The sequence below is a fragment of the Dromiciops gliroides genome, chromosome 3 (assembly GCF_019393635.1).
Source record: "Dromiciops gliroides isolate mDroGli1 chromosome 3, mDroGli1.pri, whole genome shotgun sequence".
Lineage (NCBI taxonomy): Eukaryota > Metazoa > Chordata > Mammalia > Microbiotheria > Microbiotheriidae > Dromiciops > Dromiciops gliroides.
In genome coordinates, this window is record NC_057863.1 from 589,446,918 (window position 1) to 589,519,006 (window position 72,089).

The 72,089-nt window shown below is 39.5% G+C and overlaps 1 protein-coding gene and 1 pseudogene across 2 annotated transcripts; both read left to right on the plus strand.

Annotated features, from left to right (window-relative positions):
- The window catches only part of LOC122748118, a 20,150-nt pseudogene extending 19,092 nt beyond the window's left edge, over nucleotides 1–1,058 (plus strand).
- A 4,878-nt stretch (nucleotides 1,059–5,936) lies between these two features.
- Nucleotides 5,937–50,481, plus strand: LOC122746630 (protein argonaute-4). 2 transcript variants are annotated; one of them, XR_006355565.1, is made up of 19 exons: nucleotides 5,937–6,285; nucleotides 9,190–9,355; nucleotides 17,406–17,526; nucleotides 19,404–19,585; nucleotides 19,771–19,907; nucleotides 19,990–20,124; nucleotides 20,438–20,525; nucleotides 23,324–23,471; nucleotides 23,700–23,819; nucleotides 24,447–24,575; nucleotides 26,305–26,438; nucleotides 27,420–27,604; nucleotides 28,921–29,080; nucleotides 38,048–38,363; nucleotides 38,562–38,696; nucleotides 41,243–41,344; nucleotides 46,581–46,780; nucleotides 47,498–49,389; nucleotides 49,496–50,481. XR_006355565.1 is itself a non-coding variant. In XM_043992421.1 (18 exons), exons 1-18 carry the CDS (start codon nucleotides 6,267–6,269, stop codon nucleotides 47,604–47,606), a joined length of 2,586 nt encoding a protein of 861 aa, XP_043848356.1. In that variant the 5' UTR covers nucleotides 5,937–6,266; the 3' UTR covers nucleotides 47,607–50,481. The 2 variants fall into 2 exon arrangements, 1 of the variants encoding a protein (XP_043848356.1); XM_043992421.1 differs by having other exon boundaries at nucleotides 47,498–50,481.
- Nucleotides 50,482–72,089: the final 21,608 nt, after the last annotated feature.

The following is a 72,089-nucleotide window of genomic DNA, read 5'->3' on the forward strand; positions in this document are numbered from 1 at the left end:
TACCTAAGGGATTCCATGTCTAATATTACAGATAGACCTAGGAAGGAATGAGGTACCCATAGCTAGTAACTGGCTTTGTTGGACAGTCTAAGGCTCTCTTATGTTGCCCAATTTATTTTTTTTTTAAGATTTTTGATATCTTGTTTTTATAACACCTAATTTCTCCCAGAATCCTTCCCTCTCACCCATCACAGAAAGCCACAGGGCTCTTATATCAAAGAATTTCTTTAAAAGGAGGAAGGGGCCTTTCCCCAGCTTGTCTCATGGACCCAAGAAAGACCTGAAGCGCATCACTGCCCCCAAGCACTGGATGCTGGACAAGCTGACCAGCATGTTTGCTCCCAGACCATCCACAGGCCCCCACAAGCTGAGAGAGTACCTCCCACTCAACATCTTCCTCTGCAAACATCTCAAGTATGCCCTGACAGGGTCAGATGAGGTTAGGAAGATATGCATGCAGCAGTTTGTTAAGATTGATGGCAAGGTCCACACGGATACAACCTACCCTCTGGTTCGTGAATGTCATCAGCATTGAGAAGACTGGTGAGCATTTCCATCTGGTTTATGACACCAAGTGCCGCTTTACTATTCATTGCATCATAGCAGAGGAGGCAAAGTGTGGAAGATCTTTGTGGGCCTCAAGGCCATTCCCCATCTGGTGACCTACAATGCGTGCACCATCTGCTATCCAGATCTGCTCATCAAAGTGAACAATACCATTCAGATTGATCTGGAGACAGGCAAGAGCACAAATTTCATCAGGTTTGATCTGTGTATGGTAGGTAACTGGTAGAGCTAACTTGGATTGAATTAGTGTGATCACCAACAGGAAGAGAGACATTCAGGATCCTCTGATGTGGTCCATGTGAAGGATGGCTCTGGGAACAGCTTTGCCACCAGACTTTTCAACATTGCCATTATTAGCAAAGGTAATAAGGATTTCTTTTTCCAGAGGCAAGGGCATCTGCCTCACCATTAACAAGAGACAAGCAGGTTGGCAGCCAATTGGTGCACTGGGTGAATATTGGCATGTTACCATGTTTTCCCTGGCCAAATAAAGTCATTACAAATGAAAGGGGGGAAAAAAGGAGGGAGAAAAAGAAGAAATGCATAAAAAAGTCTGATGTTATATGGAATATTCCTCATCCACGGACCCCTAATTCTGCAAAGGAGTACGGAGAGATGTCTTCTCATGTCTGGTAGCCAGGGGGGAATGTGGTCACAAACTTGTTCTTTCTGATTTCACAACATTCAGTTTTGATTGTTTTGTGGTTCTTTTCACTTACACTGCTGTAATACTCTGTAGCTGGCTTTTCTACTTCACTTTGCATTAGTTCATATGTCTTTCCATGCTTCTCAACATTGATTATATTCATTTATTTTTTTCTTTTTAAGAATTTTTTCATTTTAAACTTAAATACAAAAGGAGAAAAAACATTTTCATGTACACAACACAAAATAGAAAGAGGATTCAATATAAAACCATGAATTTCCATTTCACACTGTTTACTGTTTTTGAAAAACTATATAATAAATACTATAGTTTTCAAAGCTACCCTGCTTTTCTGTACTTCCTACTAAGTTTTCTTTTGTTGTCTGCTATGTACTTTTTTCCTTCCTTCTCCACTTCTCCCTGGAGACGGCTACCATTAGACACAAATATGTATATATATGTAAAACTATACTATACACACTTATGTTTATAAGGTCTTTCTCTGGAGGTGGACAGCATCTCTCATAGATCCTTTGTAGTTGATTTGAGTATTTATAATACTCAAAATGACTTAATCATTCAAAGTTCTTAGAACACTATTGCTGTTACAATGTTCTCTTGGTTCTGCTCATTTCACTCATTATTTCTTTTTTTTTATGAGATATTTTATTTTTTCCGTTACATGTAAAGATAGTTCTCAACTTTTGTTTATACATGCTTTACAATTTCAGATTTTTCTCCCTCCCTCCCCTCCCTCCCCCCTCCCCTAGACAGCAGGTAATCTGATATAGGTTATATCTATATATCTTATACATATACATATAGATATATATATACACACACATATATATACACATAATAACATTAATCCTATTTCTGCATTAATCCTGTTACAAGAGAATCAGAGCAGTGATGCAAAACCTCAAAATAGAAAAAAAAAACAACAGCACCCAAAACAAAAGAAATAATATGGTTCAATCAGCATCTATACTCCACAGTTCTTTCTTTCTTTTTTTTTCTTGGATTTGGAGATCCTCTTCTATCATGAGTTCCCTGGAACTCTTCTGTACCATTGCATTGGTGAGAAGAATATAGTCCATCACAGTAGGTCAACACTCAATGTTGATGATACTGTGTACAATTCACTCATTATTTCATGCAAGTCTTTCCATATCTTTATAAAATCAACATGCTCATCATTTCTTATAGCACATTAGTATTCTATCATAATCATATATCACAACTTGTTTAGCCATTCCCCAATTGACTGGGATCCCCTAAATTTCCAGTTCTTTATCACTATGAGGAGAGCTGCTATAAATATTTTAGAACATAAAAGTTCTTTTCCTTTTCAAAGGGTATACAGTTTATAATTCTTTGGGCCTGATTCCACATTGGATCAATTCACAGTTCCACCAACAGTGAATTAGTATCCCAATTTTTCCACATCTCCACCAACATTTGTCACTTTCCCCTTCTGTCATTTTAGTCAATCTGACAGGTAATATCTCAAAAGTTGTATTAATTTGCATTTCTCTAATCATTAGTGATTTTTAGAGCATTTTATGACTATATATAGTTTTGATTTTTCTTTTTTTTTTTAGTTTTGATTTCTTAATAAAAACTGCCTGCTTATATCCTTTGACCATTTATTAATTGGGGAATGACTCATATTCTTATAAATTTGACAAAGTTCTTTGTATATTTGAAATGAGACCTTTATTTAAAACATTATAAAATTTTTCTCCCAATTTTCTGTTTTCCTTCTATTCTTGGTTACCTTAGTTTTATTTGGACAAAACCTTTTAAATTTAATGTAATTGAAATTATCCACTTTATACCTCACAGTGCTTTCTATCTCTTGTTAATCTGTTTCCATGGCCCCTTATTGAATAGTTTTTACTACATTGTGATCTGGAAAGGATATATTCAATATTTCTGCATTTAACTAGACAGTTTTTATATCCTAACATATGGTCAGTTTTTGTGAAGGTACTATGTACCACTGAGAAAAAGGGGTATTTTCTATTCCCATTCAATTCTTTCCAGATAGCTAGCTTATCTAAAATTCTGTTTGCCTCTTTAACTAATTTCTTATTTATTTTTTTGGCTAGATTTATCTAATTCTGAGAGGGCAAAGTTAAAGTCCCCTACCAGCATAGAATTACTATTTCCATCTGTAATTCATTTAACTTTTCCTCTAAAAATTTAGATCCTATAGCATTTGGTGCATATAGGTTTAGTATTGATATTGCTTCATTGTCTATGATACCTTTTATCATAATGTAGTTTCTCTGTTTATCTCCTTTATTAAATGTTTTAGCTTTAACTCTGACATCATGATTGCTACCTGTTTTTTACATCAACTGAAGCATAATAACTTCTTTTGCAGCCTTTATTTTAATTGTGTGTATCTCTCATTTATAAATGTTTCTTCCAAACAATATATTGGATTCTGATTTTTAATCTATTCTGCTGTTTCCATTTTATGGGTGAGTTCATCTTGTTCACATTCAAAGTTATAATTACTACTTATATATTTCCTTCCATCATATTTTTCCTTAAGATTATCCTTCTCACCCTCTCTTTTTACCCTATCCCTCCTCATACTGTCTAGTTTACTTCTAACCACTACTTCCCTAATTCATACCCTTTTAAAGAATCCCTCCCTTATTTTCTCCCCTTACCTTCCTATTCCTTGATCTTGGTCGGTTGATTGTTGTCCTTCACTCTCCAGAAGGACCAAAATGACATCACTATGTTGTTGTTGGTCCTTCATTTCTGAAGAGGACCATGACAGATGTCTTGGCTTACAATGAATTGGATTTAAGTGAGGTGGGGCTATGCAAAGGTCACCAACCTCACTCTCTCCTCCAGAGCCATCTAGCTCCAGTGGCAAGATATACATCAGGACGACTGGAGATGGCCCTGGATGTTTAAGGAAATTAGAATTAAGCCCAGGGTCACACAGCTAGTAAGTGTCTGAGGTGAGATCTGAATTCATGTATTGCTGACTCCAGGGCCAGTGCTTTGTCCGCTGCACCACCGAGAGTCAAGTTACAGTGTGTCCCACTGTGGCTGATTAGACTAATATCAGCTGGGAATGCCCTACCACAGCTCAGACACAAATAGTCCATGTGAACATTTGGGTTGGATTCTCTAAATTTGTGCATCTTGCATTTGTGCTACTTCAATTCTGCTTTGTTTATAAAGCATGACACCTTCTTTGATGAGGGCATGTCATGCTGGGTGGTCCTGTGGCAGTGTCTCCCATGTGATGCAATCAATTCCAAAATTCTTCAGAGAGACCTTGAGAGCATCCTTTTATCTTTTTTTCTGACCACCAAGTGAATGCTTACCTTGTGTATGTTCTCTGTAAAATAGTCTTTTAGGCAAGTGTACATTTGGCATTAAAATGAGTTTGAATGCTTGGAAGTTTAGTTTGAGAAAGGACCTGGGTATCAGGTACCTTATGCTGACAGGTGATCTTCAAAATCTTCCTAAGATAGATAATTCAAATGAAAGTTATTCAGTTTCCCAGCATGGTGCTGGTAGGATGACCAGCCTGGCCAGGGTTATGAGCTGGCTGGTTCCTCTGAGGGATTACTATAGAATCAGAGCCCTTGCCTCCCATCAGTTTGCTAGGCCCCATGGCACTGAAATATGCTTTCCTAGAGAGGATAGGGAGTTCCATGGAGGAGGGGATGAACTGGTGCTTAAAATGTGAGAATCTTGAGGGCAGTGATAGCTTCAGGTTTTCAGGATTGCCTCTTTCTTCAATACTTTGCACAATACCTTTTGTTATTGCCAGTTGTGACCTCCCAGTTCCATCCCCTCTCTGAACCTGTTTACTCATCTGTAGACTGAATTGCACTAGATTATATTAAATTCAACATTTACTAAGTGCCTGCTGTTATGTGCTGGGCAGAGGGCCGGAAGAGAGGGGTGTACGATGGCAAAACCAAAAACAGCCCCCAGCTTTCAAGTAGCATACGTTCTACTGCACATAGGTATGCAGTACACAAACTGTATCACAGCATCGCAAACAATAAATAAGAGAGTGGGAAGACAGCAATCACAGGCGGCTTCATGGAAGAAGAGAAACCCTCTCCCGAAGCCTGATGGAAGAAAGGGGGTGAGGGGTTGCAAAGAGCAGATTCCAGGCCTGAGGGGTGGCTAGTGTGCAAGGCCCAGAATGTCTGTGTCAGCAAGGACACAGAGGGTGAAGTATAAGATGACTAGGTCTGAAAAGTTAGGCAGGAGTCCGACCGAGTAGGGCTTTAAATGAGTTGGGGTTGTTTGTTTTGTTAAATAAAAATTGGGGGTTTGGGGCCTCCGAATGGAGCCTCGGCTCCTACCAGCTCTGAATCTTAGGATCCGTTCATCAGTTCCCATTTCGTGCGACTTTTCCCCGGCCCGGGGTGCACAGCACAGGCCGGGGGAGTCTGAGGTCGGAGCGCCAGGCACATGGTCAGGGCTTAGGGGAAGACTGGACTGCCGTGACGGCACCTGTACCATACCTGTCGCCTCCTTTTCAGTCCCTTTCCTAGCTCCCGCCCTTCCCGTTCTCCTCCCCTCCGTGCCCAAGGCGACTGCAAGGACGTGCCCTTCCGGAGGTCTGCGAAGTCCTCGCGCCTGCGCGCCTCCCTCCTTAAGCCCCAACCTTCGGGCGCGCTCCCGACAGAGACCGAGCGCGTACTCGATTGCGCGGCCCGCCCTCGGGCCGGTGCGCGCGCGCTAGCTCCTAGTCGCGGCGGCGGCGGGGATTGTTTTTGTTGTCGCTAAAACCGGAAGAGCCACGGGAGCCCCCTCCCCTGGGCGCCGCCGCCGCCGCCGCCGTCCCCTCTTCCTCCTCCCCCTCTTCCTCTCCCCGTCCCCGTCCCCTCCCCTCCCCGTGTCCCCAGTTTTCCGGCCCAGCCCTATCCCCCCCCCCATCGCCAATATTCCGGAGATCAAGAGGTACGCGGCGGCGGCGGCGGCGGGGCCCTCAGCGGGAGGCGCCGCTGGGGAGCGGGGCGAGGCGGCTACCGCCGCCGCCGCCGCCGCCGCCGCCATGGAGGCTCTGGGACCTGGTGAGGAAGCGAGCGCGAGGGGCGCGGCGGGGACACGCAGGCTCCGCGGCCGGGGCGGGGGAGGGGATCTGCGCGCGCGTCCGCCGGCTCCCGGCCCCCCCAGCCCGCCCCTCCCTACCCGACCCCACCCGTGGGATGCCTGTTGGCTCTGCCAGGAAACTGTCCCATTTCCCATAGATTGGAGAAGGGACCCTGAGAAAGTGCCGCCTTCGAGATCTGGCTCTCTTGACCACTAAGGACTGAGGGGCCGAGTAGCCCCGACTTCTACACGTGGTGGTGGCTAGGTTCTCCTGGTGCACGAGGTAGCCAGTCCCCCCTAGTTTGTGTGTGCCCCCAGGGCAGGCAGTCTCTGGAGGGATTTGGTCGAGGAATGTGTGTGTGTGTGTGTGTGTGTGTGTGTGTGTGTGTGTGTGTGTCTAGTGTTTAGACTCGGGCTTTCTAACAGACAGGATTGTGGCTTTTGCCAGGGTGCCTAATACTAAAGCTAGGTGATCACCTCTTCAGGAATTATCAGGATGTTACACATGCCTTGCAGGCATCAGATAGGGTTTACTGGACTAGCCACTGCGCACACACACACACACACACACACACGTAACAGGTGCTCCTCTTTTTTGCTCTGGTTAAGTGGCACGGGACTTTATTTTTATGGACTGGGAAATGAGTGTAATATATATTGCCACTAAAAAGCCAACTTAATTTGTGAACTAGAAAAGATATTTGTAATGAGGAGTTTTGTGGAACATGAACAAATCACATTTGAAGGCTTTTGAAACTTCCTAAAGCTAATTTATTTTGAATTTTGAAGTATAATTAAGTGATTAAACTTTACCCTTGTTTGCTGCTTAAGTTGCCTTAAAGACCTTCATTATTTATAGATCTGGCATATTACTAGGAAAGCCTCACAGTTGGAGTAATTAAGCTGGAAGGGACTTTAATGTTAATCTTGTCCAATTCCCTCATTTAACAGTTATGATCAGAGGCCAAATGACTTTCCCAAGGTCATTTTGTTTGATGGAGCTGTAACTTAAACCAGTGTTTTCTGATTCCCAATATTGTGCTCATTCCTTCTGCACTACAGTATATCAGTAATCAAGACTCATTTAAAACGTTTTTCAAAGTGTGAACAGATCTCTAGGATCAAGCCAACACAGAAAAGATGAAATGCCCCATAACACCTCAGAAGAGAAACAACTTAGTGGTTGGCCTGCTTTTAGTCAATTTCCATTACTTCCTTCACCCCATGTAAGTCATGTTTTTAGTGCAAAAGTTTAGAGTATGACTGGAAAGAATATTGTACTGGACTGGGTCCTGCTGGGCCTTCCTGTGCCACAAACCAGCTGTGTGACGTGGGGTGTCATTTGTCTTTTAAAGACTGATTTGTCTTTGTCATCCGATTCTTCATGACTCCATCTGGGGTTTTCTTGGCATAGATACTGGAATGGTTTGCCATTTCCTTCTCCAACCCATTTTTCAGATGAGGAAACTGAGGCAAACAGGGTGAGGCGACTTGCCCAGGGTCATACAGCTAATAAGTGTCTGCGGTTGGATTTGAACTCAGAAAGATAAGTCTTCGTGGAAAAAATGATCCGCAACTTTTTCATTTCTGACCTCTGCCAAGGAAGAAAAGCCAGTATTTATAGTCTTAATTTTTTCTCAAACTACCTCTTCCCCCTATCTTTCCTATCTTGTAGCAATATCTAAGTACAGAATGTGGAAAAGTAAAGTAGACCCAGGGATGGGCAGGAAATCTCCCTGATTTAACTAAATGTGTTCAATACAGTACCAAGTGAAACATTTTTAACATTTATTATTCACCTATCACTCTTTAGGAAATGATTCCTCTAGGTTACAAGGATATAGGTATCACCACTCTTGAGTAAGAGCAGTATAGTTAACCAATTATGTGACTGTTTGCTTTGAAAAAAGTGGATCTTAAAAACTCCTAAAGGGCACTAGAGACTAGAGCAGGTACAAATTATGAAAGTTAGTCTTTAGTGGACTCTCATCACTGAAAAAGCTTGAAGTTTCATTTTTGTACATATATTTGGATCTGCTACATATGTTAAAATATTTATAAAACTTTGATTATGTTTTAATATCTTTTATCAAATGGGGTCAAAAGCAAGTGTTCTATTCCTTGTTTGAGAGCAGGATCACTTCCTTTTGTGAAGTTTATTCTTTTTTGTCAGAATAAATGTTCATTTTATTCTAAGTGAGAGAATATTACAGTCATGAACACTTAAAATATCCAGTCACACAGTAACTCTGTTGTTACAGCTCAGTTTATTCAACACCTGTGTAGTAAATAGCTTATTTTTATTTTAGCTGTTATCTGTATTCAATGCTATAATTAAGAGAGAATAAGCTAAAATTCAGACTAGCAAATCACAAAACTCCTGTTATCAAGATGCCAACAAAGCTAAAAAAAATTTTAATTTCTAGATGTGAGAGCTTATGCTTTAATATCAGAATTTCAGGTAAATTAATTTTTAAAATACCTGTTGCTTAATCTCCTGCTACAAATCAGCCTATGAAGACTGCAGTGGTGCAGACTATAATAGTATATGGCTAACAGAGCATCTCTGACCTTTGAATGATACCTGCTTCAAGAATTTGGAAGTGGCTTTGTTTTAAAATACAAATACACTTGCTGACCTATCTGTAGAACCAATCAGAGAAACGTCCAGTTGGCCAAATTTTATGAATTATAGTGTATTGGTTTATTTAATCTTGATTTAGCTTCTCTTTTTCAATTTTCATATTAGCAGTGTACCCATGGTGTTCTTTAGTTTTCACCTGAACATCTTTAGATTTCTAAACACTCACTGACCACTTATGTTCACAATAGGATGGTTGTACTTTGTGACCGGGGGCATAGTCATTGTTTCTCTACTTCTTCAGGACCTCCAGCCAGCCTTTTCCAACCACCCCGTCGTCCTGGCCTTGGAACTGTTGGGAAGCCAATCCGTCTTCTAGCCAATCATTTTCAGGTTCAGATTCCTAAAATAGAGGTCTATCACTATGATGTGGATATCAAACCAGAAAAACGGCCTCGGAGAGTTAACAGGTAAGGATTGCAAAAAAAGGAATTCTGGGAAAAGTTACTTGGATAGGCTAAACAGAAGACAATGGCAGGTCATTTCTTCTGGCATCAGCTGTGACATTCAACAACGCTCTGTTTCTTACAGTCTTGAATTATTTATAGCCTTGTGTTTGTTATTTCTGGAGAGGTTTGATCTTTCCAACAAGACATTAAGCTTTTTGAGGGCAAGGACTATTTCACACAGTATTCTTATATCCCCCACAGCGCCTGCCACTAAGTAATAGGCTTTTCAATAAACTGAACTGAATGAAGGGGCAGGTCAAAGAAAGGGTCCTTTAGCTAACGGGAAGCAGCAGAAGTTCTCAGCACATATGGAAAGCATTTGGAGGGATTATTGTGGTAGAAAGTAATGTAATATGGAAATTGAGATTTCATACTAGTAAAATTGGTAGGAATAAGTGTTAAGAAAAGATTAATGGAACTAGAAGAAAAGAAAGGGTCACCCTAGATTATTGAACAGGGTCTAGCTTTTCCCTGTTTGCCACAGTGGACAAGGAGTGACCAACCTGCATTAGCAGTTTTTCAGGTTGTTTCATAGATAAATATCAATAGCAGAAGGTTATTCTCATAGTTGTAAGAATGTCTGCCTTTTACTCTGATTCCATATGCTACCAAGTACACCTCTAACCTTAATTCAGGGTCTTAAAAATGCTTTCTTCACATACAATTCACTTTTTTATTCTTGTGCATTTGGATGTTTGCTTTGACTGGCAGTTATTAAATTTATTTTTTTTAATAGATTTTTATTGATATCTTTTGTTTTTATATCACTTAAAATTCCCCTTCTATCCCTCATCTCCTCCCTCAAAAGTAAAGAATACTTTTTAAAGAGAAAGAAGAGAAAAAAAACAATCAGTAAAACCAGTACATCAGAAAACTTCTGAAAATATAAACACTGTTCCATACCCATGATTTCCCACCTCTGAAAAGGAGTAGGGGAAGGTGTCTTTGATCTTTTCTTTGGGGCCAAGCTTGTTCTTTGTAATTTTGGCACATTCATTTTCAGTTATTTTTTAGTTGTGCTTCCATTACATTGTTTTTGTCATTGTACATGTTGTTTTCTTGGTTCTGATTACTTTGCATCTGTTCATGTAAGTCCTGGTTTCTCCATATTCATCATATTTGTCACTTCTTAAAACACAGTAACATTCCATTATCTTCATGTACAACAGGTTTTATTTAGCCACTCTCCAGTTGATGGGAATCTACTTGTTTCCAGTTCTTTACTACCACCAAAAATGCTGATATAAATATTTTGGTGTATATGGAGCCTTTCTTTATCAATGACTTCCTTGGAGCATATGCCTGGGAAACTTTGGGTCAGAGTATTAACATTTTAGTTAATTTATTTACATAATTCCAGTTGCTTGCTAAAATGTTTATACTGATTCACTGCTTCACCCACAATGCGCTAATGTGCCTATCTCTCCACAGACCCTCTAACTTGGCTATTCCCCTCTTTTATTATCTTTGCCATTTTGTTGGGTGTGAAGTAAAACCTCAGGGTTGTTTTGATTTGCATTTCATTGTTTGTGATTCTTCTTTTGAGAACTGTTCTTATCCTTTGACTACTTATCAGTTTGGGAATAGTTTTGGTCTTATTTGTTAGTTGTCTATATATCCTGGATACCCAAGATCTTATCCAAGAAATTTGCTACAAAGATTTCTTCTGTTCCCCCCATTCAGCTGCTTATTCTAGATGCATTCATTTTGCTAGTGCAGAAACTTTTTAATTTTATGTAATTAAACTTGTTTTTTATCATTTGTGATCTTTTCTCTACCTTTTTTGGTCCAGAATACATCTACTCATAGCTACCTAAAAGGCATATGACAAACTTCTCTTATGTTTTTTTTAATGCCATAAACTTTAATATTCAAATCTCATTTTTGAATTTATTGTGGAATATGGTGTAAGATACTGGTTTAATCGTAATATCTGTAGGCTGCTTTCCAGTTTTCCCAGCAGTTTTTATCAAATAGAGTTCTTTCCTAAGTAAATCATGTTTTCAGGTTTATTCAATATCATTATGCTTCTCCCTAGTCCAGTCTAGCATTGCTCTAATTCTCTTTTTTTTAACTAGTACAAATGGTTTTGATGACTATTACTTCATCATGTAGTTCGATTTCATCCCTATATTTTTTCATTATTGTCTTGATATTTTAGATCTTTTGTTTCTCCAAACGAATTTTGTTATTTGATTGAGTTCTATGAAATGTCCCTTTGATAGTTTGGTAAAACATTAAAACTCTAAATTAACCTTGGTGTTATTGTCACTTTTATTATATTGACCCAACCCAGCCATGAGTTGTGAATAGTCCTTTAGCTATATAAGTTGTTCGTTCATTCGTTCGTTCTTTCTTTTTTTTGGTCAGGCAGTTGGGGTTAAGTGACTTGCCCAGGGTCACACAGCTAGTAAGTGTCAAGTGTCTGAGGCCAGATTTGAACTCAGGTCCTCTTGAATCCAGGGCCAGTGTTCTATCCACTGTGCCACCTAGCTGCCCCCTTTATTTCTTTGAAGGTACATTTTGTAATTGAATCTAGACAGTATTTTTTATGTTTTGATAAATTGATTCCCAAATATTTTGTGTATTTTGTGGTTATTTGAAATGAGATTTCTCTATTATTACCATTTGGATTTTTTTTGTTGTTGTTATATACAAATGTTGATTTTTGAGGGTTGATTTTTGTAGCTTGTAAACTTTACTGAAGCTATTCTCTCAGCTAGTATCTTTGTTGATTCCCTAGGACTTTACAAACAAACCATCATTTCATCAACAGCAAGAGATAGTTTTATCTCCTTTTTTCTTCTTTCTACAACTTTAATTTCTTTCTCTTGTCTTATTACTATTACTAGGATTTCCAGAACTGTTATAAAATAATAGAGTGGAAAATGGGTACCCTTCCTTTATACCTATATTTGTTGGGAAAGCTTCTAGTGTAAACCTGTTACATATGACACTTAATTTTTATTTTAGATATATTTTATGATACTAAAAAAAAGAACCCTCTATGCCTCATTTTACAGGGTTTTTAGCAGTACTTACCTATGGTTACTAAATATAGAATTTTTTAAATTGCAGTTCAGCCAGCAGGAGAGACACTTTAGTGTAGAGTATATAGAATAGTATATAGGATTGGGGCAAGTCCTTCTCGGCCTGCAGGGAGCAGTTGTGCTCACAGAAGCTGGAGCGGACACCAGCCATGGTGTAGGGGAGTGACAAGAAGACGCTGGACAGCAGGGACCCCAAGAAGGAAGATGTAGAGGAGGAGCAAGAATTGGTGGACCCCCCTGACCACTATGAGGGAATACTGTGAACAGATTGAGAAATGCATGAAGGCCCACGAGCAGCTGGAGACGTGCATGGACTGTGTGTCCATGGACTGAGGAGGACTGCACCAAGGAACTCTTAGACATCCTGTACGCTTGAGACCACTGCATGGCTCACACACTGTTCGATAGTGTAAAATAAACGTCTGCATGCTCTGTCAGCTGCTCTAGGCTCTGCCCTGTTGTGGGCTTCTCATTGGAATCCCTTCCCATCATGTCACCTTGGATCTCAGACGCTGTTGTACTGTGTGTCCTGTTAGTCCACATGAGGCCTTGTGGCCTTAGGCTTGGTCCTAGAGCCCTTGTGACCCACAGCAGTTTCATTGGAATAAAACCCAGTCATCTGTGGAAAAAAAATCGTATATAGGATTGGAATTGGAGATAGATCACCTGGGCCAAATCCTAGCTCTAATGTTTATTAACTTCATGATCCTGGACAAGTCACAAAACCCCTTGGGCATCAGTTTCTTGTAAATCAGATAATACAATTATTATCCCCATATTACAGGGTTGTGAAGACAATATTTTGTAAATTTTAAAGTATTATATTAATGTAAGTTATCTGCTTGGCAATTATATTTCTCCTGAATTAATGAATTGGCTTTTTGGCAGAGGTGGAAATAAATCTTGAAACCTAGGATAAGTAGGCCTACAACCTTCCTCATTAATATCATCATTATGAAAAACAACTGACATTTATATAGTGCCTTAAAGTTTGCGAATATACATTTTCAGACATGGCATGGGGTGGATTGGTTTTTCTTGACTGTACTTATTTGTAAAAAGGGCAGGTTCTAGGCAGTTTTCTGATGAATAAATCAAAGCTATCTTTTGCCATATGAAAAAATGCACTAAATCACTATTGATTAGAGAAATGCAAATTAAAATAACTCTGAGGTACCACCTGACACTTATCAGATTGGCTAATATGACAAAAAAGGAAAATGATAAATGTTGGAGAAGCTGTGGAAAAATTGGAACACTAATACATTGTTGGTGGAGCTGTGAACTGATGCAGCCATTCTGGAGAACAATTTGGAACTATGCCCAAAGGGCTATGGGACTGCATACCCTTTGATCTAGTAATACCACCACTAGGCCTGTATCCCAAGGAGATCATAAAAAAGGGAAAAGGACCCACAGGTACAAAAATATTTATAGCAGCTCTCTTTGTGGTAGCAAAGGAAACAGAAACTCTTGTAATAAATATATGCATAGTCAGGGAAAACAAATTCCCATATTGGCCACATGCCAAAAAATATAAATCTTATTCAGCATATTTAGCATTCTTCATCCTAAAGTCCTCTGGAGTTATGATCTGGTCATTGTGTTTTTCAAAATTGTCTTTATAATGGGGTTTATATTTTATAAATTATTCTCCTGATTCTGTTCACTTCAGTCTGTATTAGTTCATTCAATTCTTCCTAGGTTTCTCCGAACCCTTTAACTTTAACATTTCTCACAGCACAATAATAGTGTTCTGTTACATATATACACCATTATTTGTTCAGCCATTCCTCAACTGATGGGCACCCTCCTTAGTTACCAGTTCTTTGCCACTGTAGAAAAGAGCTGCTAATAAATATTTTTATACATGTAGAATCTTTTTCTCGTTCTTTAATCTCTTTGGGAGCATTGACCTAGAGTGGGTTTTTTTGGTCAAAATGTATGGCCAGTTTAGTTACTTCAGATGCATAGTTACAAATTGCTGTCCAGAATGACTAAACCAATTCACAGCTCCACCAGCAGTATATTAATGTGCCTGTTTTCCTGTAGCCTCTCCATCATGTCATTTTCTTTTCTTATCAGTTTTGTACATCTGATAGTTAAGAGATGGCAACTCAGTAACTTTAATTTGCATTTCTCTTAATTATTGGTGATTTGGAGCATTTTTTTTTATGACTCTTGATGGCTTGGATTTCTTCCTTTGAAAATTGCTTGTTCATATCATTAGACCGTTTATCATTTGTGGAATAGCTCTTGTCATTTCTTTGTTTTGTTTTGTTTGTGGGGCAATAGGGGTTAAGTGACTTGCCCGGGGTCACACAGCTAGTAAGTGTCTGTCTGTCAGAGGCGAGATTTAAACTCAGGTTCTCCTGAATCCAGGGCTACTGCGCCACCTGGCTGCCCCCTCATTTGTTTTTTTAATACATTTGAATCAATTCTTTATATATCTTGTTAATGAAACCTTTTGTTTGTTTGTGGGGCAATGAGGGTTAAGTGACTTGCCCAGGGTCACACAGCTAGTGTCAAGTGTCTGAGGTTGGATTTGAACTCAGGTCCTCCTGAATCCAAGGCCAGTGCTTTATCCACTGCGCCACCTAGCTGCCCCCTAATGAGACCTTTATCAGAGAAACTTGCTGTCAAGATTTTTTCCCAGTTAAATGCTTCCCTTCTAATCTTAGCTACATTGTTTGGGGGAAAGGGGCGGGGTTGTACAAAACCTTTTTAATTTTATGTAATCAAAATTTATTTTATGTGTACTTCTCTATCTCTTGTTTGGTCAAGACCTCTTCCCCTCTCCATTATTCTGAAAAGTAATTTTTTCCTTATCCCTAATCTGTTTATGATGTGACCTTTTATATCTGGATCTATATATCAATATACACTCATCTATTTGGAGCTTTCCTTGGTATTTAATATCAGGTCTTGGTCTACACCTAATTTCTGATTTAGTTTCCCAGTTTTTAGTCAGATAAATACTAGACAGCTAGGTTCTCTTGCTTCCCTATGTTATGTGCCTATAATAGTCATTGATCAACCCATTTCTTCAATACCAAATTGTTTTGATGAGTACTACTTTGTTATATAGTTTGAGGCCTGCTATACTTAGGCCCTATTCCTTCCCATATTTTTTTTTCATTATTTCTCTTGAGAGTCATGACGTTGTTTTCATCTAGATGGATTTCATTTTTAATTTGTCTAGTTCTGTAAAGCACTGCTTTGGTGGTTTGGTATGGGAGTTCCATAAATTCTGACTTATTTATAGATTCCTATAAAAACGGGGATATAAGACTAATGCCACATTCATAAATCATGGTAAGTGTGTAAAAGGAGGAAGAGAAGAATGTCACTCAAACCTATCAGTTTCTTTCTTGCAGGGAGGTATCTTTTGTGAAACCATGAAGACTCTTGCTTTGCCCATATTCTTAAGCTGCTTTTTCAGAAATTCTGAAGGAAAAGCCTACATTTCTTTTCTTCTTCTTTTTTTTTTTTTTTAAGTGAGGCATTTGGGGTTACGTGACTTGCCCAGGGTCACACAGCTAGTAAGTGTTAAGTGTCTGAAGTCGGATTTGAACTCAGGTACTCCTGACTCCAGGGCTGGTGCTCTATCCACTGCTCCACCTAGCTGCCCCAGACCTGCATTTCTTAAGGGAGTAGAAAGTACAGAGGCTACATGCCTCCCTGTGGTATAGTGGAAAGAGTGCTGCATTTGGAGTCAGGACCTGGCTTTGAATTCCAGCCTCTACTATGTAGCGCTTCTGGGACTTGGAGCAATCACTTGACCTCTCAGGGCTTCTGTTTCCATGTCTGTAAAATAAGGTGACTGGCTTAGATTATGTCCAAGTCCCTTCTGGCTCTCAATCCTAAGAACATTTTCATGTAAATTGTCTTTAGTGAATTATTTCTGTTTTATGATTTATGTGGAAAACCTGAGGCCTTACCCCACCTGGGCTTCAGTTTTTACCTTTATAAAATAGGGAAGGTGGAGAAGACTTGATTATTTCCAATAGACTTTCTTCCTTTGATAATTCATGACACTATAAGTTACTTGTCTATGACACATTGTTTTAACCATTGGTGAAATAATTTAGTGTATAAGAAACAAACCCTAATGCTTGAGGAATCAAGTATGTTGATAGGGTTCACATGCTGTGTGTGCACAGTACATGACTTTTCACTGACTCCTGTGTTTCACACTGTCACAGACCCCCATGCTTGGGCACCACTGGAGTTTAATACTCCACAATGATAGCAGCTGTGTTTGTTCCAGTGCCAGAGCACAGTGTGTGATCCTATATGTATGCAAGTCATGCACTGTTTTGTTATGTAATACACTACATTAGTACATTTTGGAAATGGAATATTCCAGTATGCTTCTTTCCCTACTTTATATGTGAGCATTGTCGAATAAAACCAAACTGTACACAGAGTAACAGTATCATCATTTAATATCCAAGAGAACCAAGTTATTGGCTTTGGGAAATGATCTTGAGTTTATTGCTTCTCCTATTCCTGAACTGCTTCCCACTCAAGTCCTGTATTCCAAAGCTTTGAGGTTTTCCTCCATCCCATTGTTTTACACACTTGGAGCTCTTCATCACTGGTGGGTGTTAAGTAAATATGAACTTAAGTCCCAAATTAATTTCTTAAGTTTATTTCTAGGAAGCGAGAATACTGCTGCTAAGCTCCTTGTTTGTGATGTGGATTTTCTAAAGTCATAGATTTGGGAGGAGGTTATAAAATCCTATGCCAAATTTTCTCCTTCCCTTATGTTGTAAGCTTTTCAGTTGTTTTGGTTAAGCCCTGGTAATTTGCTTTAGAAAAAATATTTTTAAATGACTGTATTATGCCCTGAAATCCATCATGCCTAGTTTTGACTTAAAATTAGATAGTTGAAGATGTGTTGGTGCCTTTCTGACTGTTGACCATTTTTCAAAGCTAAATTTCCTTTGTTGTTTAAGGGAGGTGGTAGATACAATGGTGAGACACTTCAAAATGCAGATATTTGGTGATCGGCAGCCTGGTTATGATGGCAAAAGAAACATGTATACAGCACACCCACTGCCTATTGGACGAGATAGGGTAAGTGTTGATAATGGGTGGAAACAAGTCATCACAACCCAAATCACTAATGAATGAATTTTTAAACTATCTCTTAAGCACTATTTGCAAAGTGCTATAATATGATGGGGATGGCTATGTGGAGACAGCTAGGTGGGTCAGTGGACAGAGCACTGGACCTGCAGTCAAGAAGACCTAGAATGCCAATCCAGCCTCAGACACTAGCTGTGTGACCTTGGGCAAGTCCCTTAATCTCTGTTTCAATTTCTTCAATTGTAAAATGGAGATAATAGTAGTCCCTACCTCCCAGAGCAGTGGTGAGGATCAAATGAGATAATATTTGTAAAGTACTTAGCACAATGCCTTACACATAGTAGATGTTATATAAAGGGAAGCTATTATTACTGTTCTTTCATATGATTATGCTACTGACCCATCGTGAGTAGGATGTATGCTTAGTTCATATTAATCCATCCACATTTCCTTCCCCAGCCCTGTGTGACCGGCAGATTATATTCAAGACAGCTAACTGGGATTAGGTAAAGAGCCTTCAGCCTGTATAACTAGCGGTTATATTGTGCACAAAGCTGAATAGGCCACATGAAGGTCAAACCTGGGACCTTAGCTTTGTTTGCATTATATTCTAACTAACTGTTATAATCAACTCTTTGAACTGATAGACTTTATATAACCACATGCAGCTATAGTTCTTCAGACTTGGATCATAATGGACATTGGCTCTTCTAGCCTGTGAGATGTTGATCTATGTCAGGGACTGTTTTTCTTGAGTCATCCAATAGCTCCCGCATAACAAAGCTCTCCCTTTCACACTGGTGGATTGCCAAAGCATACTAACCTGTATTTCCTTTACTTCTTTTTTTTTTTTTTTTAGTGAGGCAATTGGGGTTAAGTGACTTGCCCAGGGTCACACAGCTAGTAAGTGTTAAGTGTCTGAGGCCGGATTTGAACCCAGGTACTCCTGACTCCAGGGCCGGTGCTCTATCCACTGTGCTACCTAGCTGCCCCTCCTTTACTTCTTAATGAAGATATATATGACATGCACTGTAGCTCAATATTTCTTTCTTTCTTTTTTTTTTTTTTGTGAGGCAATTGGGGTTAAGTGACTTGCCCAGGGTCACACAGCTAGTAAGTGTTAAGTGTCTGAGGCCGGATTTGAACCCGGTACTCCTGACTCCAGGGCCAGTGCTCTATCCACTGCACCACCTAGCTGCCCCTCAGTATTTCTAATAAGTGTAACTCTTCCACTTACATAGAGGGCTATTTCATCCAGTTGTACTATAGCTACATTAAGTAAACTTAGCCCTAGTAACATCCTTTCTCCAAGGTGCCATAGTGGGTAGAGTTCTAGGCCTGGAGTCATAAAAGACCTAAATTCAAATCCAGCCTCAGACACCTAATAGCTGATGCTGGGCAAGTCACTTAACCTCTGTTTGCCTTGATGTCCTCATCTGTAAAATAGGATAGTAATAGTACCTACCTCCCGAGATTATTAAGAGGGTCAAATGAGACAGTATTTGTAAAGCACCTCCGTGGTGCCCTGACACATAGTAAGTGACAACTAAATGTTAGCTATTATTATTACCTCTAATTTTTGCCTGGATTACTGGAATCAAACCAGTGCTAACATGTTGCATTTAGACTGTCATATCTATATATAAAATTTGTCTGGATACTCTGGCATTGTTTGCCATTCCATCCACTGAAGAAATATTGGAAAATGATGGAGAAGATTGTGGTAGGCATGTGTAATTTACAGGAAGCTATGAAATTGATATTTGATGAAAAAATACTTAGTTTGATAAGCTTCATAACAACAACCTTGGCTTTATGTAGCACTTAACATTAATCAATGTGTGTGTTCTTTTTTCCCAACCAAGGTCGATATGGAAGTGACTCTTCCAGGTGAGGGCAAGGACCAGACCTTTAAAGTGTCAATTCAGTGGGTGTCTGTAGTAAGTCTTCAGTTACTTTTGGAAGCATTGGCTGGGCATTTGAATGAAGTGCCTGAAGATTCTGTGCAGGCACTTGATGTGATCACAAGGCATCTGCCTTCTATGAGGTGAGTGTCCCTGTTGGGAGTATTCCATAGAAGGTCTAGTCTCCGGAGTAGGTTATTTTAGGACTTCCAAGATGATTTCTACATGGTTCCTCTTTCGTACTCTCATGCAGTAAACTCTTGGAAAAGACAAGAGCCGAAAAAGAGAACTTCTTACCTGTGAAACATGCTAACTCTTGTTTCTTCAGGTATACTCCTGTGGGCCGTTCATTCTTCTCCCCTCCTGAAGGTTACTACCACCCTCTGGGAGGGGGCAGGGAGGTTTGGTTTGGCTTCCACCAGTCTGTGAGACCTGCCATGTGGAATATGATGCTGAATATTGACGGTATGCTAGAATTATGCCCTCACTTCACTGTTTTAACCCTACCCATTCCCAAAACTAAGTGTCCTGTTATTCTGTTTATTAGTATCTGCTACTGCTTTCTACCGTGCCCAGCCTATCATTGAGTTCATGTGTGAGGTTTTAGACATTCAGAACATCAATGAACAAACAAAACCTCTTACAGACTCACAGCGTGTCAAGTTTACCAAAGAAATCAGAGGTGGGTATTTGTGTTAGTTTTATGACCAGCTATGTGACCACTTATAAGCATGTATTCTAATGAAATAACCAGCATTTTTAAAAAATCAGTTTGGAATTTTATTTGGGGTTGGGGGGAATAAAGGAATCATCTGTAACTAAGGCTAGTTTCCTAAGAGGATGGAAGATAAAATTAGCCCTATTATCTCCTCTCCAATTTTTCCATTCACAAGTATGTTTTGTACCTTTTAAAAGATAATGGCTGGTTTGTTACTCTATTTTTATCACTATGAATGTAATCTAATACCTTTGTTTTGGCATTTCTTCTATATTAGGTCTTAAGGTTGAGGTTACCCACTGCGGACAGATGAAACGAAAGTACCGAGTTTGTAATGTAACTAGACGACCCGCCAGCCATCAAACGTATGCTGATCACATCTGAAAGGATATTTAACATTGAATTGTTGGGTACTTTGCTTGGGTAGTACTACTAAATGCCTTGTTAATCTGACATTATTTGAAAATAATTTCCACATACATGTATTTTCCAAACAATTGGGAAAATCTCTTTCAGCAATAGTATTTAAAATTTCAAACATTTTTGGTGGAAATATTTACAGGATATGTTGCTTTCTCGACTTCTTAAAAAGAGTACATAATTTGATAACAAGGTCATCATTATGAATTTCATGACATTATTACTATCATTATTTTGATCTAGACTTGTAATTTCATCAGTGTCAACAAATCCTGTTATGAATTCCATATTAGATACCCCTACCGATACAGATTGGCGACCACTCTATAATTTACAGTCTTAGAGAGGTGCCTAGATCTCTCAGTGAATTGCCTGCGACCACACATTGGGGGGGAGAGAGAGAAAACAAACCCAGGTCTTCCTGACCCCACGATCAGCCCTTTATGTACTACACTCTACTGCTTGTATTATAATACCATAAATTACTATTGAGGTGTGGGGCTCTTTTACTCCATGATCAGTGTGTCCAGACAGCAAAGGTTTTTTGAAGTTTTTGTGCTGTCTCTTTCCCCATTGTCAGTTGTTGCTTCTTGCTGTCGTCACAATATTTCTTGAAAGTTTATTCTTATGTCTCTTTTTTGGAGCTAGTCTTAGTAGTTATAATTACCCCTGAACTGTATTCAGTTTTGAGTTGTTCTTTCCATTTTCATAGAAGCAGTCATATATTGTTTTCCTGATTCTGCTTTCCTTACTTTGCATCAGTTTATCTAAGTTTCTCTGTGGTCTTCATATTGATTTCTCACAATACTGTAATATTGCATTATATTCATGTAGCATAATTTATTTAACTATTCCCCAATTAATGTGCATCTGTTTTGTTTCTTATTCTTTGGTAAAATTGCTGCTATAAATATTTTGAGCTATCTAGCATTAGCACCTTTCTTTTTTTCTGTGACCTTGGGTGTATATATGTAAGCAATGGGATCTCTGGGTCAGAAAGTATATACATTTTAGTATAGTAATTAATTTCCCAGAATGCCTGGACCAATTCATTACTACACCACTAGATTACTGATGTACATATTTTTCCACAACTTCTCCAGCACTGACCATTTCAGTCTTTTACATCAGTGGTGTCAAACTCAAATAGAAGAGGATCCCTACTGGCCTCATAGTACCTTAGAAGACTAGAAATTTACACTGCCTATGTTGTATTGTATTTTTATTCATTTTGTTAAACATTTTCCAATTACATTTTAATCTGGTTCTGGAAATGAGTTTGACACCTTTGTTTACATCTTTGCCAGTTTGCTCTGTGTGAGATGAAATCTCACAGTTGTTTTAATTTTCATATTTTATATTGTTAGTCATATAGAGCAGTAGTTTCATGGTTTTTAATAATTTTAAATTCTTTTTAGAATTGTTTGTTCATACATATACTTTCACCATTTAGCCATTGGGGAATCACTATTGTTCTTATATATCTATACACTAACACACTAATTTTATTGTTTTTCTAATATATTTGTTAGGAAATATATTAGAACCTAATGTATTTTACTAGCTACATGAAGTGTTCTATAAGAATACCTCATATAATATTGCCCTGATCAAATTGTGGCACTGTGACATTAAAACTTTTTATAAGCGGATTTACTTCTTTGGGGGGGGCGGGGCAATGAGGGTTAAGTGACTTGCCCAGGGTCACACAGCTAGTGTCAAGTGTCTGAGGTCGTATTTGAACTCTGGTCCTCCTGAATCCAGGGCCGGTGCTTTAGCCACTGCACCACCTAGCTGCCCCCAGTGGACTTCTGATATATTAAAACCCCATATCAGATGACTGGTAACATTCCCAGTATTACTCTCCTTAGTTGGGTGTTTCTATAGTTTATAACATTTTTCCATTAATCACTTCTCCACTAACCCTCTTGCCCATTTAGAGGTATCCTTTTTGTAGAATTCATTAATGAAGTTAGGTGACATATGCCTACATTTTGTAACAGATCACAAGTTTGTACCATACTGTCAATGTAAAATATGAAGGGCTATTATTAAAGAAGTCCCTCCTTCACCCCCCCCCGAAAAAAACCCTGTTTCTTAAAATTTTAGAGTCTTGTTAAGTTACCCTTTCTTGGTTTATGAGACTCACTGATTATTCAGCTCCTTTGAAGATTTGTTTGGCTCCAACAAAAGTAGAAATATAGTCCCATATATTTAAACTGAATCTTTGATAAAAACTGATTTAAATACTGAGTGGAACTAAGGGATTCTGTTCAAAAGAAGATTTGCCTGTACTATGGAATCAATCAGCTGGCTAGCATTTTTTAATTGCCAAGCTCTATCCTGGACATCAGAGATACAAATGTGAAAAAAATGAAGTAATTCTTACTCTCAAGGAGCATATATTCTATTGGGAAAATCAATATGTAGGGGCAGCTAGGTGGCACAGCAGATAAAGCACCGGCCCTGGATTCAGGAGGACCTAGGTTCAAATGTGGCCTCAGACACTTGACACTTACTAGCTGTGTGACCCTGGATAAGTCACTTAACCCTCATTGCCTCGCAGCAAAAAAAAAAAAAAAAACACCAAAAAACAACTCAATATGTTTATATAAAAGTATATTTAAAAATAAATAATAAAGATATAAACCACATAGCAAATGTCTTTGAGATTAGAATTTTACTCTTAATAGGGGAAAAAGTATGAGTTGATCAAAATTTTCTAAATAACATCATCCTACAGTTTTCCTCTACAGCTGGAAAATGGTCAGGCCATGGAATGTACAGTAGCCCAGTATTTTAAGCAGAAGTATAGCTTGCAGCTGAAATATCCCCATCTTCCCTGTCTGCAAGTGGGGCAAGAACAAAAGCACACTTACCTTCCTCTTGAGGTAAGCTTGAATAAATGTGGTCCTACTACTCTGTCACATATTTAGACTATCGACTTATAAAAACTATCCTCTAACCTTAAAAGGAAAATGGAGTATGACAATTTAAAGCAGATTGTTTTAGCTGTGTAATACATTTCAGCTATTCTGATTTTTCTGAACTCTTTCTCAAAAAATCAGGTTTGGCAGAAGCCATTAATTTAGTCTTTGATTGTCTTATCCTAATGGCAGGTCTGTAATATTGTGGCAGGACAGCGTTGTATCAAGAAATTAACGGACAATCAGACATCCACCATGATCAAGGCAACTGCAAGATCTGCTCCTGACAGACAGGAGGAAATCAGCAGACTGGTGCGTAGGATACAGTTTTTATGTAATCCCAGTTATGCATTGAAAGAAAGGCTGACAGAAAATTTTCCTAATATGATATGATTAAGTTTTTGTTCTTATGTCTACAAAAAAGTCTTGGCTTAATTTCACTGGCTTTTGGCTTTGTTTTTCTCTTTGGTAAGAAAAAAAATGATAACAAATCTGGGCTTTTTTTGTTTTTTGTTTGTTGATTTTGCAGGGCAGTGAGGGTTAAGTGACTTGCCCAGGGTCACACAGCTAGTAAATGTCAAGTGTCTGAGGCCAGACTTGAACTAAGATCCTCCTGAATCCAGGGCTGGTGCTTTATCCATTGTGCCACCTAGCTGCCCCCCAAAGATGGGCTTCTTGAAAAGGATTCTATCTTTCTTATTTTTATATCCATTCATGATATATAACACAGTACCTTTCATGTAGTGTGGACACTCAGTAAATATTGAACAAATTAAAATGGTGTCTCTATACTACAAAAATGTAGGGAGAATTTACAGTATCTTTGTTCTACTTACAAGAGTGGTGGCCTCTTTATGTAAGAGATAACAGAGATGATGCATTTTATCATTTTACCCCACTGATTGCTTAACCATGATGACGGTTTTTTCTGTTTTGTAGGTGAAAAGTAACAGCATGGTAGGTGGGCCTGATCCATACCTAAAGGAATTTGGTATTGTTGTTCACAATGAAATGACAGAGTTGACAGGTAGAGTGTTGCCAGCACCAATGCTACAGTATGGAGGCCGGGTAAGGTGGTTGTGTTTTTAAATTTTTTCCATTAAGCACCTGTCCCCAACCAATCATGTGCAATGTGTTTTCAGGCATGTGTGACTTTGACAGCAGTATTTTCATCTTGTATCCCTCTAACCTTGAGAACTATTAAGCTTCCCACATATCCTGCCTGGTGCCACCCATATACCCTTAAATTTGTGGCAATATTCCCTGATGTCAAGGGGATAGTGACAATGACTGGTTTTTCCCCCTTTTGTTTGTCTGGTTGTTGAAATAAACACAATTCTCACATAAGTTAAGAGACAGAGCTGAGGGTCCCCTCTGCAAGAAGCAGGCGTGAAGAAAGCAAGTGGCAGGCCAGGGACCAAGTCATGAAGGAGGCTAAGGCAGCATGAGAGATGGGTCCTAGGCCCTCCTCTCTTCTCACTCTGCACTGTCTTGCTTAATGATTTCATCAGCTCCCGTGAGTCAGTTATCCCCGCTTTGCTGATGATTTCCAGATCTGTGTATACAGCCCTGGCTTCTCTCCTAAACACCACGTATTGTATACATCTTAAACTCAGTACGTCCAAAGCAGAACTCATCTTTTTCCTAAAATCTTCCCTCTTTGGAACTACCGTATTACTCTCCAGGGCACCACTGTCCTCCCAACCACTCAGGAACACAACTTCAATATCATCTTCAATTCCTCCCTGACATCCCACATATCTATTCCATTGCCAAATTGTGTTTCAGCCTTCACAGTATCTTTGTTATACATCTCCTTTTCTTCCTCTGACACCACCACATCCCTCATGCTTGGACTACTGCAGTCGCCTTCTAGATTGTCTCTCCCCACTCCAACCCATCCGTCCTCCAGCTGTCAAAGTGATCATGCTAAAGCGCAGATCTGAGCCCATCACTACTTCTGTTGAGTACATTCCAGTGGCTCGCTGTTACACCCAAGATCAAATAGAAAATTTCCTGACTTTTAAAGCCCTTTACAACTTGGCCCCTCCCTTTTTAGTCTTCTTAAACCCTATTCTCCTCCACAAATGCTACAGTCCATTGGCACTGGCCTTCTTTCTATTCCTCCATCAACACTCTATTTACCAGCCTTTTCACTGGTATCCTCTCAGCCAGGCATGCTCTATGTGCTCACCTTCATCTCCTGACTTCTGAGACTGAGCTCACATCCCACCTTCTCCAAGAATGCCTTATTACTCCCTTGACTGCTAATGACCTCTCTCTGGGATTACCTTCCATTTGCTGCATATATATCTTGTATTTTTGCATGCCATCTCCTCTGTTAGAAAAAGACTAGTCCCTTGAGGGAAAGACCATGTTTTTGCCTTGCTTTGTGTCACTGCTTAACAGTGTCAGGTACAAAGGAAGCACCTGAAAAATGGTAGTGGACTAACAAACTAGGGAAGTCATCATTGACAATCTTGGGGAGACAATTATGCCAAATAACAGTGCCCAGCACTCCTAGATTACATTCTAGAATGGTGAAGAGAGCCTCAGTGACTCTCATCCAACCTATTCATGAACAGTGGAGGAGACTGAGACCCAAAGAGGTAAAGGGATTTGATTGATTGTATTGTTAGACCTGCTCTTTCAACTCAGCATTTGGCTCTTTCTTCTTCGCCACACTAATGTGAGCTTAGAATTTTGCTTATTGTGTCATCATTATTAACATGCTCTTGAATTGTAATCTATTCTCTTCCCCCTTTTTTTCTTCCCCTTCTGCCTCCCCCCACAAAAGAATAAAACAGTAGCTACACCAAACCAAGGTGTATGGGATATGCGAGGAAAACAGTTTTATGCTGGCATTGAGATTAAAGTGTGGGCTGTTGCTTGTTTTGCTCCTCAGAAACAATGCAGGGAAGATCTGTTAAAGTGAGTATTTTTTATATTTGTAGCTAGGTCCTGTGCCTTTCAAATACAAAATGCTACGTTTAGTGTCTTTGTGTGTTACACTGGCACTCATAACCTTAGTTCTGGGAGTGTCCCCACCTGTCTGGAGGAGGGGGGGGAGGTTTGTGCCAGGGTCAGTTTCAGCTTCCTTGCTTTCAAAGCAGAAACTCATCTCTGACTCACAGGCTGATTCCATCCACTAAGGTTTGGTGGGGATTCTACCTCTCAGCTTCCTGGATGTAGTTTTATCTGTTCAACTGAGGTGAAAAATAGATTAGTCTTCACTAGGATGCTTTTACTAATTGCTACTCGTTCTGTTAGCTGCTGAAGGAACACTGACTAGGCTTGTTGGTTTCAGTCTGCATCACTTTTTACAGATTTATAGAGGAAGTTAGTAAGAAGTGTGGAAAAATCAAGGTGAGAAAAGGGAGCTGATATGAAGGGAAAGGAATGGTTAAAATTATTGGCAAATACACAGAAGAATTGATTGATTCTGAAAGCTTCATGCATGGGTTGAAATAATGGTATGTTTCCTTCTGCACTGGGGTTCTTATATTCAATATTTAAATTGAAATTAAATTTTATTTGTTTCAAATCCTAGTTACTTTTAATATTTTTAATTTGGGGGGGAGGTTAATTGCTGGGCCATGTTTTAAATTAATCCTATCATATCCCTTGGTATGTTTCTGTTACAACTCACTTAAGCACAAATTGACTTACCTCCTTTCAAACCAGATATATCACATTATCTTTGAGTTAACATTAGTCTACACTTGTTCTGAAACAATCATTTGATCATTTGATGACATCCTGCCCCACTTCAGCTCCAGTGCTGCAGCTCCTAATTCAGTTCTGGCCACCAGTTATGCTACATTTTAGCACAGATTTAGATTGTGACAATTGCTAGAGCCCCCAGCTGACTGCGAAATAACAAACATTGTGCCAATGGCTCTTTCTCACCAGGAGTTTTACAGATCAATTGCGTAAGATTTCTAAGGATGCCGGGATGCCCATTCAGGGTCAGCCATGCTTTTGCAAGTATGCACAGGGAGCAGATAGTGTGGAGCCCATGTTTAAACACCTCAAGATGACGTATGTGGGTCTGCAGCTGATAGTGGTGATCTTACCTGGGAAGACACCAGTATATGGTACAGTTCCTGTTTATGTCATTTCATATCTATGTTAAGTGGTCCTGTGATTCTTTTTTAAATTTATGATCAGAATATGCATAGTCTGTTGCTTACATGGTAAAAACAGGTAAATTTTTATCTTTTCTTTGCCTGTGACTTGAATGATCTTTACAAAGTTATTGGTAGCTATCAACATTAGCATATATTATTGGGATTATTGCCACTCCCTCTTAACTGTCATCCCTCACTCCAGTGATGCTATAGTTTATCTTCCTCAAGTACATAACTGATGGTTTACTGCTTTGCTCAAGATGCTTCGAGGCATTCTACTGCCCACTGAATAAAGCTGCTTGGATTCTTTAACTTTCCATTCAAGACTCTTTGCAACCTGGAATCCTGCGACACTTTTCCAAACTTCTCTTATTACTCCCTTCCACCTTTGAGTCATACTGGGTTGCAGGCTATACACTAGACAGATTTTATACTTTCTTGCCACTGAGTCTGTGGGCTCCTTAGGCCAGGATACCCACCCTGTCCTTTCCCTCCTCTGCCTTTTGAAATTCTACCCATTAGATAAGTTAAAGCATTTATCAAATTCTTGCTGCTTATTGTGTGGCAGGCATTGTGCTAAGTGCTGGGAATATATGAGAAAGGTAGTCCTTGTCCTCAAGGAGCATAAAGGGGGAAGCTAATAAGTAGAAGTTGCTGGAAAGGGGGTAGGGAATGAGATGTCAGAGGTGGGAGAAGGCCACTGGGATAGCAGTGGAAAACTCAGGACATCAGGAGCTGATCCAGGTGAGAAGTGGGCAGGACTATCTTGGATGCTCGCTCATGTGGAGGTTCCAGGGAGGAGCCCATCCTTCAGGACCCATCTCAAATGGTACCTCTTTATGGAGCCTTCTTGAGTTCCCACCAAAAAAAGGATGATTTTTCCTTTCTCAGACCTTAGTATTTTGGCAGCTTTAAAAGTTAGTAGTGGGGGGGCAGCTAGGTAGTGCAGTGGATAAAGCACTGGCCCTGGATTCAGGAGGACTTGAGTTCAAATCCAGCCGAAGACACTTGAGACTTACTAGCTGTGTGACCCTGAGCAAGTCATTTAACCCTCATTGCCCTGCCCCCCCCCAAAGTTAGTAGTAGTGGTGGTGTGTTGGGGGGGGAGATGTACTTATAGCTTTACTACATTATTTTGTAAATTTGATTAGTACAGGAACTATTTACTATTTAATCTTTGTATTTCCCATCATCTGACACAGGAATCTATACATAGTAGATACACAGTAAATAATTATTGAGTTAGGAGAACCACCTAACTTATTTTATTTGTTTGCTTTTAGCTGAGGTGAAACGTGTTGGTGATACCCTTTTAGGAATGGCCACTCAGTGTGTTCAGGTGAAAAATGTAGTAAAGACTTCGCCCCAAACTCTCTCTAATCTCTGCCTGAAGATAAATGCTAAGCTTGGTGGAATTAACAATGTCCTTGTACCCCATCAAAGGTAAGACCTATTTTGAATCTTAGATTATAAACTTTGAGTTGGAAGAAACCTTAGAGGTCATTTAACAGTTGATAAGTTGCAGAGATAATAAGTGACATAGTAAAGAGCAAAGTTGTTATTTGAACCCAAGTCCTCAGACTCTAAATTCAGCTTTCTTTCATGGTACTTCTTGTTTAAAACCTGAATTTTTTAACATAAATTGTTGAAACATGAGAATAAACAGTACAGTATCGTGTGTAAAGGAGAAAGCTAGTCAACAGGTGAGTCAGTTTTGCCAGGAATTTCAATTTTGGTTTAACCAGTTTGTTGAACCTCTTAGGACCTTAGTTTTTCCCATCTATATCTGCCCTCCTATGTTAGAATTGAAAAGTCAAAAGTGCTTTCAAAATTGAAGGTGGTAGCATTTGTTTAAAAAACCTCAACATTATGAAACCCCAGCTCAGAAGTCAGTATTCCACAATTTTATTAGTTCTCGATTCCCCATTGATTGTAGAAGGATGATGGTACCCTCAAAAGGAACAGGAAAGCTGAGCAGAGCAAAGGGTTTTGGGGAAAAGATAATGAGTTGTGTTTTGGACAAGCTGAGTTTGAGGTGCTTATGGAACATCCAGTTCTGAATATCTGAAAGACAATTGTTGATGTTGAGCTCAGGAGAGAGACTAGGACTAGATATGTATATCTGGGAATTAATCTGCATAGAGATGAGAGTTGAACTCACTGGAGCTGACAAGATCACCTAGTAAGAGAGCATAGAGCAGGAATTTTTAACCTTTTTTTATGTGTTATGGACCTCTTGGGCAATCTCAAACCTGTGGACCACTTCTCAGAATCATGTTTTTAAATGCATAAAATAAAATACATAGGATTAAAAAGGAAACCAATTCTTCTGAAATATTGCTATCAAATTTTTTTTTAAGTTCACTTTCCCCTGGTTAGGAGAAGAAAAGAGGACCTGAGAAAGATCTTTGGAACACCCATTAATGTGACATTGATAAAGATGGAGCAAGGGAGATTTATATGGAGCGGTCAGACAGAAACTGATCCAGGAAAGAATGATGTCATGAAAACCTAGAGAAAAGAGAGTAACCTGGAGAAATGAATGATTGACAGTCTCAAAGGTTTGTAGAGAGATCATGAAAGAGAAAAGTTGAGAAAAGGCAATTAAAACATCATTGGTAATTTGGGTGAGGGTAGTTTCAGTTGAATAATGAGGTCAGAAGCCAGATCGCAGAGGGTTTAAAAGAGAATGAGAGGAGAAGTGGAAGCCTCTAATGCAGGCAGCTTTCTCAGGGTGTTTAGCCATGAAAGGGAGGAGAAATATCTGATGATAGCTAGAGGAGGTGGCTGAATCAGGCAAAGTTTGGGGGATTTTTAAGGATAAGAGAGACATGGGCATGTTTGTAGGCAGCAGGGAAGGAGTCGATAGAAAGAAATAGAAGATTAGGGAGTTGTTAATGGGGGCAGTCTGCTGGAAAAGATGGAATTAAGGGCACATGTTAAGAGGAGTTTGCCTTGGCAAAGAGGAGGGCCACCTCTTCATGAGAGATAGTAATGAAGGAAGAGTAGGGTTAGAGTTAGTTCTTGGCCCAGAGTAGGCACTTGATAAATGTTTATTGATTAGGAGAAGATGTCTAAATTGTGTGAGATGAGGATTAAAGAGGGAGCATTTGGCAGATGGCCTGATTTTTGGTGAAGTATGAGGTAAGGTCTTCAGTTAAAGAGAGTGGGGATAGGGGATATGGTGAAAGGCTTGAAGAAGGGTCAGAAAGTTTGAAAAAGCTGCTGTGGTGTATGGGATATCAAATCACATAGAGAGATTTGAAAAGATTGCTTTGCTGCAGTAAGGGCCCATTTGAAATGATGGAACAAGTCACTGTTGGACCAAATATCTGTTGCAGAGGGGAGAGGTAAAGAAATTCTGTAAAATAAACTTGACAAAAACCTTTTATTAATTAAAGCATTCTTTGTATTGTACTTTGCTACTCATTAACACCATTGCAAAGAAACCAACCAAAAATATGTGAAAAAATCTGATTCAGAGGTCAGAAAGGAGAGAGGCCAAAAGCTACACTTAAGCCTCCCACCTCTGTATCATTCAGAGTTTCTACAAGAAAAGAGTTGAGATGCATTAGACATGACAGATACCAAATAACATAGCAAAAAATGAAATTAATCTTATTTTAACAGTAAACTAGCTTGTTGTAGGAGTCATTCCAAAATTAACTCTTTGTGCTCTCGGACACAAAGAATGTATAACAATAAATCCTCTTGCCAGGGGGACTAAGGTACTCTTTCCCACTAAGGGATCCTAGTTCTGGACTAAGTAGGGACTAGATTGAGTCCCAAGGGAGCCCAGCTTTTAAAGCTCAGGCTTTTTCTTATCTCTAGCATTTTATATGTTTCCCCACCCCAGAGCGATGGGGGAAGGAATCTGCATTCAGATTTCACAGTTCTTTTTCTGGATGTAGAGAGCACTTTCCATCATGAGTCCCCTGGAACGTATTCTTAAAATACAAAAGACTCATAAGTGTACATTGAACGACTTAAATACAATAAATAATCTATAGTCCCTATTAAACTCTCCTAGGAGTTTGACACTTAAAAAATCAAAACATTAAGCACTGCTGACCAATCATTTTACCTTAACCTCAGTTCTGCACTTCCCAAGTAAGTCCTTTAAGGTGTCTGTCTTGTAGAATGCTATTAAATAATTTTAGCTCATCCAACTTGTGGCAGTCATCTCCAAGAAGGATGAAGTTACAAAGAACTCTTTATTGCTAGTCACTTCTGACTGCAAATCCCATGGGGCCTCAGAAGTTCATTTCTGTGTATGCTACATAGGTTTTCTCCAATCCTACCTCGACTACAAATACAAAGGTCAAAATTTATGCAAAACTGGAGAAAAGAATAAAAATAAGAAGAATATTTAATGTAATTCCATCCTAACCAATTTAAGGAAGTTGTTCTGGCTCCCAAAGAGAAGAATGAATGTAAATATTGATACCAATTTCCTAAAGAAACTTAACTGGTGTTAATCAGTTGCCATAAAAGGAAAAAGAAGGGCTGAGAAAATCTGATCAGCAAGTCAGTCAAGGTCGTTTCCAGTTTGTTATATAAATTCATCTTCAAAATCTTACAAAGAAGTAATTTCTAGTTAAGTTAGCCACCCACTTTGCTCATACCTACTCTAGCAAAACCCCAAAATTCACACAAGATTGAATAATGTTCAAATTGTCCAATGAGAAACTACACTAAATGATATTTTCAACCCTGCACAAGAAGTAAGGGAACAGCCTACAAGCAAAAGGTAAGGTCCCTTTTCACCTGACCCCCAGAAAAGCCAGCACCAATAACTCCTAGCTTGACAAAAGTTGGGACTTGTATAGCCCCTTCACAGCAAGAGGCAGAGAACCTCAGAGATCTAGGGCAAAACCAAACCGCTTCATCAGGGGACGAAGCTTAGCCCTAGCACAAATCTGAATTTCAGGAACTAAAGATGGACAGGTGGATAAATAAAAGAAAACACCATTCAGTTAAAAAAAAATATTGCAAATCTAATTCTGTAACAAATGCAGAGACTCAAAAGAAAAAATATAAATTTTCTGAAAAGACTGAATGAATTCTACATGAAGAAATAGGGCAAGAAATAAAAATAAAACTCAAAGCTCTTTAAAGAAATAATTGGAAAGAGAGTAAGTAGTTTAGAAGAAAGATTGGTAAATGTTACCCAAGAAAGGGAATTCTTGATGACTAGAATAAACCAAATAGATATTGTGACTTTATGAGATAGCAAGGAGCATTAAACAAAATCAAAAGATTAAAAAAAAAAAAGGAGAAACTGTAAAATATCATATCAAAAACAATGAACCAAGGTGAGATCACTTGAGAATCATTGGTCTCTGAAAAACAATTTTTTTAAAAGCTTGGTCCCTATATTTCATAAATGAAAACTATCCAGACCTATTAGAACCAAATGGCAAAGTAAAGATAGGATTTCCCAATCCCATCCAGAAAGAAATCCTCCCCCCCAAAATACCAGAAATGTCAAAAATCCAGAGTTCCCCAACACATGCATAAAGGACTTCAAGTAACTAGGAATTACAGTTAGGATCACACAAGACTTGCCAGCTTCTGCTAAACACCAGAGTAGAACTTGGAATACTATAGTGCAAAAGGCAAAAGATACAGACTCACAACCAAAAATAGCTTGTTCTTCAATGCTGAGTATGATCCTACTGGGCAGTGGGCCTTTAATGGGATAGAAAACTAAAAGCATTTCTGGTGAAAAGACCAGAATTGAGTAAGACCATTGAAGTATAAGTACTAGTCTAGAGAAACATAGAAATGTAAATTTGAGTACTTGAAAGTAGCTGTGTAATGATATAGGGCCAACATTCCCATGGGGGAAGAGAAACAAGGACCTTTCAGAACCTTAATTCTTCAGAGTGTATTGAGGAAGCTGAACAAGAAGAACAGAAGACTAGGGCATGGGTTGGTTCTGTTCTGGGAGTTTTAAGAGGAGAAAGAGAAGAGGGGAGAGTAAAAGAAGGAATATACTAGTATCAAAAGGAAGACTTGCTGTTTCTCATAATTAAGGTGTGTAAGATGAGTATAAAAATATGGAGGAAGGGAGAGAGGAAGTAGCAAGCATCAGATAAATCTCTTATCTAAAACAGACAAAAGAAGATTGAACATACATATACCACACACAGAGTTTGGTTTAGAAATATATCAAACTCAATAGGGAAATAAATGGCTCTGGGGAGCAGAGTTAAAAGGGAGAACAGTCACAAGCAAAACAATCTTCCTGATTCTGAAAGGGGAGAGAGGCAGAGAACTAGAATCAAAGGGAGGTGCTTTAGATTGCCTCTTAGCCATTTGAGAAATGGCTGAAGAAATTGTGGTATATTAATATAACAGAATATTAATGTGCCATAAAATGATATTTTTTAAAATTTCAGAGAATCCTAGGTAGTATGAATTGACAATGCAGTGAATGGAAGCAGAGCAGTTTTTACAAGGACAACCCTGTTAAGAAAAGTAACTTTGAAAGATGTAAAAGCTCTGATCAAAGCAGTGACTTGCCATGCATATTTCCAGAGGATCAATGAAGAAGCATGACAAATACCTCTTGATAGAGGTGAGACACACAAGGTAGAGAGATACACGTTTTTGGACAAGACCAGTATGTGGATTCATCTTGCTCGACTATGCTCAAATGTTTACAAAGTTTTTTGTAAATTTTTTTTCTATCTTTCTCTGGCTTTATTGGAGGGTAGAGGGAGTAATAGCAATGCCAAAAAAGGGATGGGGTGGGTTGGAACTGTTGTAATAGTTTTTAAAATGCACGGAAGAGAATAGAAAGCAGTTCAGAAAGAAGCTCAGAAAAGGAGGACAATTTTGAAAATGTGTAGAACTTTTTTGTTTTTTAAAGCAAGTGGTATGAAATGGAGAATTACAGTTTGTGTTATGTCTATGTGCAAAGGCTCCATGTTGGTGTTTAAGTTCAGAATAAAAAAACCTAATTTTAAAAAGCCATATGGAAAAATCAAAAGGGTTTGATTAGTATTTCTTCATAAAGCAACAAGAAACAGTGGAAAAAGAAAACCAAGCATAAAGAATGGTTAGAAAAGAGACCTAAGGAAAATCATCTCAGTGGCTTTTGAAGATTAAATTGGGAGAACAACAGAGGAGAAGATTAAACAAAAAAGCCCTAAAGATTTTTACAACAAACTCTTTTTCAGCATTGATAACAGTGGAGCCGTCACATTTTCACATCATAGTACCTGATGTGTTGGAAGAGGAAGTGGAAATGGCATTGAAGAAGACAAAGATGGGAAGAACAATTACATTAAACAAGTTTATCAAGGAGGCTTTGAGGGATTGATTCTCAAGGTATCTGAGAGTGATACCACAAATATGGAAAAGACAATCTCATTTTAACAGCACAGAAAAGGCAGCCAAGAGCATGTCAGTATCTTCCATTCCATATACCTACTTTCCCACTTAGACCAAATGTTTTGGGAATCACTTAGAGAACAGCCAGACTACCATAGACAGTATTTAGAACAGGCCCTATCTTTACATTCACACAATTCCTGGAAAGGTGCAGAACATTTGTTGGGTATAAAAAAGCATTTGATTAAGTAGAGCAAAGCACTGCCTTTGAGTCTTTCCTCTAACAAAAGGTCCCCCATTCGTGAGTTAGAATCATATCAGATTCTTTGAAGGATTTTTTTTCAATCCTCTGATCATTCATAAAAGCATAAAGCAGGGAGATGTCTACTTTACAAAAATATGTTTGCTTGTATCGTGGGTGATGTCCAACACAGGCTCCAAATGAACATAGGATTCCATATAGGTGGCAAGGCCTTCCAGATGCTTCTGTTTACAGATGAGATTTTGAAGATTTCATCAAGCCATGGCATTGTAGAGACTCCCAAATGAGTTCTTGAATCACTTGAAAGAGGGTAGCTCAACACTCCACATAGGAACAACCAAGTAGATGCTGAATGTCTCATCTTCACTCTTATTCACTTGGATGCAGAATAAACAACTCACAAAACTTGTCTGTCAAGCCCCTTGGGCAGTTAGTGATTGGACAATGAATTGGGCCCAGGATTGAACAAGAGGAGAATGAGCTGGATTGCTTTTGCAAAATTGCAGGGTTTTATTTTTTTTTTTTAATGACTCTAGACTTCTCCCTGAAACAAAAGTCCCATCTTTTTAACATCTTTGTTCTGATGATGATATTGTATGTCCCTGAGTCATAGTGAATCACAGTCTCTGAAGAATCGAATTTGAGAATTGCTTAAAGGACAACAGAGAAGTTTATGGTAGGTGTTAAGAGTCACATTGTGAACGAGGAGTTGTGCAGGAGAATCAGCATAAAGAATATCTTCAGATAAATGTATTATGAGAGGAAAAGATGAGCCAGTCATATAGCAAAAAGGAAAGATTACCAAAGCAAAGTCCAAGTGCTTCATAAAAGGCAGCATGGTGCAATGACTAGTATGCTGGATTTGGGATCAGGGAGACCTAGGTTCAAAGCCCATCTCACAGTGCTAGTGGCTGTGTGATCCTAAGGAAGTCACTTAACCTCTCTGAGCCTGTTTCCTCATCTGTAAAATGAAGTTAATAGCATACATCATACAGTGGTGTTGTATGAGACTCAAATATGTAAGGCACTTTGTAAACCTTAAAGTGCTATGCTTATGTTACCTATAATGTCAGAGAAACTGGAGGCACCCCTCTTTCCCTGTGGCATGCTAGGAGATCCCCTTTGATAGAGTTACAGGAGGATATGAACAAATGTTGCATGGGATGGGGCAGACATGGCTAGGCTGCAAGTTTCAGTGTTGTGTAGTGTCCACATTGATGAGATCACAGGACCATCAAAGTAAGGTACCAGATAGAGGGGGGCCTTGATTGCTTTCACCTAGGGATATGTGACAAAATCCTGCATTTTTCAGTGTGTGTGAGATTGCAGAGGTCACAGAATCTGAGGCAGAAGTTACCATAGAAATCTTCTTATCCAGACTTTACCTCAACAAAGCTGCCATCTTTAAATTATCATGATCCTCCTTTTCCCCATAGTCTTAGCCGCTACCCTATAATCACCCTGTGTTTTGATAAGCTGGATCCTTCTAACCATATTGATGATACAAAGACAATGTGACATCATAAAACACGTGCTAGAATTGAAGTCATAAAAGGCTCAAGTTAGAATCCCTCTTCTGACATTTATTTATGGAACAAGATACCTAACCCCTCCAGGTTTCAGTGTCATCAACTAAAATGGGGGTAAACATGCCTACAGTTATCTTCACACCACTGTTCTGATCAGAAAAGAAAATTAGCTAAAATGCTTTGTAAGCCATGAGCATTATGCAAATGTCAGCTATTTATATGACAAAGGGTATCTATCAGATAAGGTGAGGAATTTGCAATGCTTTATCAATTCTATAGGTAGAAATTACATACAAGTAGCCTCAAACCCCACCTGTAGAGCATCTAAGAATTTATAAAAAGTTCATATTTTTTATTTGTACTTCCTTGGCATTCTGGATCGTAGTAAGTCTAAGGCAGCTAGCCATTTCCTGAATACATCCTGTGATTTCCTCCTTTTCAGGCTTTTCCATGTACCAGTCTTCCCCATTCTTGGAAAACCCTCCAACCTCCTATCCACCCCCCCCATCCCTCTGCCCACCCTAAATGCCACCTTATGCATAAACTTCCCTGATTCTTTTCCTTGACCCTTCTGCTCAAAAAAGATCCTCTCCTTTGAACTTAATGTTTCTATTTTCCTTATTCATGTTCACTCACAGTTATGTATGCCACCCACTGTAGATCATCAGTTCTTTGAGGACAGGTGCTCCATCTTACTCATCTCAATTTCAGTTCAGTAAACTTTTATTAGATTCTTACTCTGTGTGAGATTTGCCTGTAGTAGCAAGTTCTTAATAAATGTTGAAGTTAAAAGGTTTTGGTATCTACTAGATATGCCTAAAGATGGAGAAACGAGCACAGCAAAAATAAATGGCTCTTCCTGAATCTCCACATTTAGGAAGAGTTCAAAAATAATAAAAACCTCCTGACTGCAGTGCTTTGTCTATAGGATGCCCGGCAGATCTTGGCTCTTTGTCATTAAGCATAGAAATCTGGATCCAAGTGAAGAGAGAAACAATTCCTTAGGAACTGGTCATATAGACAGTTTGGTTTCAAAATAGATGATATGCCTAAAGTATACCTTCTCTCCCTGCTCTTATATATTATATTCCAGTCACAGATTACATTGCATAAGTACTCACTCTGGAGCCTTGAAGTACCGATATCAAGTTTAGGAAGCAGTGATCCACACCTTACCATCTAGAAATTAATGGTGGTTCAGTTCCTTCAATAACTTGCTGAATATAATCTTTATCTTTCATGTGTGAATGAATGCAACATCTCTTTAAATTTGAACAGGCCCTCAGTGTTCCAGCAGCCTGTCATTTTTCTGGGAGCAGATGTTACTCACCCTCCTGCTGGAGATGGGAAGAAGCCCTCTATTGCTGCAGTGGTTGGTAGCATGGATGGACACCCCAGTCGATACTGTGCTACAGTGCGAGTACAGACGTCTCGCCAGGAGACCTCTCAGGAGCTCCTCTACAGCCAGGAGGTGATCCAAGACTTAACTAATATGGTTCGAGAACTTCTGATCCAGTTCTACAAATCTACACGTTTCAAGCCCACTCGTATCATCTATTACCGTGGAGGGGTCTCCGAGGGACAAATGAAGCAGGTGTCCTTCTGCTTTGTTAGCATTTGGAAGGTGGCCCCTTCTGGGAGAGAGTTCTGATGCTTTTCCCTACCTGTCACCCCCTTCCCTCCTCCCCCCAGCCACTGACCCCTAGCACTGTTGGAAATTTGACCCCCATTGAAATCACACCTAAGTGAAGAAATGAGGATTCTCATCTAAACATAACTTTCCAACTTCTAGGTAGCTTGGCCAGAATTAATAGCAATTCGGAAGGCATGTATTAGCTTGGAGGAAGATTACCGCCCAGGTATAACATACATTGTTGTGCAGAAAAGACATCACACTCGACTCTTCTGTGCAGACAAAACAGAAAGGGTAAGGAATCACAAGGAAAACCATGTGGCATGTTGTAATAGGGGCCTTGTCTAGCAAAATTCCATTTAATTCTTGTTACCTTTGGAATTTTATTTTCCTTGTTGTTCTGTCCTGAGTAGATGAGTGAACAAGAGGGTATTGTGCATGTAAATCCATAGCATTTATGAAACGAAATATAACTTTTCAGTGCTCATGCAGGATAAATAAATATCTCGAAACGCACACTTACTTCATCTCCCACATTTTGATTGGCTCAGGTCACAAGGTTGGAGATTTGTATTGGGAGAATAACAGATATAGCTTTATAGGTGGTAAAATATTAGGCAGCCACAACTATCAGACAGCACTGTGACAGTCTTCAGACAGAATGCTTCTAGGTTCTAGTCACAGCTTGCTTCCATAACTTCCTGCTGCTGGCTTTTGGGTAGGTTCTGGGTGGGAAATAAGGGAGGACTGACTCAGAGGCCTCACTTCTAGGATTCATGGCCTTTACCCTTTCCTTTTTTCTGTGGCCTCCTTCCCTGCCACCACATCCAATGTAAACAGGTAGAGGTAAGTTATTAGTTGTACAGTCTTGCACTCTTCAGCTTGCTTGACCTTGCTTACAGCTTGACTGTCTCTTCTAGGCCTCCCCTTTCTCCTTCCTCAGGTAGAATGGCTCCTCCTATAGCACAGTCTTTGTGTCCCTGTCCTTCCTCATTAGTTTATACTTACTTTACAACCTTATTCAAAGGCAGAGCCGATTCTTTTTACTCATTTGGTCACTGAAGAAAGAACATGTTTCTGTTTGGGCATCAGGTCCACAAACCCTTGCTTCAGGTTAAAACTATTCTTTTGTTTGTTCATTTTTTGGGTTTTTTTTGTCAGGGCAGTGAGGGTTAAGTGACTTGCCCCAGGTCACAGAGCTAGTAAGTGTCAAGTGTCTGAGGCCAGATTTGAATTCAGGTCCTCCTGAATCCAGGCCCAATGCTTTATCCACTGTGCCACCTAGCTACCCCCAGGTTAAAACTATTCTTGCAAAATCTATGTGGTTTATCAATAGAAATTCCCCCAAAAAAATAAATAATAATAAATTTAATGAATTTAATAAAAACAATTTTTTTAAAAAGTGAATAGAAATACCCTAAACAGGTTTTTCTTCTGCTTAGATCACATATCATCTTTTTCAGTTCTCTGTAGCTGCTCCAATTCCATCTTTCTTTCTTTTTTTTTTTTTTTTAAGTGAGGCAATTGGGGTTAAGTGACTTGCCCAGGGTCATACAAGCTAGTAAGTGTTAAGTGTCTGAGGCCGGATTTGAACTCAGGTACTCCTGACTCCAGGGCCGGTGCTCTATCCACTATGCCACCTAGCTGCCCCTCTATCTTTCTTAACTACTTGTGCAAAAGGCTTTAGGACTTGAGTTAATTAGCCTGTCCAAGTCCCTGTGGAATTCAGCATTTTCTTCACCAAGCTTCTGGGATCATTACAACTCTCCAAGACTTACCTATCTCTGGGCCTCCCTCACACCTCAGACTACATTAATATGGAATAATTATAGTAGTACTATAATTCAGCTCCTGTAACCCCAGCCAGGGGTCCACATCTATTACAAGAATTTATTGGAAGTTAGATTTTTTTCCCCTCCAAATATAGCATTACTATTATAGATGCTATATGAGTTTCCAGAAGAAAAACATAGTCACAGCTAATTAAGCCTACTTTTAGGGTCCAATTTAAATAACTCCCATATATTGTAATTATATCCTATCATATCATATATTTAGTATACTAAATAAATAGGCTTTCTCAGATATACTTGAAATCTACTGAGACATGAAATAGTGAAAAATGGGAGTGTCAAAATCATAGCATTTGGTTTCTTTACCGATTATCTCCCTGGATTTGTGCTTATTGGGTTTTTCACTTAGATAAAGGCCTGAGAGATCATTTTACAGATGAGGAAACAGAAACCCAGGGTGATTTTGCAAAGCCACACAACAAGTGATAGAGCTGAGACTGAAATCCAGGTCTCTTGACTTGCAATCCAAAGCTTTGTCCATCATAATTCACTCTGAATAGAAGTGAAGTAGCCTTATCCAGCTTGGGATGACATACATCTGGCCCTGTCACTTCTTCTGTGAGTAACCTATTAAAAGTATTTCTAACTTTATATTTTTACTGGAAGTTGTGGTTTTGTGTTTCCTACGTAAAGCAATAAAATTGACTTGGGAGGAAAACTCTATTTTAGAGCCCAGTGCATTTTTTTTCCTCTTTCCCACAAATATTGCCACCTGTACTACAGATGACTGTGATCAAGAGCTAGGGGCTATACGGAAAGTAGTCCCTTATTTTGACTCTCTCAAGAAACCCTGGTTTCAACTGTTACTGGGAGAAGATTGAGAATTAAATGGTTGGGCAGAAGAAACTTACAGGCAAGCTGCCATCAATACCTCACTTGAGCAATTTACTTATCAGATATCATGTACCAAGGAAGAAAGCTAGAATTTCTGCTTTATATGGCTCATTATGCCTTTATGTATACCTATGTGTTTTCTTTTCTAAATAGGTGGGGAAAAGTGGTAATGTGCCAGCAGGTACTACTGTGGACAGCACTATCACACATCCATCTGAATTTGACTTCTACCTCTGTAGTCATGCAGGAATTCAGGTAATTTAGAAGTGGGTCAGATTTATGACTTGATAGTTAGGCATTTACTAATTCAAACAGCTTCCAATAGATATAGATGTATCTATATAATCTATATCTGGTTCCCAGCCTTTAAATATGGGAGTCCCATTTTAACATCCAGAAATTGAGTGTGAGTTGCTTTACTATTACTATATGTTGACTGAGAAAATACACAGCCAAAAGTTACCATAAATTCAGTAACACTCGTGATTTAATTCATTTTTTATTCAGCAATAATTGTTTTCAGTTGCCAAAATGCCATCCATGATTTCTGAAAGTACCTGAAAAATGAGAAGTGCTAGGGGCAAGGAAAATGTCCTGATTTTTCAGTAAAAGAAAAAGTTCAGGCTACAAAATATAGGCTATTTAAGCCTGACTTGAACTATTGGCAAATTTCAAGAAAGTATTATTAAAAGGATAATTAATGACTATCTAGGAAATGAAGCCAGCAGTCATTCTATCAGTCTACAAACATTTATTGAAAACCTTTCATGTGCTAGACATTAAGGATACAGAGTCAAAAGCAAAACCACCCTTCTCAAGGAGATTATTATTGGTCAGGGGAAATTACATAAGCATAAATAAGTACTACATATGCAAAATAGATACAGGGTAATTTTGGGAGAAAAGGCACTAGCAATTGGGTGAATCAGAGAAAACCTCATATAAAATGCACCATTCAAACTGAGCTTTGAAGGAAGCTAAGGCATCTAGGGGTGGAGGTGAGGCAGGAGTGCATTCCTGGAATGGGGAACAGCTTATGCAGAACTCAAATGGGAGATAGACTGTCATGTGTACAAGCCAGAAGGTCAGTGAGGCTGAAACAGAGTGGATGAGAGAGGGCAGAGTTTGATGAGGTTGGAAAAGGAGATTGGAGCCAGGTTGTAAAATGATACATGGAGGAGTTTTAATTGAATCCTAATAGTGATGGGGACCCACAGTTGTTGATTGAGCAGGGCATCAGCATAGTTAAATCTGTGCTTTAGGGATATCACGTGGAAGGTGAATTAGAGAGGGGAGGCAGGGAGAACACTAGTTCAGGGAAATGTCATGAGGCACTTAACTAGCACGATGATCATCAGAATATAGATAAGGGAATAGCTTGGAGAAATGTAGAGATAGGAATTGACAAGACTTAGCTACTGGTTAGATGTATATGGAGGAGAAAAGAGAATGAAGAATCTAGGCTGATTCCTAGGTTTTTATTATTATAATTATGGGGGGGGCGGGCAATGAGGGTTAAGTGACTTGCCCAAGGTCACACAGCTAGTAAGTGTCTGAGTCCAGATTTGAACTCAGGTCCTCCTGAATCCAGGGCCAGTGCTTTATCCACTGTGCCACCTAGCTGCCCCTGATTCCTAGGTTTTTAACCTAGAAGACTAGAAGGGTGATGGTATTCTCAACAGAAATAGGGAAGTTGGGAAGCAGGACAGACTTGAGTGGAAAGACAACAAGGTCTTTTTTGGACATTTCACTTTTGATATGTCCATGGGGTATCCAGTTAGAAATACCTGATAAGGCAGTTTGTGATGCTGGGTCTGGAGTTGTTTGGAGAGGCTTCATCCAGAATTAGTCATATCACAAAATGTCTAGGAGTTAACTTGCCAGGGCACACTGAAGTTAGAGACAGGAAGAATACCATTTCACGGGCCTAGGGACCTTCCTAGTGAGGAAGCTGCTCTACCACTGCAGCTCCACACCCTCTCTGCAGACTGTGATCTTAGGGGGTTGGCTCAAGCTCGGAGGGATTGAGTTGTTTGCCCAGAACCCCACAGCCAGGATGTGTCAGAAGAGGCCTTGAACCCAAGTCTTCCTGGGCTGTTTCTATAATAAAAATTCATCTGAAATTTTAGCTCTATGCCAATCAAAATGCCAACTGGATACTGTATAGAACTAGTCAAACCATACAACTCATTTGGAAGAAGAAATAAAAAGAGATGATTAAAGAAAAGTACAGATGAAGAGGATATACTGATACTCAAACTCTGTTATAAAGAATAATCATCAAAATTTGGGAGTCAGACCTGAGTTCTAATCCTGCCTCTGACATAGTCTGGCCTTGTAAATGTTGAGCAGGCAACTCAGTCTCTCGGGCATCTCTCTATAAGGTGAAGGGTAAGTGCCAGTTTGCACTGGTAGAGCGTGTTTGCTACTTTAAATGACACTCATCAAAATGAAACCACAGGGCAAGTGCAAAAAAAACCCCATCAAAACTTTTTGGTACTGGTTAAAAATAAAGTAGATCATTGGAACAGATAAAAGTCAGAAGCAAACAAAAATAGCATGATCACCCAGTGTATGATAAGCCCAAGAACATAAACTCATAGAAGGTTTTCCTATTTGGGACAATAAGAGTAAAAAGTCTTAAAGCAGAGAGGTGAGTATTTTAGGAGACAGCCATTGGGCAAAAGGCTCACACAGCCAAAAGTGGAACTTGAACCCTGGTCTTCCTGGTTCCCTGTCCTCTGTGCCAAAGGAGATCATAAAAGACAAAATAGATAGTTTTGATTATATAAAATTTTAAAACTTCCACACAAATCAATGATGACAGAATAAGGAGAGAAACTGTTTGATGGAAATATTTGCACAGATGGCACTAATTAATGTGATAGCTAAGATATGTGAGAAATTGACACAAACATATCAGACCAAGAGCCTCCTTCTGTAATAAACGTTGTCGGAGAATATTCAGAAGATTTGTAAACTACAAATGACCATAGGAAAACATTCTGCGTATCAGTAGAGAAGTACAAATTAAAACAGCTCTGAGATTTCACCTCCCAAGGTGGCAAAGATGACAAAAATTAAAAGACTAATGGTGGAGAGACTGAGAAAACAAGCATACTGAACTTTACCATTTGGTGGAGCTGTGACTCATGGTTGTTTTTTTTGTTTTGTTTTGCGGGGCAGTGAGGGTTAAGTGACTTGACCAGGGTCACACAGCTAGTAAGTGTCAAGTGTCTGAGGCTGGATTTGAACTCAGGTCTTCCTGAATCCAGGGCCGATGCTTTATCCACTGCACCACCTAGTTACCCCCAACCGTGACTTGTTCTAACTATTAAAGATATCAGTGTGAATTATGCAAAAGATGTTACTTATTTTTTTTATATCATTTAACCCAACTGGGCATATATGAAAAGGAAATCAGGGAGAGAAACAAATATCTAATAGATATCAAAATATTCAAAGTAGCACTTGTACTAAGCAGAGAATTAGAAACAAACTGGGTGCCTATTATTTGTGGAATCAGCCGAACAACCTGTGAGATATAAATATAATATTGTGCATTTAGAAATAAAGAACATGACAAATTCAGAGAAACATGAGAAGTCTGGTATGAACTGATACAGACTGATATAAACAGAACCAAAATAATAGTGTACACAGTGACTACAACAATATAAATTAAAAGATCATTAAAAGGAAACTGAACTCCAACCAAATGAAAAATAAATAATGGTTACATTCAGTTGTAAGTTCCTTTAGGGCAGAGACTGTCTTTTGCCTCTTTTTGTATCCTTAGCGCTTAGCACATTGCCTAGAACATAGTAGTCACTTAGTAGATGTTTATTGTTTACTGAATTTGTTACTGAATTAGTTCTAGTTCTAGAAAGAGAATAAAATATAACTTCATCCTTTCAGCAGATAGGTGTGGAACTACTAAAGCATAATGTTGTATATGTCAAATACAGTTATAATATTGCATGAGTTCTTTTTGTTTTATTTTGTTTTACTTTACAGTTTTTCTTTCCGACAAAGGAGAATTGAATTTTACTGGGGTGGAGAATACTTGTAGAAAAGATTGTGATATAAAAACTAAATACATCAGTACAACTTTTTTAAAAAGAATAGTTCTTATCAGACTAAGCTTCCAGTTTTTTATAGGGATGCTACTAAACTAGTGTATTGGCAGAATGCTATAGATACAGTTTGTTGAGATTTAAACATCATGTGAAAAATTTTCCATATTATTTTTATTTTTTAAGAGGAATATGAGTTAGACAGTAGTACAGTTGGGTGGATTTGGAACTCACTGTCAGCTTGGAATGCTATGTCTAGAGGATGCCCCCAATAATCTGTTCTTGACCCTTTGCTGTTTGACATTCTTATTGGTGATAAGGATAAAGGCATAGACAACACACTTATCAAGTTCACAGGTGATATGAAAGTAGAAGAATAGTTAAGACAATAGATGACAGTCTGGTTTCAAAAAGATCAAAGGATCTCAACAAGCTAGAACATTGGGCTGTATGTAATAAAGTGAAATTTAATTGTGATTATTGTAAAGTTCTTGGGTTTAAAAAATCAAACACACAAGAAAGAGGTATAGCTCAGTAGCAATGTGAAAGAAGATCTCATGATTTTAGTGGATTGCAAGTCATGTATTATTCAGTTGACATGTAAGTTAGGTGTGATTCACTCAATAGCCAAAAGAGCTAATACAGTCTTAGGCTGCAGTGAGCATTAGAGATTAGACAGATGTTGTCAAATAGCACTGAGCTGTTTTGTTAAGTGCTGGGCACCACGGTTTTGAAAGAAAATTGACAAGCTAGAGAGAGTCCAGAAGATAGGGAAAGGCCTGGAGAAGACTCTTTAGAAGGATATGATAGCCACCTTCAAGTGTTTCAAGGGAATTCCTATGGAAAAGGACTTGGTCTTGATCTGTTTAACCCCAGAGGGCAGTAGAAGCTGCAGAAAGGGAGGGAAAGCAAAACCTCCCAACAGAGCTCTCTGAAAGTGGGATGGGCTGCCTTGGGAGAGAGGGGGTCTCCCTTCAATAAAGGTCTTCAGACAAAGGCTGAGTAACCAGTTGTTGAGTTCGATGCTGGACTTAATGACCTCTGAGGTCCTTTGCAACTCTGAAATTCTGCGGTTCTGACATCACCACTTAGGTTTGAAACACACGCATGCACTCACACCTTATTTATTCCATTTGTAGGAGGTAGGTTTATTATGCTAAGTCACATTGCATATTTTGTTGGAATTAAATAAAGATCAACCTGAAAACACAATTCTATACTTACTGAGTAGTGATCATTTTGGAAATCACTGTCCTGGAGCTGTCATCATCTAAGCTTCGGAATCTTAGAATATTATTTCCGAGTTTAAGGAGAAATTTAAGCAGCTCATAACTCTCCAGTGATGGCCCAGCCAGTCTCAGTTCCAGGTCCATCTTAAAACTAACTCTCCCTCTCTCTTGTCTCTCTCTCACCAGGGAACCAGCCGCCCATCCCATTATCAGGTCTTGTGGGATGACAACTGCTTTACTGCAGATGAACTCCAGCTTCTAACTTACCAGCTCTGTCACACTTATGTGCGATGTACCCGCTCAGTCTCCATTCCAGCCCCAGCCTATTATGCCCGGTTGGTAGCATTTAGGGCAAGATACCACCTGGTGGATAAGGATCATGACAGGTAAGAATCTCTAAGGCAATGTTATCTCCTTGGTTTTGTGGAAACACATATTGCTCAAAAATTACTCGTTCTAGCCTTTTTGTATTATTTAAACATTCTTCTAGACTCTTAATCCCCAAATACCATATAAAGTGGCATGACCTCCTTGAGAATTTTCCTTTATACCAAGAGGAATCACTTCCTGAAAACAGACTACTCGTTTATAGTTGTATAGTCTGTGATGCAGCAAATAAAAACCTATCCTGGGAGGGAGGACAGGTAGCAACCAACTGCTTGAAGCACATTTTTGACATAAGGAAGTCTGGTTTTTCAGAAGCATTTTAATCAGTCTCCAAAGGCAGCCAGTTTTGTCCATATTAGGTAGCATAAAAAATGCTCCTTAGACTTGACTCTAGCCCTGAGCCCCTAAGCACTATGTGTGGCTCTAGTTCTGTAAATGTGTGCTAGCGTGTGTGTGGGCAGTTGTGCCAAAAGCATCCCACCCGAGAGGAGCAGCAGAACACGTTCAGCCTTCCCTTCCTTCTCTAAATGAGGCCCTTTCTGGGCCCTGCCTCAAGTCCAGTGCCCCTGCTGAATAGCTCACAGTACTCTAAAAGTCTGTCCCTGTTAGCACTGCCTTTTCATTGTTGGGATACGTGCCTGAGAGGCTTAGACTACCCTATTACTTCATAGCATGTGTTGGTTGCACCTGGCTCTTCATTGTTTTTTTCTTCACAGTGCTGAGGGAAGTCACGTGTCAGGACAGAGCAATGGCCGGGATCCCCAGGCCCTGGCCAAAGCTGTGCAGATCCACCATGATACCCAGCACACGATGTATTTTGCCTGAGAGCCTTTGTGAAGACTGAGCGGATTTGGCACACCTTTGGTCTACTTATCATGTGGTCTTGACATGTTTTGAAAACCTGCTTCTTTTAGATAGGGCCAAGTTGACTTCAGACAGTCTTCTACCAGCAGTTCTGAACAGTCATAGTGTCTGATCCACCAACAGAATTGAGCCATTTTTTTGTTGTTTTGTTGTTTGGGGTTGTTTGGGGGGTTTTTTAGTAATTTTTTTAGTAATAGAAATTTGTAGACTGTCTTTTCTGATGCATTGGACTGAATTTTTACCTCAAAGCATAAAAAAACTTGATCATCCTGAAATTTTTAAAGAACTTGACATAAGAGGTTTCTATTGAATATTTTGCTATGGTTATCACCTCAATCCTCCAGTTTAATGAGATTAAATTATTCTTTTTGTTGTGTTCATCAAGCAGGTGTGCATGACTGAGAGGAGCAGACCACCCATCATTTTACTTCAATGTAGCTGTCTATTGCGTGGGGCCATAGACTTTTTAACAGGTTTTTTTTTTTTTTTACTTTGCTATTGTAAATGCCTTTCTGGAGCATTAATTTTGGGAGGCATTACAGTTTGTCATTTTTACTAGTTTTATCTTTTTGATCTCTGCAAAAGTGTGCTGGTGCAGGCACGAGCAGCAGAGTGATTGCACTATTTGTGACTGCAGACTCGCCAGGCAGGTCTTATTGGGTAATAAACCTTCTTTGAATGTGTCATAGAACCGGAGAGGGACAGATAACACTGCCATGCGATAGTAAAAGTACTCGTGTTTCCCCCTTCTTTAAAAAAAAGAAAAGAAAAGAAAAAAAAGGGAGAAAAAAACCCTAGCTTTTAGGTATTTTTCCAAGTTTTACAAAGTGCCCATTTTATGCTGCTGTGTTTTTGATAAATGTAAATGATTTTTAAACTTTTCTTGTAGAAGGTTAACTTTGGCAATAAACTTTTTTTTAAGGCTCCCCTTCCCAACCCCATCCCTAAAATGTAGTTTTCTGGCCAAGGGTTGTGCATGGATTTTTCGAATCTTTCTTATGACTTCACAATCTGGCAATTTCTGAAACAGAAAAGACACATTTTCATGCCTTTTTAAAGGTTATTTTTACCTGTTTTGTTTTCACTATTGGTGTCCTTTCAGTCCGTCTTCTTAAAATAAGCTTGAATGTGATTGTTCCCTTTAGGACAGGCTTTGCCAATTTGTACAGTCAGTATGTTGTGTGGTGCTAGCAACCTAGAGGTGTGTACTGTACTTTGAACTTCTCCTTGGCAATTTAGGATGCTCCCACGGTTACATACAATGCATGTTTTATAACGTTGTATGTTTTAGCTACCATATCCCAGCCTAAATTGTTCCTATTTTCACTTTTTACGTGTACTGCAATTGGTTTTTTAGACTAAAATGTGTTATAAAAGACTTGATATTTCCTTTACCAGTTTTTATATTCCACTGACTTAGAGGCTGACTTCCTTTCATGTTAAGGCAAAGGGAATTGAGATCAAGTAAGCATCAGTTACACTGTAAACTCTCCTGGTCCATCTGCCTGATGGTAGATGGACCCTGCTCCTCAGAATCTCAGTGACTCACTAGCAGTTCTGAACCATGTACACTAAACTAGCCTTTTCAAAAGTTCAGCAATATCAGATGCTGTTTTTCTCCAGTCTTTTAAGCAAGTTTGTAAATACATCCAAGTTTACATTTCTCTCTGCTGTCTTTTTTTGGCAGCACCACTGGGTGTGCTGAAGCTACTCAACAGGAAGTTTTATAACCTGTGTTGGAATGGTAAGACTTGAGACTCTGTTTTACCCTGTAGACATTGGGACTGAAGAGTGAGCTCCGCCCCAGAGGCACAGTGCAAAGATTTCTTTTTTTCTTTTTCTTTCCTAAGCTTTTCCTTTAAAAAAAAAATACCTCACTTGGATAATAAAAATCAGGACATGTTGGTGAGAGGCTGGCTGCCGCTTCAGCAAAATGGCTGCTTTTATTCACAATTGTTCAGGGAGAGCACAAAGAATAAACCCATCAGCAACTCTGTCCTCCAGCCTCAGAGGGAAAGACACAAGGCACCTGGAAAAGAAATGGACCCTTTGGATCAGGAGGACCAGAGGGGATATACCTGCTGGGTGTCTGTCTGGCCAGGTGAGGTCACTTGAGTGTGGCTATCAGGCAAGAAGGTCCTGCTTTTATCTCGGACAACCTGTGCTGATTGTGGAGCGCAGATGGAGTGAAGTGAAATTGTGACCTCAAGACCGATTGATTTTAGGAAGGACCTCAGCTTGCTCAGGTGCACCTGCACAAAATGGTTTCTTCAACCTGTGTGGGGGGATGGGAGGGGGGAAATGGGGCCTAACTTTATAGGAATAATTCCTATTATAACAGTGCAATGCTGTCGCTTTTGGAGGAAAGTAAAATGTGAGTGTATTAATAAACAATTATTGGGGGAAAAACATTGCCATAGGGTATATATGTTTAAGAAGTAATCACTGCGAAATCAGAATTGCAGCAATACTAGTATAAGCAGGTCTGAAAGTAGAGTTAATTTGCAGCTTGAAAGTTTTGACTATATAACCCTGTGGAATGAACTGAATCATTATGCATGTGTCAATCAATGGGAGGTGTGCATTCTGTAGCAGTAGTTTATAGGATGTTTGGGGTCTTTTTGTTTTTAAATAAAGCCTATTAGGCACTGTTATGTGGTGTGTGAAAGACTGAAATGTAGCAAAGTTAATTCGGGGATGAGGCACAAGAACATTTACAAAGAGAAGTGGTGACCCCGCTGTGAAATCAATTAGGATTTCTTTTTGGTCAGGAGCTGAACTCTGAACAATCTGTACAATGGACTGGCTGGCTTACCCCGGTCAGGTGTCTGGGCAGGCAAAACATATTTATTCTTACTGTAAGTACTACATGAAAATGTTGTGCCTGTAGCTTCTCCCAAAGGTTGTGATTTACAGGCAAACATGTTTTGCACAATTTGTATCCTCTGATCAGGTTCTAGGCACAAATGTCAGGCTGGTCTACCTAGCTCAACAGCCTTCTCCTTCCCTTCCTTTGGGATTGGTGTCCTTGTTCAGATGCTATTTGACAAGTTACCCTCCCCAGAAACCTTTGTGAATGTTCTCTAGGGTTTTCTTGCTCAATAGCAAGGCAGTAACTCTACTTTCATTTTAAGAAAGTAGAGTCCAAGGGCATTGTATCAATACTATTTCAACTACAAGGTTTTTTTCTTGTGAAATTTAAGGAAAGATCTTGTTATCACTTAAAGATTTTCTTATCCCTTGCTATTGACATTTTCTGATCTTTCTATGTCTAATGGCTAAAACTTCATTGTAAAATGTTTGCATTTGTTCTTTTGATGAATGATGTAATTTTGTTTGTATATTGTTAGACTTGTAACGTTTCAAATGGTATTTTATTAAATTTGGATTTGGATGTATGTCTAGCAATACAAAATACTTTCTAAATTATTAAGGGAGGGAGGGGAAGGGGTGTCATAGCCTGGTGTTTTGATAAAATGTTGATCGTTTCAGTTTTGCAATGTAATTTTCTTTTTGACCTGCAGGGATATTTTGTGTTTGTGTCCAGAAAATAATAAATTGGCATTCCTGTGCCAAGTGATTTTTTTCTTGTTAATTGTCCAATAAAATGGAGTATATAAGGATGACAACATATATGGTTGCTTTTTTAAAAATTATTTCCTTAAATTGATTATTTATGTGGAAAGAAATGGGGTGAAAGCTTGAGAATTACTTCTTATGTACTACGTGACTGAATGAATGTTCAGAAATGCCTGTTTAAAAATCCAAGAATTAGCCCCAGTAATATTTCTTACATAGAGACTTTTAAAAGATTTGCCAGGCTCCTTGGTGCAAGTCCTCAAGGGACAGCTGCTTTTTGCAATGCCTGAAAAAGCTGCTGCCTCTAGAGGGCAGTGTGCTCACATGCTTTTAAGGTGGGAGGAATTAACCATGAGCATGGATCACACAGGAAGGGGCTGGCTTAGTCTCTGAATTATTTATCAGCATTAAAATGCTGTTTAGGCAGAAAAGCACATTCGCACAGTCTTAAAGTCAGAAGTATCTCAGAAGCTGTCTAGTTCAACTTAAACCTGAATAAGAAATTCCATTTGCAACCTACCAGGAGTGGTCACGATATCTTGTGAAGAGACCCTAACTACTTGCAAAGGCACACAAGCCTCGTTTCACTTTGTGACCAGTCTTTGATGCTTGGTTCTGTATTTTATCTTACTTGTTCATTCAGTGACCTTTTCTTAGACCTCATCCTTCTCTGACCTCTGCAGCTTTTAAAACTATTGACCAGGGCAGCTAGGTGACCCAGTGGATAGAGCACCATCCCTGGATTCAGGAGGACCTGAGTTCAAATCCGGCCTCAGACACTTGACACTTACTAGCTGTGTGACCGTTGGCAAGTCACTTAACCCCCATTGCCCCGCAAAACAAAACAAAACAAAACAAAACAAACAAAGTTCAGCTAAAATACCACCTCCTACAGTCTTTTCTGAGTCTCTCCCCCTTTCCACCCCACCGTGGTTGTTAGTGATTCTCCCACTTCCCAAAATTGCTTTTTTTCCTTATAATTTGTACCTATTTCACCCTAGTAAGCTCTTCAGAAATAAGGGGTTGGGGGAGAATGTGGAAGGATGAATAGGGGTTAACCCTTCTTAACCCCAAATCATCCTTTCAAACAGTAATTATCAAAACTATGCTGCTGATTTTTTTTTTTTTTTAGTGAGGCAATTGGGGTTAAGTGACTTGCCCAGGGTCACACAGCTAGTAAGTGTTAAGTGTCTGAGGCTGAATTTGAACTCAGGTACTCCTGACTCCAGGGCCGGTGCTCTATCCACTGCGCCACCTAGCTGCCCCTTATGCTGCTGATTTTAAAGAAAAAAAGTAGATCAATAAAACAGACTAGATAGAAAGAATCTGTTAAACTCAATAGTCCAGTATTTAATAAGCCTCAGAAGTTAATTCCTCAGGGGGAAAGTTCTTCTGGAAAAACTAGAAAGTCATTTGGCTGAAATTTGGATCACAAGCCACACTAAGCAAAGTGGCTAATTGATCTAGATATTAAAGGGCACAACTCAAAAATGAGAAGAAACCCAGAGCAAGCATCTTTCAGTTATGGCTGGGGGAGAGTTCTTTTTTTTTAATTAATAAAGTATTTTTTTTTCCTGTTACATGTAAAGATAGTTCTCAACTTTCGTTTATACAGGCTTTCCAATTTCAGATTTTTCTCCCTCCCTAACCCCTTCCCTAGACAGCAGGTAATCTGCTATAGGTTTTATACATACATACATACATACACACACACACACACACACACACACACACAAAATAACATTAATCCTATTTCTGCATTAGTCATGTTATAAGAGAAAAATCAGAGCAATGATGAAAAACCTCAAAATAGAAAAAACAACAGCACCAAAAACAAAAGAAATAGTATGGTTCATTCAGCATCTGTACTCCACAGTTTTTTTTTTTTTCATGGATTTGGAGATCTTCTTCTATCATGAGTTCCCTGGAACTCTTCTGTACCATTGCACTGGTGAGAAGAATATAGTCCATCACAGTAGATCAGCACTCAATGTTGATGATACTGTGTACAATGTTCTTCTGGTTCTGCTCATCTCACTCATCATCAGCTGGGGGAGAGTTCTTAAACAAGGGGTGAAGACAATCACAAAAGGTAAAATAGATCATTTCAATTACAGGAAATTGCAGAGAAAACCCAGCTTTTCATTGATAGAGTGAGTTTCCTCACCTGGCAGTTCCCTGGGAGAAAAGGATACTTATCTTGAACGGCCTTAATTTTCTCAGTAAAGTAAAAGGCCAGAGAGAATGAGAAGGGGTGGTGTGGGAATCTTTAGGGAAGTCAGTCAGCATTTATTAAGTGCCTATTATATATCAAACTGGGAAGCTAGGTGGTGCCATGGATGGAGTGCCCAGCTTGGAGTCAGGAAGACTGATCATCCTGAGTTCAAAAATGGCCTCAGACACTTGCCAGCTGTGTGACCCTGGGTAAGTCATTTAACCCTGTTTGCCTCCATTTTCTCCTGTGCAAACAAACTAGAGAAGGAATTGGCAAACCACTCCAGTATCTTTACCAGGAAAATCCCAAATGGGGTCATGAAGAGTCAGGCACAACTAAAACAACTGAACAATAATATCCCAAACTGCTTAAGTACTCTGGATACAAAGAAAGGTAAAAAAACATTCCATCCCTGCTCTTCATCTCACAGTCTAATGGGGGGCGGGGCGAATGGGGAGAGAAGGAAGAGAGGGAGACAACATTTAAACTATTTACAAATGACAAATTGAGGGGGCAGCTAGGTGGCACAGTGAATAAAAGCACCGGCCCTGGATTCAGGAGGACCTGAGTTCAAATCCGGCCTCAAACACTGGACACTTACTAGCTGCGTGACCCTGGCAGATAGATGATAGATAGATAGATAGATAGATAGATAGATAGATAGATAGATAGATAGATAGATAGATAGATAGATATAGATAGATATAGATAGATGATAGATAAGCAAATGACAAATTGAGGGGTTATGTCAGAAGACAGTAAGCTTAAGGAGGATGGGGAAAGGCTTATTGCAGAAGATGAGTCATTCCCTGCAACTCAAAGGAAGGCAGGGAGGCCAAGGCAGATAGAAGGAGAGTTCCAGGCATGAGAGACAACCAGTGAAAATGCTGGAGTAGAGGTGGAGCATTGTGTGAAGACCAGCAAGACGGCCTGCCAGGTCAGTGGATCACAGACATTATCTACAAAGCAGCTCATGTGAAAATGTCATTTTGTGCATTTTAAAATATTCAAATACGTTTAATTCTTTAATGAGAAATTGTTTCAAGATTCAGCTGAAAGGACAGATGCTGTATACTTTACTGAATTCCAAGTCCTCCCAAATGAACTCTTTCATTGGGAGGTTTTCATGAACCAGTGGTGGAGAGAAGGTCCAGAAAAACTTCTGGATGGAGTTAGGGAGCCAATTAGGAATGAACAGAAGGACCACCGTACTACAGAGAATGCCCGGCTGAATAAGAACATTTGGGAAATTTTCTTCAGTTGCATTCAGCAGCAAATGAGTAGAGAAGGCCAGTGATGGGAATGCTCCAGGATTGAAGTTTGGGAAAGGGCTGAACGGCCACGGGGTGACAGCAAGGAGTGAAGAGTATACGGTGGCATGGAGTTCAGTTGGTTAAGTAAAGGGTTGAGACTGGAAAGGAAAGTCAGAGAGGGGGGTGATGTCCTGAGAAGATGCTAAGGTGTTGAAGGACTGGAATGTCTCCGAGGATGAAGAGTGGGTTTAGGAGGAGTGAGGCACAGATGGAGACGGAACGAATAGAGGCCACAGTCTGATAGAGGAGAGTCTTTGGAGGATGCTCTACACGTTTATCTCCTAAACTGAAACCACTCTTTCCAAGATGACCATCATCTCTCAACTGCAAAATCCAATAACGCCTTTCTCTACTCTCCTTCTATTTGACTTCTAAGAAGTTTTTGAAACTGTTGAAGGAAGGAGAGCAACATGAAATTAAAACTTTAAAGGCAGATGGGAATCACTTGATGAGGGGTGTGAATGCCAAACTGAGAAGTTTGTGTCTTTGTCCTAGAGGCACCAGGAAGCTACTGGAAACTATCAGATCTATGTTTTAGGAAAGCAATGTTATAGCAGAGAGAGCAGTCTCCAGCGTCAGAGTAGCTGGGTTCAAATTACCCCTCTGTGTGATCTCAATCAAGGTTGCTCCCTGAGTGATGAAAAGGAGACATGTGAGAGGCACTGTTGAGGTAAGACTGACAGAACTGGGCGATTGGGGGAAAGGATTCATATACAAAAATAATTATCAGAGCTCATTTTGTGGTAGCAAAGAACTGTAAACCAAGGGGGGTGGTCCATCAGTTGGGGAGTGGCTGAACAAATTGTGGTATATTAATGTAATAAAATGCTATTGTGCCATAAAAAATCATGAAAGGGAAGGTCTCAGAGAAACCTGGGTGAACTTGTATGAACTAATGCAGAGGGAAATGAGCAAAACCAGGAGAATAATTTATATGACAATGACAACACTGGAAATACAAGCAACTTTGAAAGACTTAAGAACACCGATCAACACAATGACCAACAATTATTTCAAAGAACTCATGGTGAAATTTGCTGCCCACCTCCCGCAGGGAAGCGATAGACTTAGGGTGCAGAATGAAATGCAAATGTTTTCAGAAATGGCCCTCTGGGAATTTGTGTTACTTGACTCTGCCTATTTGTTGGAAAGGTTTTGTTTTTCTTTTTCAGTGAAGTAGGAGGGGGAAGTGGAAGGGTTCAAAAATAGATTTTTTTCCCCTTAAGCAAACTCTCCATGCCTTAAGATTGTTTTGCCTTCAGTAATGATTTCTTTGGTGTATATCTAGTTTAGTCCAGCCACTTTCATCTATCTTTCCAGGGCCTTGGGTGTTTAGAATTGAAATGTGATGGTTCCTCTTTTCCTAATGATGAAAATAAAGGATTCCAGAAAGAGTGAAAGGCTGGTTCCATTTACTATGTTGTCTTCTTCTTTAGACTTATGTTTGCTTCCATACATGCTGTTTTATAAAACAGCATCTTGCTGGGTTTTTTGTTTGTTTTGGCAGGGCAATGAGGGTTAAGTGACTTGCCCAGGGTCACACAGCTAATAAGTATCAAGTGTCTGAGGTTGAATTTGAACTCAGGTCCTCCTGAATCTAGGGCTGGTGCTTTATCCACTGAGCCACCTAGCCACCCTTGCAGTTTTATAAGATTATACGGTTCACAATCTTCTTCCCTCCTCTTTCATTGTCACATGAGTTTGTATTCCAAAGTAGTGCCTTTTAACGGCCATTTCTCTACTTGGTAAGAGGATCAAACATTTCCTCACTAAGATGTTCTCTTTAAGTCTTCTCCTTGTGTCACCTACTTTACATTGAAAGGAAAGAAACAAGCATTTCTTAAATACTCACGATATGTCAGTCACTGCAATGGTTAGACTTTTATAGAAGCATCTAGGGCATGGAGTCCAATCCATCCTCTGACTTACTGTGTGACCTTGGACAAGTCACTTAACCTCTGCCTCCCTCATTTTCCTCAGTTTCAAAATGGGGGTAATGAAGGCATTTACCTCTCCAGGTTGTTGAGAGGATGAAATGAGATCATATTTGTAAAGTACCCAGCACAGTCCCTGGCCTATAATAGACATTATATAAATGCCAGGTCAACCCTAACCTATTTCACTAAAGGTTGATTTTTCCAACTCTGTAAGGTTATACTCAGTTTTTCTGGGTAAGTTATTCTTGTCTGTAAGCCAGTTGTTTTCTGGAATACATTTCAAGCTCTCTGATCCTTCTTTATGATAGCTGCTAAATTATATGTGATTCTAACTGTGGTCCCTTGGTACTTGAATTATTTTTTTTATTATTGCTTATGGTATTTTTTTTATTTGATCTGGAAGCTCTGGATTTTGGTTATGATATTCCTAATAGGTTTCATTTTGTGGTTTCTTTCCAGAGGTAACTGGTGGATTCTTTCTATTTCTACTTTGCCCTCTGGTTCTAAGAGATCTGATCAGTTTTCTTTTAAGGTTCTTGAAATATGATGTCTAGGCTCTTTTTATTCCTTTTGGTCATGGCTTTCAGGTAGTCCAATAATTCTCTCTTTTTTCTCTTCAATCTCTTTTCAAAGTAAGTTGGGGGTTTTGTTGTTGTTGTTGTTGTTTTTTGGGCGGGGCAATGGGGGTTAAGTGACTTGCCCAGGGTCACACAGCTAGTAAGTGTCAAGTGTCTGAGGCTGGATTTGAACTCAGGTACTCCTGAATCCAGGGCCGGTGCTTTATCCACTGCGCCACCTAGCTGCCCCCTCAAAGTAAGTTGTTTTTGATGTGAGAAACTACATTTTCTCCCCTTTTTCAATCTTTTGGTTTATTTTAATATTTTTGTTGTTAATTTGTTCTATTTGGTCCATTCTAATTTTCAAGGAATTTGTTGCTTTGTCAAGATTTTATACCTCTTGGGCCATGCTATTAATTACCTTTCCAATTATTCCTTCTATATAGCTCTTATTTCTTTCCCAATTTTCCTTCAGCTCTCATGTTTCATTTATAATATATCATTTTAACTTTTTTTTAACTCTTGCTTCATCTCTTCCAGGAATTTTAGTTGAATTTAAGCTCAAGCTGTGGTTCTTTTTCATTTGTTTTGGTTTTTTGGAGGCTTTGCTTATAGATGTTTTGAAGCTATTCTCTTCTCTGAACTTATGTCTTGAGTGTCCCTGTCACTACAATAGCTTTTTATGGTGGGATTCTTTCTTTTCATTTGCTCCTCCTTCCATTCTCTTTCCTGACTTTGCCTTGATGTTAGGAATGGGCTCTGCACATTTCTAGAGGGAAGATCTGGGTTAGTCCTGTTGCTGCTTTCTTGGAGTAATGAGTGTTTTATTCCAGGATCTCAGATACAGCTAATGCTGCACATTTGCAAGCTTTCAGTGTTCCCAAAGTGGTCTGAGCTGTGTAAGTCCCTGACCTGGGTTTATATCTGAGCAACATTAAGCTGCTGCTAGACTCAGCTACTGTTAGTCATTTGGAAAGCTCTGTTGGTTCAGAGAGACGGAACTAGGCTTCCCTTTGGTCTGAGATTCCTGCCTTGGTTACTCCTTTGCAGGTTTCAAATTAGATAGAAATTGGAACTAAGACTCCACTCCATTCTTTGCTGGGCATACAGGCCTATGACTACTTCTCACCCTGCAATGCCACCCCTTGATGCAGTTCCCTTCCTCAGCTCACCTGGATGTGTGACCCAGAACTGAGTAGTAGACAACAAAACTGCAGGTTGGTACCTGTTCTCAAATCTTACATGAGGTGAAGCCCCAGAATAGGTCTAGAGCACAGTCCCTGTGTTCTGGAATGCTCTGGCCATATCTCATTCCCAATATCTGTAGAATTCTCTCTCTGTCCTAAGCTTGAAGAATGGCTCACTATGATTAAGAAATCATAGTGGAAATATTGGATATTCCAGGCAGAATTTGGTCTGGTGCTTTTTCTAGATCTGTTCAGAGGCATTTTGTGGGAAGCTTACTGTCCTTCCTTCTACTCCACCATCTTGGCTCTGCCTGTGCCCCCAGTACCCCACCTTTGCATTAAAGTCACCAAGTATTCAAGTGTATGATGTTTTAATTTGAAGGGCTTTATTGATTTTTAAATAGAATTTTTATACTGTAAGTTGAGAAACTCGTAGGTTAGAGTATTTGTTCAAAAACGAGTTTCTCAACTTACTCATTTCTTATGTCCTACTTATCCACCCTACCATAGCCACACAAAGATAGTCAGAAGCTTCCACATCCATGTTCATAAACTCTGAAATCCCTTTTGTCTATCCCTCTGCCTTATAACTTCAAACCCTGTTCTTCAGTCTCACTGTGACTTATCCATCAGGGACTCACCAAACTCCACCTCTCAATTCTTTCCTAAACTATCACTCCCATACTGGTCACACTCTTCTTCTCTTCCTCGACTTGACCTCTTGGTGAACCAGTTCACCTCTATATTACCCTCTTCTCTTAAATGCTTTGCCCCTTTGTCCTATCAAAGATCTTGCCCTTCTAAATCTCAGCCTTGGATTACTCCCAAAATCCACTGCCTTTGCTCCTCTTCATGATCTGATGAATGAAATTGGAGAAAATCACTAGCCTATGCTGACAGGGTGTGCTACAAGTTTGTTGCATAACTCACCTGGGCCCTCACTATCGTAAGGCAATTCTTTTCTACTCCCCTTATCAATTCACTATTCTACTTACTAAAGTGGTTCTGCCAAACCTTGTTATCCTTCCTCAAAATTTCCTTGGCTCCTCCTCCCTGTACCCTATTAGCTGAGAACCTTGCCTAGCATTTCACTGAAAAAAATTTGAAGCCATTTCCCATCTTTCTCATCTCAAATCACTCAGATGCATTCTACCACTATCTCCTCTTTCACCCTTGTTTCATGGCCCTTCTTATCAAGGCAAAAGTCTCTACATGCACCAGCAATTCTTTTCCAATCCATGGTCTCCAGCAGATTGCTTCAACTATCATCCCCACTCTCTCATTTTCAATTGCCCCCTCTCTATTGACTGCTTCCCTTCTGCTTACAAACATGCATACTTGTGTCTCTTTCATCCTAAAAAAACAAAAAACAAAAAAAACAACCCTCACTTGATCCATTCATCTCCACTAGCTATCATTCTACATCTCTCTTCCCTTTCCTGGCTAAACTCCCTGAAAAAGCAGAAGGCTAGCTGTGATAGATGCCTCAACTTCCTTCCCTTCTTCTTCTCTTTACAGTTTGGCCTGTAACCCCATCATTCAACTGAAACTTCTTTCTCCAAAGTTACTAATTATCTCTGAATTGCCAAATCCAGTGGCTTTATCTCAATCCTCATCCTTTTTGACCTCTCCTAATCTTTGACACTGTTGCTCAGTCTTCTTTATACTTTTTCTCTCTCTAAGTTTTCATGACAAACTCTTTCTTGGTGAAGGAAATGAAAGGATTGGGACAGCAAATGGATAATTGTGAGTAAGCCACACTGACTCAATTCTGGAGCTAGCTCAGTTCCCTTTCTATTCAATGATATGTCTAGTCCAATTTCTTTCTTGTGAGAAAACCTTATTCAATTGTGGGAATTGTGAGAAAACTTTATTGCATTGTTTGAACTTAGCCTCATGTGGCTGGGAAGCTGGATCACCTCTACCTGCTGCTTAGAGATGCTTAACTATGGACTGAGGTTATGCTGACCAGAAACCCAGTCAGATCCAAAGATTGATGCAAGGAATTTTCTCACAATTGTACATCTCAAGCAATCCATATGTCTTAGCTGAAATCTGGCCCATATTGATCAATAAGTTATTGTTTCCATGTTCCTTTGATTGTTTATAGACAGTTAGGGGGAATAGGACAACTCTTTTTCTTTCTTTTTTTTTTTAGTGGGGCAATCGGGGTTAAGTGACTTGTCCAGGGTCACACAGCTAGTAAGTGTTAAGTGTCTGAGGCTGGATTTGAACTCAGGTACTCCTGACTCCAGGGCCAGTGCTCTATCCACTGTGCCACCCAGCTGTCCCGACACCTCTTTTTTTTAATATCGGGAATTATACCTGTTTGCTCTCTCCCTCCCAACTTGGAAAGTGTCCAATCTTTCCTCCAATTAGAAATCAGATTACCTAATGTTATATTGTTTCTTTTTAATTAATTGGTCATATTTAATTAATTGTTTTTAATGTACAGCAGTTAGTATCCTCCTATATTTGGGGTTAATCTCTAAGCTGGGGAAGGGATCTGGTCCCGATTTGCTAGGCAATTGGCATGCATTGCTTAATAAACCAAGATGCCCAGAAGCTCAAATCTTTGTTACCTCAGTTATTTCATCTTTCACCCACCATACTGGTTCTCTTCCCACCCAACTGCTTCTCACTCTCCTTTGTTGCATCTTCTTTCAGGTCACCCCCACTCTCCTGGGCCCTCTTCTCTTCTATCTCTATACTATTTTACTTAATGATCTCAGCTTCTCCTGTGGATTCAATTATCAACTCTAAGCAAATAGTTTTCAGACAATTTATCCAACCCTAATCACTCTCCTGACCTCCAGTCTCAAATCTCCAACTGTCTGTTGAACATCTTGAACTCAATGTGCCATAGATATCTTAAACTCAACATGTCTAAAACCAAACTTGTCTTTACCCAAAAACTGTTCCCTCTTCTTAACTTTCCCATTACTGTCAAGGATGCTGCAATCCTCCCAGACACCTGACTGTTATCCTTAACTCCTCACTCTCACTTCCCATATCCAATCAGTGGTTCAGTCTTGTTGTTACCTTTGTAACATCTCTCCTGTATACCCTTTTCTCTCCTCTCACACTGCAACCACTATGGTGAAGGCCCTCATTGTCTTAACCCTAGGTTTTTGCAGTTGTCTGCTGACTGGTCTCCTTGCCTCCAATTTCCCCCCATTCCAATCCATCCTTCACTTACCTGTCATCTTCCTAAAATGCAAGTCTGACTATATCACCACCCAGTTCAATAAATCTCAGTGACTCCCTGTTACCTCCAGAATCAAATGTAAAACATTGTTTGACTTTTAAAATCCTTTATAGTCTGACCATTTCCCACCCTTTTTATCTTCTTGTACCTTACACCCCTCTGCGTAATCAAGTGACACTGGCTTCTTTGGTATTCTTTGCCTACAACACTCCATCTCTTGACTCCAAGCACATTAACTGGCTGTCTTCGATGCCTAGAACTATCTTCCTCCTCATCTCTGCCATCTGGCATCCCTGATTGTCTTCAAGGCTCAGCTAAAGTTCCACCCTCCACGCGGAGTCTTGCCTATTCCTCTTTGTTTTTTTTTTTGGCCAGGCAGTGAGGGTTAAGTGACTTGCCCAGGGTCACACAGCTAATAAGTGTCAAGTGTCTGAGACTGGATTTGAACTCAAGTCCTCCTGAATCCAAGGCCAGTGCTTTATCCACTGTGCCACCTAGCTGCCCCTTGCCTATTCCTCTTTAAACTCAGCACCTTTCATCCAAGAGGATGCCTCATTTATCCCATATCTATGTTTGCACATTGTCTCCTCATTTAGACTGTGAGTTTCTTGAGAACAGGGACTGGTTGTTGCTTTTGTTTTGCCTTTTTTATATCTTCAGTGCTTAACACAGTGCCTAGCACATAATAGGCACTTAATAAATGCTAGTTGGTTTACTGACTAACTGGAGAGCCATCACTGACTGGCTAGAAGATCTAGATCTTGTGAGTTGCTCAGAAAGTTGCTTTTTTCCTCACACAAGGTACTCCATCACCAACTCTATGCATTTTCACTGGTTGTCTCCCATGCCTGGAATTCTCTCCCTCTTCACCACCACCTGGCTTTTCTGACTTCCTTCAACTCTCAGCTAAAGTCCTACCTTCTACAAGAAACCTGTCCAAATCCCCCTAAATACTAGTACCTTCCCTTTGTGGATTATCTCCAATTTATCCTGTATGCACAAAACTGTTTACATGTTATCTCCCTCATTAGACTGTGAACTTGACAGCAGAGACTTTTTGCCTTTCATTGTATCTCTAGTGCTTAGCACAGTACCCGGCATGCAGCAAGTGCTTAATAAATGCTTAGTGATTGATTTTAGGTGAATAAATAGCTATTCAGCAGTCCTACAAAATTGTCTTTACCTCCCAGAAGAGTATAATAGGAACAAAAGATGATTTATATTTCAAGTATTTATTAATGCACACTTACAACTATTTTTTGTTTTAAGTATAATAAATATTTGTTAGCCTACTTTTTTTTGGTGAGGCCATTGGAGTTAAGTGACTTGCCCAGGGTCACACTAGCTGTGTGACTGGATTTGAACTCAGGTACTCCTGATTCCAGGGCCAGTGCTCTATCCGCTGTGCCACCTAACTGCCCCCTAGCCTACTTTCTCAGAGTCAGGATGATACATCTTTCCCTCATCATTCTAGGGTAGGCTAAGAGTTTGGAGTTGTTTCTTTGTTTGGGGGGGGGTTGTGTTTTTTTAGTGAGGCAATTGGGGTTAAGCAACTTGCCCAGGGTCACACAGCTAGTAAGTGTCTGAGGCTGGATTTGAACTCAGGTACTCCTGATTCCAGGGCCAGTGCTCTATCTGCTGTGCCACCTAACTGCCCCCTAGCCTACTTTCTCAGAGTCAGGATGATACATCTTTCCCTCATCATTCTAGGGTAGGCTAAGGGTTTGGAGTTGTTTCTTTGTTTGGGGGGGGGGTTGTGTTTTTTTAGTGAGGCAATTGGGGTTAAGCAACTTGCCCAGGGTCACACAGCTAGTAAGTGTCTGAGGCTGGATTTGAACTCAGGTACTCCTGAATCCAGGGCCAGTGCTCTATCCACTGGGCCATCTAGCTGCCCCTGGGTTCCTGAACATCAATTCCAAAAGTCATTCCTTGTTCCTCAAGGCATTGATGCTGCACTACCTCTGAAACCCAGGTCATTGAACATTAAGATGCCAGGGCACCTTTCAGATCTCTCAAAACTCAGAAGGTCATGGAGGTACCAGTCTCCATCATCTTAAAGGGAAAATAATGAAGAGGACAAGACCCAAGGACATTTCACAGGGCCATATGGCTTCAGAGACGAGAAGGTCCCATGACCTTTCTGTTATCTCTATTGCCTCATTATTGTCTCTCACCAAATTCCATGAGTAAAGATGTCACCAAATGCTTCCAAGAAGAGGTGGTTGAAACTAAGAGACCTTTTTCAATGCCTTTGCAGTCAATCAAAGAGCCTCCTTTTCAACACATGGTTAGCCAAAAAGAAACCAGTTACAGAATATGTGTGCTCCACAGTTTCTTGAAGGTACTTCCCTTATACATCATCATAATTCCTCCAAAAGCAAGTTTCCTAGATTTTCTATGTGGGAGAGTTGTATCAGCTGGGCAAGCTTATGGGTTCTATACATGCACCAGGTCCTAGGTATATGAGCATTTCTTTCATGATGGAAGAAATAAGTAGCCATCATATACCTGAAATCTGTATGATGAATGTATGTACACCAACACATACAGTTATAGAAATATCTATATCTGTTCTAGAATGGACTCTGTTAATTCCTCTGGGAGGATAATAGATACAAGCCCATACATTAGCTTTGTGAGATTTTTCCCTGGAGGTCTACTCTAGGATGGGGACATAATGAGTCAGAGAACGTCAGAAAAGCTTGAATCTCTTTTTAAGGGAGAAGCTGCCCCAAGGATGAATCTAGGCTTTGTGTAAATCTAAAGCTGGAGCTTCCCTTGTAGGAAGAGATTAGCAGCACCAGTAAGAAATACATTCTAGGGCAGCTAGGTGGCACAGTGGATAAACCATCAGCCCTGGATTCAGGAGGACCTAAGTTCAAATCCAGCCTCAGACATTTAACACTTACTAACTGTGTAACCCTGGGCAAGTCACTTAACCCTCATTGCCCCGAACCTGCCCCCCCTAAAAAAAAAAAAAAAAGAAAAAGAAAAGAAATACATTCTAGAATTTGTCCAAGAATCAAAGTCAAGCTTGCTGGCTGATTGGTTTGTTGTGTTTGTTTTTCAGATTCCATTCTCTTCCTTTTCTTAAATATCAGGACAATATTTGCCCATCTCCAATCATTCGGTTCCTTATCTTTTTTTTCCTTTTTTTTTTTTGTGGGCAATGTGACTTGCCCAGGGTCACACAGCTAGTAAGTGTCAAGTGTCTGAGGCTGGCTTTGAACTCAGGCCCTCCTGAATCCAGGGCTAGTGCTTTATCCACTGTGCCACGTAGCTGCCTCCTCTTATCTTTTTTTTTTTCTTTTTTTCAATGAACAAAAATCAGTTTTCTCTTCTTCTCACCTCCCGTCCCCATTGGAAAAAAATGAAAACCCCCTTATTACAAATATACATAGTTAAGCAAAATGCAATTTTTAATTGGCCTTGTTCAAACATACAAGCATGCATATATATGTGTGTGCATGCATGAACCTGGCTATACTACCATGGGACATCTCTGACTGACTTATCCACCATGTCCTCACCTTAGGTACCTTCTGATCCTCTTCCACTACAACTTTTTAGCTTCCTTTTGTGTATTGTCTTCTCCCATTAGATTGTAAGCTCCTTGAGATGAGAGACTTACCTTTCTTTTTTTTTTTGTATTTCATATTTGTATCCTCAGTGCTTAGCACAGTACCTGACACACTATAGGTGTGTAATAAATATTTATTGATTAATATGTAGATATATATATGTGTGTGTGTATGTATATAAAATTCTGCACCCAAGTAGTCCATTATCTCTTTTTCAGAAGTCCTTAAGAATCATGGTTGATTTTGTATTGATCAGTTTTAAAGTCTTTCAAAATTTGTATAAATCACTCTCCTGGTCCTGTTCACTTTACTTTGCATCAGTTCGTCCAAGTCTCCCCATGTTTCTCTGAAATCATCCCTTTTATTATTTCTTTCCTTTTTTGGTGGGTGGGCTAGGGCAATGAGGGTTAAGTGACTTGCCCAAGGTCACACAGCTAGTAAGTGTCAAGTGTCTGAGACCGAATTTGAACTCAGGTCCTCCTGAATCCAGGGCCGGTACTTTATCCACTGCACCACCTAGCTGCCCCCCTTTTATCATTTCTTATGGCATAATTCCTCAACTGACACTCCATTAGTTTCCGTTCCTTTGCCACCACAAAAAGAGGTACTATAAATATTTTAGTACATGTGTTTGTTTGTTTTTTTAATATTTTTTTATTTTAGTACATGTGGATAATTTCCCTTTTTCTTATATCTTGTTGGGTTATAGATCTGGGAGAGGGTATTTCTGGGTCAAAGGATATGAACAGTTTTGTAACTTGTGGGTTTTGCTTTTTCAAGTTGTTTTCCCTAATGACTGGACCAGTTCACAGCTCCACCAAGTCTTCATCAATATACCTATTTTCCATAGCAACCCCCATAACATATTTCATGTCCCATTTTTATGTTTGCTCATCTGAGGTTGAAATTCAGAGTTATTTTCATTTGTATTCCTCTGATTATTACATATTATTAGTAATATGTAACATTTTTTATTTGGCTATGTATAGCTTGGATTTCTTCTGAAAACTTCTTATTCGTATCCTTTTACCAATTACTAGTTCAGGAGTGACTCATTCTTATATATTTGAGTTAACTTCTTGTACATCTTAAAAACAAGACTCATTTCAGAGAAACTTGCTGCAAAGATTTTTTCCTCTAGTTTTCCTCTTTCCTTTCTAATTTCAGCAGTATTATTTTGCTTGTACAAAAACTTTAATTTTATGTAATCAAAACTGGTCATTTGACTTCCATGGTCTGCCATAAACTGTTCTCCCAGCCACTGATATGAAAGATAATTTTTTCTTTCTTCTAAAATGTGTTTATGGTGTCACCTTTTATGTCTAAGTCATGTATCCATTTGGAGCTTATCTTGGTATATAATTTGAGAAGCTAGTATATACCTAATTTGCACTAGACTACTTTCCATTTTTCTCGGGTTATTTATTTTTTTTTTAGTGAGGCGATTGGGGTTAAGTGATTTGCATAGGTTCACACAGCTAGTAATTGTTAAGTGTCTGAGGCTGGATTTGAACTCAGGTACTCCTGACTCCAGAGCCAGTGCTCTATCCACTGCACCATCTAGCTGCCCCCTTGGATTATTATTATTTTTTTAATATTCTGGGGGTTTTTTTGGGGGGGTGTTTTTTGTTTTTGTTTTTATTGAGGCAATTGGGGTTAAGTGACTTGCCCAGGGTCACACAGCTAGTAAGTGTTAAGTGTCTGAGGCCGGATTTGAACTCAGGTACTCCTGACTCCAGGGCCGGTGCTCTATCCACTGCACCACCTAGCTGCCCCCCCGGATTATTTTTAATAATGTCCTTATCCAAGCACTTGGGGTCTTCAGGTTTACCATACGTTAGACTCCTAGGTTCATTTGATTCTGTTCAGGTAACCCTGGGGAAGGATGGCGAGAGTATATTGGATTCCTTACCAGGCAAAAGCAAACTTTTCTGACTAGTTTCAGTCACATGAATACAGAAAAAAAGCATTGGCAAAGTTAATAGCCCCAAACTGCCTACTGCTAAGTGCTCCCAGATCCTTTTCACATATTCCTGCTGTTAGGGCAAAGTATACCTCTCTTGTTAAATGTTCAATGACTTTAGAGTGCCTCGTTTCATCCCAAACCTGAACGGAAAGTGTTCTTAGTGTTATCATGCCTACAATATTTGATAGTCTAGGCGGACTGGGATGAGATGAAATGAGATGGCTCACATTGTGGTTAAGTTGGGGGAAGAGCACTGCAAATAAGGAAAGTGGTGTGATCATTTGGTGGTACACTGCCTGGTTCCCTGTTGCAAAATCCCTCCTTGTCGTGTATGGGGAGTCCTCTCAGGCAAAGGGATTAGCTTGATGGGTGCTGGAGGAGACTGCTCAACAGGGTAAAAAAAAAAAGTGTCAAGGCCAGCTTTCCCTAGATGTTTTTGACTGTACTTGAATTCTTTCTCTCTGGCTGCTTGCAGTAGTTTTTCTTTGACCTGGAAGCTCTGGATTTTGGCTATGATGTTCCTGGCAACTCTCATTTATAGGTTTCTTTCCAGAGGTAACTAGTGGATTCTTTCTATTACTACTTTGCCCTCTGGTTCTAAAAGATATGGGCAGGTTTCTTTCATAATAACTTGAAATATGATGTCAAGGCTTAGTTTTTGGTTGTGGATTTCAGGTAGTTGAATAACTCAAATGATCTCTTTTTGATCTGTTTTTAGGGCAGTTGTTTTTTTTTACATGACATACCTTACCTTACAAATAGCTCCATACATCCAAGAGAAGTAGCTCAGGTCCCCTTCAGTTGATGGACTTCCTTTTCTCTGGGATGGTCCAGTGAACTCCTGCCCAGAAAGGGCTTGGGGGACCAAGTAGTGCTAATGTTGGGAGGTAACTTGCTCTCTAATAGCATGAGAAAGGTGAAATTAGTTGCTATATAACTATGATAGGTGTATATTTACCTGAAAGAAAGGGGATCCTTTAGTTGCCTTAATGCTAATTCCAAGTGACAGCATAAGAGTGAGAAGAGTTCTCATTTGGCCATTGTGGAAGAAGGGGGCAAAGATTTTTTTCATCCTCCTAACATGGCTCTTAGGGAGGGGGTGGTTTTAGAAGGTAGGCCAAGGATTCCTGACTGGGTGGCAATACAAGGAGGGCCTTGGTATCAACTTAGAACCCAGGATAGATAACATTCAGGCTGCTTATGACCTGAGCCACTTTACTATAGATGACCCTGATACAATATGTAGAATTGTCACTACAATAAAGCTACTATGATATCTTTGTACATACAGATCCTTTTCCTCTTTCTTTGATTTCTCTGGGGCATGGGCCCAGGGGTTTAATTTGTATTTCTTTAATTATTAATGATTTGGAGCATTTTTTCATATGGCTACAGAGAGCTTGAATTTCTTCCCTTAAGAACTGCCTCTTCTTATCCTTTGACCATTTATTAATTGGAGAGCTGGCCATAATTTCTTGAGAGGCCACAAATTGTAACTTGACCCACCGTTCAGAATTTTTTTCTACCTCTTCACAAACTGAAGTGGCATTAGGATCCTTCACCCTTACCCATTTGCAGCTAGGTGGAAAGAGTCAGCTAGACACAGTGGATAGAGTACTGAGTCTGGAGTCAGGAAGACCCGAGTTCAAATTCTGCCACTAGCTATGTGATCCTGGTAAGTGATTTAACCTGTTTGAGTCTTAATTTCCCCTTTGGTAAAATGGGGATATTGATAGCAATTACCTCCCAGGATTATTGTAAGGATCAAATGAAATAACACATACAGCACTTTGCAAACCTTAAATCACCATAGAAATGCCAGTAATTATTATTATTATTACAATGTAAACTTCTTAACAGTAAGATTGTTGTATTTGTACTTGTATCCTCAGTGCTTAACAGTGCTTGGCACATAGCCAGTGTTTAATAAATGATCTCAGTAGCTAGATAGCTTCCCTGTCTGCTTTTAGGACTTACATCAAACACCACTATCCGAAGGACATTCCCAGTCCCACCTCAACTTCCATTTCTCAGTAAACTCCCCTATACTTACTTTCTTTTTTAAAAATTTTTTTGCGGGGAAATGAGGGTTAAGTGACCTGCCCAAGGTCACACAGCTAGTAAGCATCAAGTGTCTGAAGCCAGACTTGAGCTCAGATCCTCCTGAATCCAGGACCGGTGCTTTATCCACTGTGCCACCTAGCTGCCCCACTTATTTTCCATTTACAGTGTGTTTCTGTCTGTTTGTCTGCCTGTCTGTGTGTGTGTGTCTCTCTCTATATATACATATATATACACACACACATATATACATATGCATATGCATGTATATGTATACATAGCTATATAAGATAAACATATATATGTATACCTATACATATATAGATATCTATCTTCTTTGTACATAATTATTTGTATGCTGTATTCCCTATTAGAGTAAGGCAGGTACCATGTTTTTTACCTTTTTTTCATATCCCCAGGGCTTAACATGGTGTTAGGTATACAGTGAGCTCTTAATAAATGCTTATTAACTTGCTGACTGACTAACTAAGATCCAGGAAGAAGCACAAAGGAGGTATAGGTAGCCATGTGTTCCTGGGCACATGGAGGTCAGGTGGGAGATAAGGACGCCTATTTGTTCTCTACCACATTCTTCTGATGGAGCTTGCACCATTCTACATCCACAAAAGAGAGAGGTAGAAAAATGGATGATTTTGATTACATTAAATTAAAAAATTTTTCTACAAACAGAAGCAATGCATCCAAAATTAGAAGGGAGGCAGAAAGCTGGGAAACAATTTTTATGGCCAGTACTTCTGATAAAAGCCTCATTTCTAAAATATATAGGGAACTAAATCAAATTTATAAGAATCCAAGTCATTCCCCAATTGAGAAATGGTCAAAGGATATGAACAGGCAGTTTTCTGATGAAGAAACCAAAGCTATCTATTCCCATATGAAAAAATGCTCTAAATCTCTAATGATTAGAGAGATGCAAATTAAAACAACTCTGAGGTACCACCTGACACTTATCAGATTGGCTAAAATGACAAAAGAAAGAGGTAGAAGGTTTGTAGATTTCCTATTGAGTATCCCTACTGAATCATCAATCTCTATAACTCAGCAGCTAATTAGAGAATTCTCCATCATTTCTCACTGCAAGATTCTGAATCACATATGTCCAGAAAACAGGCAAAGAATGCCTCTGCATTCTCTACACAATCCCATAGTGCATTAGTGATACTATATAGATAGCTGATTTCTATGTTGGAACTCCCTGAATACCTAAGATTAAAGAATGGGAAGTTTGCAAATTATTTGGAATCTTCCTAGGTGTGTGAGAAATTAAAGTTTCTTCTTTCAGTGGCTATCATTCTCATTCCCATTCCTAAATCAACCTCAGCTTAATGGTAGTGTTTAAAAGCAGCAGCAGCAGCAGCAACAACAACAACAACAACAACCCAGCAGCCCCAAAGATAACTGACTCAAAGTTATGGTTTATGAATGAATGGAGGGAAAGTTCTATATGTCTTACATGTCACTTGAGGCTGGTTGTTTCTAACAACCTCTAGTGTTAAATGACTATACTGAGTGAGGTTTGTTCTTAAAGACCTCATCTAGAGTGTGAGGATGTTGATCACTTTTTTCTCTGTAATAAGCGTTTTGTCTGGAACCAAAACCAAACTTACAAGAAGTCATCAGCAAAGACTTCTTGTGGGATGATGTGTATTTGTGGAGAGGAGCAGGCAATAGGGAGTAGGGTATGGATATTCAGGTATTTTGTTGTTGTTATTGTTGTTGAGTTGTTTCAGCCATGTCTGACTCTCTGTGACTCTATTTGGGGTTTTCTTGGCAGAGATACTGCAGTAATTTGCCATTTCCTTCTCCAGCTCATTTGACAGAGGAGGAAACTGAGGCAAACAGAGTGAAGTGACTTGCCCAGGGTCACACAGCTAATAAGTGTCTGAGGCCAGATTTTCCAGGTCCACTACTCTATCTACTATACCATTGAGTTGTCTCTCAATACTTACTTAATTCTGTTCCCTTGAAATGTTAATGAGGAGCCAAGTCGACCAAAGTTTGGGCCTTTTTTTGTTGGAGGGGGGGCGGTCTGTAGATAAGTATGTACCCAATTACAATAAAGTATTTAATAACTGAATGATACAGGGGAGTAGATCAGGGGTTATTGACCTTTTTCATATTATATACCACTTTCGCAGTCTTGAGAAGTCTTTGGACCCCTTGTCAGAATCAGGTTGTTAAATGCATACAATAAAATACAAAGGATTGCAAAAGAAACCCATTACATTAAAATACAGTTATCCAAATACTTTTCTTTTACAAAAAAACCCCAATATATTCAAACACCCTGGGTTAAGAACCCCTGCATTAGAGAGGCCCCAGATCACTTAGCCAGAATTGGAGCACTCAAAGCATGATCTCCAACCTCATTTGGGAACCTTAATGTCTCTTTGTTTGAGGCATCTGAGATAATTTTCAAATCCTTTAAACCAAATTCTTTTATTTTTTAAAATATGTGATATATAGAAATATATCTCTGTGTATATATACATATACATACATACCTCTGTGTGTGTGTGTGTGTGTGTGTGTGTGTGTATAGTCCCTATGGCAGCCCATTCATTTATGGAGTCCTCAGGATAGTTACCCAGTTTCAAGGTACTATGTAGGTCCAAATAATCTTTTTTTTGGGGGGGGGCTGGGCAATGAGGGTTAAGTGACTTGCCCAGGGTCATACAGCTAGTTAAGTGTCAAGTGTCTGAGGCTGGATTTGAACTCAGGTCCTCCTGCCTCCAGGGCCGGTGCTCTATCCACTGCACCACCTAGCTGCCCCCTAATACCTGCACTATTGAAATAGCCTGCTGGTTTATTTCTCTGCC

What these genes read in the sequence shown, in the direction of transcription:
- LOC122746630 (XM_043992421.1), top strand. An exon ending in CGGCCTCGGAGAGTTAACAG is followed by an intron (nt 9,356 to 17,405) that starts GTAAGGATTGCA and finishes TTGTTGTTTAAG; the next exon opens with GGAGGTGGTAGATACAATGG. An exon ending in ACACTTACCTTCCTCTTGAG is followed by an intron (nt 23,472 to 23,699) that starts GTAAGCTTGAAT and finishes TCCTAATGGCAG; the next exon opens with GTCTGTAATATTGTGGCAGG.